Here is a 50,542-nt window from a genome sequence, read left to right as displayed (position 1 = left end):
TTAAATTGCTTTGTTTGATTTTACCTACAGGTTAATGCTTATATTAGAATTGCAATACCACCAACAGGAGTGTTTCCTGCACATTGCACATAGTGCTTCCTAAATGAAGATCTATCGATACAATATTTACAGTAAGCTAAATACTAGTAAGAGACTTCATATTCAACAAAGAGGTCCGACTTTAATGATGAATTGGATGCCGGCCCAGCTGTATTGGGACTTTTCATTGTAAAATAAAACATATGTATTTGTATATTATTGATATTGGTGTCTTTTTCAATGTAATATTTGTCCTTTTTCCTCTTCAATTTTAGTAGAAAAAATAAATAGTTTTTTGTTCTACACACTTAGACAGGTTTGTTTGTTTGCTGGTTTGTTTTTATTTGATATTATGTTTTTGATTTTGTTACAGTTCTTGTTGTCTTTTCCCATTTTATCAATGGTTAAATTTGTGTTGATGTGGGCTGGCACATGTCATTTAAGATGGGGATAATAGTCACTATTTGTAGTTCAAAAGTAAGAGAAAATGAGTTACTTGTACCAATTTCCTTTTTCAGTGTAAATGGCAATTTTCCAATGTTAAAGACTTGGGTAATAAACAAAAAGACACAATCCAATTTATAACTAAATTATTTAATATATTTTCAACATAACTGAAACAATTAGAAAGGTTGAATCGTCTTTCACATTGTATTTACATAGAATAAATAAAAGAAATATTCATATAAACGTACAGCATGCCTTACCAACAACAGTTTACTCCTTAAACAAAGCATTCAGAGATTACTGACAGTTTGGTCAACCGTACAGTTGTAACTTTTTGAAATTTTTAGGGTGAATTAAACCAATTTGTTATTTTTTCTATTCGTCAATAAAAAATAACAATTAGTGTTCACATCCGTGCTTCATAGTGTTACATTGAAACAAGTTAATTTCATGTATAAACAAAACATGTAATGATTTCAATTTCTTTACAATTTCTATAAAAATAAGCAAACATAATTCAGTTGAAGCAAATCATTTGATATTTGAAACATATTTGTTTTAATCAAAAATAAAAAACATTACATGTACGTAAATGAACTCTACAAGCAAACTTTGTTCATTTAATGCATGCAGCGATCATAGAGCAAACATAAAAATCTGTTTATCAGGAAGGAAACAAAAGAAAAAAATAAATGACAATCTATGTCACCATGCTATCTATGGTATTGGAAGATCATCTTAATGATACTTAATGCACATTCGATTTGAAATGTTTTCACATTAAAAATAAACAACACATTTTTGTTTGCATAATATTAAAAAAAAATGGACAAAAAAATCATCCATGTACATGTTAATAATCAGCTGGTGTTAAAATGTTTTACAATGTTCAGGTAAAATGTAACTCCACCTTTCTGAATAAAAAAACTAAAATAATGTAAACTACTATAGTGACTGTGGTTTCATCAATATTCGTTAAATACCAACTTTCGTGGATTTCGTTGTTAAGTTAAATGTTCATTGAAATGCAATTGTCATTGGCCACGAATTTACATGTCCTTGAAACTGTGATTCTCAATTTATCCACGAAAATTGATACCCTTGAATATTAATGAAACCACAGTATTTCACATCAAATCATATACTGTGGATATTTTTTTAATCGATGGGGTCAATGTTTGTGAATACTCAAATTGTTTCTGGTTCGTGAAGACGTAATTTCGATGGTATTGTACTCATGATAATTTAAATAGTTGTCAATAGATACTTGTATATACTTTTGGGGGGGATTGAAGTTCGTGGGCAAGGGTTACCCACAAAAGGCATGAACATCGGTGCCACACGACAAATGATGATTCCACATTATTTAGATTCTAATTTTAGACTTGTACACATGTATACTGTACCTGATGCCTATAATTTAGAGTGAAGATAATAGAACAATACAAATACCAGGTTAATAGGATATCCTCAGATAATTGTTAGTAGAGTAAAATTAGAGCATAATGCTGTCTGAAAAATTGCTAGAAAAAGCCGGTTTTCTGAATTAAACTATGCTGGCACTGCATTTATGAAACACATAGAAAAGAAGGGGGTAAATTATTAATAACTATTATCACCTGTAACAGACAAGATATATATAGAAACTTTAAAAATATATATTTTGTTGAGCTTCTAATTTATCACATGTTAAAAATTACATTACATTATAATTATTTATCTTTTTTAAATGATGTGGATATTAGTTATTTTTGAATTTAAAAATACTCAAAAGATAAGATTCACTGGAATTTATAGCGTTACAAACTTCTTAGTGGAAACTGTCGGAACGTAACTGGATAATTGGGCTTTTATTTTAAAGTTTAATTTAAAAAAATTAAGAATTCACATTTAAGTTTGTATCAACTATCGCTTCAGAAGTAATAGAAATCTTACAAATCGTATAAGTGTTCAAGTTTTTAAATTCATCTACCATATTTTGTCTTTTGAAATACTTGTATAAAAATTTTCAGATACATGAATTATGTGTTGAACATCCATGCATCATGGTAAAACATTGAAACGCGGTGATCTTACATGCATAAACAAGACAGGTAACGATTTCAAAATCTATAAAATTGTACAAAATAAATGAATATAATACATAATGTAAATCACTTGATCATTTAATGCATATTTAATTTAATCAAAAAATGAGAAAAAAATGAATAACATAAACGTAGATGAATTCTACAAGCAATCTTTGTTTACTGAATATTAACGGTGATCAAAAAGTAAACACCCCAATCGGTGTACCAGGAAGAAGACAAAATTAAAAATAAACTTGAAGGAAACATCAGGTCAAATGTATATGAAAACAAACACATAGTACTGCGTAATACATAAGTATGTTATCGCCACAATTACAAAACTTAAATGAATGTTCGCAAAAAATGTACCGGAATAAAAACACTAATAGTAACTGTACTAATGAAAATGAAACTTTTAATGTTCACCGTAAATAAATTTATTCATTGTCTTAGTCATTTATCCCACCTTGTTCTCCTTACAAACCGCTTTGAATAATTCACACGCAATATATATATACATGTAAATAAATATATAAACAATAAATATAATCTATGAACTGCCTGTTTTGCGTACTCTTGCTAATTCATTGAAATAAAAGATCAATCATGCGTTGAAAGATTTATATCATTGCATATATTTGAAATCTGCCATTAATTTTTTTTTTTTTATAAAGAAAATCATTATGTAGATTCATATTAATTCTATTTATACATACTTCTAAATCAATAATATAAAACTCCTGCATTTTGCTTGCTATATACGATTTCGATTTTGTAAATAAATTTAAATTAAATGCTAACTTTGTGCTCATTTTGAAATATGTAATCTCTTTGACCGCAGCAGTTCACCTACGCGCTAACATTTCATCAATTCCTTCTCATTAAGCTGTTGTAATATGCTGACCTAAGATAGTTTTATGCCCAAAAATCGCATGTTTGCAGTCACCTATAAATATATCAAATCATGAGCCAAAACGAAGTTGTTCTGTATGAAGTAAGTTATTTTGTTCATTATTAAACCCCTGTATACACGTGCCTCTGATAATCAATTACGATTTGTACTCAAATTTAAAAATATCTACATACATTTTTTCGCGGTTTGATATGCATGTAAATATCATAAACATCAGCCCTTTTTTCAGTCAAACAAAATGAGATTAGCCCCTGCTTCTACTAGAAAATCAAACACTTCCGAATGTCCACCCTGAGAAGCAGCAAGCAATGGTGTAAGTTCGCCAGTTTCACCCGCGAGATTGACATCAGCCCCACGCTTTAACAAAGCATCTACTACATTTAAATGCCCACCTTGACACGCAGCTGACAGTGGAGTATTTTTTCGTCCTGACATATTGACATCAGCGCCGGCCTTTATCAAAGCATAAACTAAATTCAGATGGTTGTTCATGCAGGCAGCTATTAAAGGTGTATAATCTCTTTCTTTGGTTCGTAGATTAACATCAGCCCCAGCATTTATAAAAACATTAACCACATCCAAAAGCCCAACAACACATGCAGCTATTAGTGGGGTATATTCACCACACTTTCCTATCAGATTGACATCAGCCCCAGCCCTTATCAAAACATTTACTGTTTCCAAATAATTTTTTCTACATGCAGCTATTAGTGGGGTATACTTTCCATAATGTCCCGTTAAATTAACATCAGCGCCTGCTTTAATTAATGTTTTAACTACACGCAAATGCCCTTCATTGCATGCAGCTACGAGAGCTGTTTCATCAAAAGTTTGAAAATTTACATCAGATCCAGCCTCTATAAGATTTTTTACTAAATATAGATGATTTCCTTTACACGCTGACGTTAATGGTGTTTTATCCCCGTCTTCGATATTGACATCGACATCTGCTTTAATCAATATCTTAGCAACATTTGAATGTCCTTGCAAACATGCGGCTGTTAAAGGCGTTTTATCTCCGTCGAGCAAATTTACATTGGCTCCAGCTTTTATTAATTCTTTAACAACCCTCAAATGTCCCATATAACATGCGGCAACTAGTGGTGTCATAACTCCGTCTCTTGAATTGACATCAGCTCCCGCTTGAATTCTCTTTTCAACTTCTTTAAGTTGTCCCTTCCAACACGCAATTATCAATGATGTTTCATGTTCACTTTTATGAATGGCTTCAGACCCAGCTTTAACCAACAATTCACATATGTGTGAATGCCCGTGATCAAATGCAGTCATTAGTGGTGTTTTCTTTTTATCAGCTAAATTTATATCAGCCCCCGCTTTAATCAACTCATCAACAACATCTTCATAACCTGCTTTACATGCAGCTGTAAGAGGTGTTTTATTTCCATCTCCTAAATTGACATCGACCCCGGCATTTATAAATTTTTTTACAAAATCCAAAACTCCCCAATAACATGCAGCTGTTAAGGGTGTTTTTGTCCCACATCTGAAATTGATATCAGCCCCTGCTTTTATCAACTCCTCAACTACATTCAAATGGTCACACCATTCACATGCTGCCATTAATGGTGTACAAGTTCCATCTTCTAAATTAACATCACCTCCTGAATTAATGATGATTTGAACTAAAGGTAAATTTCCCCGCTTACATGCAATGGTTAATGGTGTGTCATTTCCACTCTTTAAATTGACATCAGCTCCTGCATTTATAATCATCTGAACTAAAGCTAATTTCTTCTTACGACATGCAATGATTAATGGTGTTTCGTTTCCGCTCTTTAAATTGACATCAGTTATTTTGTTCATTATTAAACCCCTGTATACACGTGCCTCTGATAATCAATTACGATTTGTACTCAAATTTAAAAATATCTACATACATTTTTTCGCGGTTTGATATGCATGTAAATATCATAAACATCAGCCCTTTTTTCAGTCAAACAAAATGAGATTAGCCCCTGCTTCTACTAGAAAATCAAACACTTCCGAATGTCCACCCTGAGAAGCAGCAAGCAATGGTGTAAGTTCGCCAGTTTCACCCGCGAGATTGACATCAGCCCCACGCTTTAACAAAGCATCTACTACATTTAAATGCCCACCTTGACACGCAGCTGACAGTGGAGTATTTTTTCGTCCTGACATATTGACATCAGCGCCGGCCTTTATCAAAGCATCAACTAAATTCAGATGGTTGTTCATGCAGGCAGCTATTAAAGGTGTATAATCTCTTTCTTTGGTTCGTAGATTAACATCAGCCCCAGCATTTATAAAAACATTAACCACATCCAAAAGCCCAACAACACATGCAGCTATTAGTGGGGTATATTCACCACACTTTCCTATCAGATTGACATCAGCCCCAGCCCTTATCAAAACATTTACTGTTTCCAAATAATTTTTTCTACATGCAGCTATTAGTGGGGTATACTTTCCATAATGTCCCGTTAAATTAACATCAGCGCCTGCTTTAATTAATGTTTTAACTACACGCAAATGCCCTTCATTACATGCAGCTACGAGAGCTGTTTCATCAAAAGTTTGAAAATTTACATCAGATCCAGCCTCTATAAGATTTTTTACTAAATATAGATGATTTCCTTTACACGCTGACGTTAATGGTGTTTTATCCCCGTCTTCGATATTGACATCGACATCTGCTTTAATCAATATCTTAGCAACATTTGAATGTCCTTGCAAACATGCGGCTGTTAAAGGCGTTTTATCTCCGTCGAGCAAATTTACATTGGCTCCAGCTTTTATTAATTCTTTAACAACCCTCAAATGTCCCATATAACATGCGGCAACTAGTGGTGTCATAACTCCGTCTCTTGAATTGACATCAGCTCCCGCTTGAATTCTCTTTTCAACTTCTTTAAGTTGTCCCTTCCAACACGCAATTATCAATGATGTTTCATGTTCACTTTTATGAATGGCTTCAGACCCAGCTTTAACCAACAATTCACATATGTGTGAATGCCCGTGATCAAATGCAGTCATTAGTGGTGTTTTCTTTTTATCAGCTAAATTTATATCAGCCCCCGCTTTAATCAACTCATCAACAACATCTTCATAACCTGCTTTACATGCAGCTGTAAGAGGTGTTTTATTTCCATCTCCTAAATTGACATCGACCCCGGCATTTATAAATTTTTTTACAAAATCCAAAACTCCCCAATAACATGCAGCTGTTAAGGGTGTTTTTGTCCCACATCTGAAATTGATATCAGCCCCTGCTTTTATCAACTCCTCAACTACATTCAAATGGTCACACCATTCACATGCTGCCATTAATGGTGTACAAGTTCCATCTTCTAAATTAACATCACCTCCTGAATTAATGATGATTTGAACTAAAGGTAAATTTCCCCGCTTACATGCAATGGTTAATGGTGTGTCATTTCCACTCTTTAAATTGACATCAGCTCCTGCATTTATAATCATCTGAACTAAAGCTAATTTCTTCTTACGACATGCAATGATTAATGGTGTTTCGTTTCCGCTCTTTAAATTGACATCAGCTCCTGCTTTTATAATCATTTGAACTATAGATACATTTCCCTCAGAACATGCATTTGTTAATGGTGTGTCGTTTCCACCCTTTAAATTGACATCAGCTCCTGCGTTTATTAATTCTTCAACTATATCGATGTTGCCACCGGAACATGCAACTGTGAGAGGTGTTTCACCTTCATGTTCAAAATTAACATCAGCCCCTGCTTTAATTAACACTTGGGTAACTTTCACATTTCCAATAGAACATGCCACCATGATTGGTATCGTATGCTTATCTTTCAAATTAACACATGCCCCTGCGTTTATTAACTCTTCAACTATGCTTAAATGTTTTTCCTGACATGCGACTGTTAAAGGTGTTTTATCACCGTCGAGTAGGTTTACATCGGCCCCAGCTTTTACCATTTCCTTAACAACCCTCAAATGTCCAAAATAACATGCGGCAACTAGTGGTGTCAGGACTCCATCTCTTAAATTGGCATCGGCTCCAGCTTGAATTATATTTGCAACTTCTTCCAATTGCCCATTGCAACATGCAATTGTCAATGAAGTTTCATTTCCACCTTTATGAATGGCTTCAGACCCTGCTTTTACCAACAATTCAACTATGTGTGAATGTCCATAATCAAATGCCGTTATTAGCGGTGTTTTCTGTTTATCAGCTAAATTTATATCAGCCCCCGCTTTAATCAACTCATCAACAACATCTTCATAACCTGCTTCACATGCAGCTGTAAGAGGTGTTTTATTTCCATCTCCTAAATTGACATCGACCCCGACATTTATCAATTGTTTTACAACTTTCAAATATCCCGCATAACATGCAGATGTTAAGGGTGTTTTTGTCCCACATCTGAAATTGACATCAGCCCCAGCCCTTATCAAAACATTTACTGTTTCCAAATAATATTTTCTACATGCAGCTATTAGTGGGGTATACTTTCCATAATGTCCCGTTAAATTAACATCAGCGCCTGCTTTAATTAATGTTTTAACTACACGCAAATGCCCTTCATTACATGCAGCTACGAGAGCTGTTTCATCAAAAGTTTGAAAATTTACATCAGATCCAGCCTCTATAAGATTTTTTACTAAATATAGATGATTTCCTTTACACGCTGACGTTAATGGTGTTTTATCCCCGTCTTCGATATTGACATCGACATCTGCTTTAATCAATATCTTAGCAACATTTGAATGTCCTTGCAAACATGCGGCTGTTAAAGGCGTTTTATTTCCGTCGAGCAAATTTACATTGGCTCCAGCTTTTATTAATTCTTTAACAACCCTCAAATGTCCCATATAACATGCGGCAACTAGTGGTGTCATAACTCCGTCTCTTGAATTGACATCAGCTCCCGCTTGAATTCTCTTTTCAACTTCTTTAAGTTGTCCCTTCCAACACGCAATTATCAATGATGTTTCATGTTCACTTTTATGAATGGCTTCAGACCCAGCTTTAACCAACAATTCACATATGTGTGAATGCCCGTGATCAAATGCAGTCATTAGTGGTGTTTTCTTTTTATCAGCTAAATTTATATCAGCCCCCGCTTTAATCAACTCATCAACAACATCTTCATAACCTGCTTTACATGCAGCTGTAAGAGGTGTTTTATTTCCATCTCCTAAATTGACATCGACCCCGGCATTTATAAATTTTTTTACAAAATCCAAAACTCCCCAATAACATGCAGCTGTTAAGGGTGTTTTTGTCCCACATCTGAAATTGATATCAGCCCCTGCTTTTATCAACTCCTCAACTACATTCAAATGGTCAAACCATTCACATGCTGCCATTAATGGTGTACAAGTTCCATCTTCTAAATTAACATCACCTCCTGAATTAATGATGATTTGAACTAAAGGTAAATTTCCCCGCTTACATGCAATGGTTAATGGTGTGTCATTTCCACTCTTTAAATTGACATCAGCTCCTGCATTTATAATCATCTGAACTAAAGCTAATTTCTTCTTACGACATGCAATGATTAATGGTGTTTCGTTTCCGCTCTTTAAATTGACATCAGCTCCTGCTTTTATAATCATTTGAACTATAGATACATTTCCCTCAGAACATGCATTTGTTAATGGTGTGTCGTTTCCACCCTTTAAATTGACATCAGCTCCTGCGTTTATTAATTCTTCAACTATATCGATGTTGCCACCGGAACATGCAACTGTGAGAGGTGTTTCACCTTCATGTTCAAAATTAACATCAGCCCCTGCTTTAATTAACACTTGGGTAACTTTCACATTTCCAATAGAACATGCCACCATGATTGGTATCGTATGCTTATCTTTCAAATTAACACATGCCCCTGCGTTTATTAACTCTTCAACTATGCTTAAATGTTTTTCCTGACATGCGACTGTTAAAGGTGTTTTATCACCGTCGAGTAGGTTTACATCGGCCCCAGCTTTTACCATTTCCTTAACAACCCTCAAATGTCCAAAATAACATGCGGCAACTAGTGGTGTCAGGACTCCATCTCTTAAATTGGCATCGGCTCCAGCTTGAATTATATTTGCAACTTCTTCCAATTGCCCATTGCAACATGCAATTGTCAATGAAGTTTCATTTCCACCTTTATGAATGGCTTCAGACCCTGCTTTTACCAACAATTCAACTATGTGTGAATGTCCATAATCAAATGCCGTTATTAGCGGTGTTTTCTGTTTATCAGCTAAATTTATATCAGCCCCCGCTTTAATCAACTCATCAACAACATCTTCATAACCTGCTTCACATGCAGCTGTAAGAGGTGTTTTATTTCCATCTCCTAAATTGACATCGACCCCGACATTTATCAATTGTTTTACAACTTTCAAATATCCCGCATAACATGCAGATGTTAAGGGTGTTTTTGTCCCACATCTGAAATTGATATCAGCCCCTGCTTTTATCAACTCTTCAACTATATTCAAATTGCCATCATCACATGCTTCCGTTAATGGTGTATATGTTCCATCCCCTATATTGACATCAGCTCCTGCATTTATGATCATTTGAACTAAAGGTAAATTTTTCTCTCGACATGCAATGAGTAATGGGGTTTTGTCGTCTCTATCCTTTAAATTGACATCAGCTCCTGATTTTATGATCATTTGAACTAATAATAAATTTACCTTACGACATGCAATGGTTAATGGTGTGTCGTCTCTACCCTTTAGATTGATATTACCTCCTGCTTTTATGATCATTTGAACTAAAGATAAATTTTCCTTACGACATGCAATAGTTAATGGTGTGTCGCTTCCACCCTCTAAATTGACATCAGCTCCTGCATTTATTAATTCTTCAACTACACCGATGTAGCCACTGGAACATGCAACTATGAGAGATGTTTTACCTTCATGTTCAAAATTAACATCAGCCTCTGCTTTAATTAACATTTTTGTAAGATTCTCATTTCCACTATGGCATGCTACCATGATTGGTATCGTATGCTTATCTTTTAAATTAACACATGCCCCTGCGTTTATTAACTCTTCAACTACACTTAAATGTTTTTCCTTACATGCGACTGTTAAGGGCGTATTATCTCCGTCGAGTAGGTTTACATCAGCTCCAGCATTTATCATTTTTTTAACAACCCTCAAATGTCCCATATAACATGCCGCAACTAGTGGTGTCATAACTCCATCTCTTGAATTGACATCGGCTCCCGTTTCAATTAACTTCTCAACCTCTTTCAATTGTCCCTTCCAACATGCAATCGTTAGCGTTTCGTGTTCACTTTTGAAAAAAGCTCCAGATCCAGCGTTTACCAACAATTCAACTATCTCTGAATATCCCTGACCAAATGCAGTCATTAGTGGAGTTTTCTTTCCACGAGCTAAATTTATATCAGCCCCCGCATTAATCAATTCTTCAACAGCGTTTGCATGTCCTGCTTCACATGCAGCTGTAAGAGGCGTTTTATTTCCACCTCTTATATTGACATCGGCCCCAGCATTTATCAATTGTATTACAACCTTCTGATGTCCCTCCTCACATGCAGCTATTAATGGTGTAAAAGTATCTTTTATATTGACATCAGCCCCTGCCTTTATCAACTCCTCAGCTATATCTGAATAACCATAAAGACATGCTTCCACTAATAGTGTATAAGATGGATATCGAACATTGACAGCAGCTCCTGCTTTTATGATCATTTGAACTAAAGATACATTTCCCTCAGAACATGCAATAGCTAATGGTTTGCGGCTTTCACCCTCAAAATTGACATCAGCTCCTGCATTTATTAATTCTTCAACTATACCGATGTAGCCACTGGAACATGCAACTGTGAGAGGTGTTTCACCTTCATGTTCAAAATTAACATCAGCCTCTGCTTTAATTAACATTTTTGTAAGATTCTCATTTCCACTATGGCATGCTACCATGATTGGTATCGTATGCTTATCTTTTAAATTAACACATGCCCCTGCGTTTATTAACTCTTCAACTACACTTAAATGTGTTTCCTTACATGCGACTGTTAAGGGCGTTTTATCTCCGTCGAGTAGGTTTACATCGGCTCCAGCTTTTATTAATTCTTTAACAATCCTCAAATGTCCCATATAACATGCCACAACTAATGGTGTCAGGACTCCATCTCTTAAATTGACATCGGTTCCCGCTTGAATTCTCTTTTCAACCTCTTCCAATTGTCCCTTAAAACATGCAAATGTCAATGATGTTTTATGTCCACCTGTGGAAATGGCTTCAGACCGAGTTTTTAAAAACATTTCAACTATTTGTGAACGTCCACGATCAAATGCTGGTGTTTTCTTTTTATCAGCTAAATTTATATCAGCCCCCGCTTTAATCAACTCATCAACAACAGTAATATGTCCCCAATAATATGCAGCTGTAAGAGGTGTTTCATATTTATCCTTGAGATTGACATCGACCCCGGCATTTATCAATTTTTTTACAACATTCAAATGTCCCTTATAACATGCAGCTGTTAATGGGGTTTTTTCCCCACATCTAAAATTGATATCAGCCCCTGCTTTTATTAACTCTTTGACAACACTTAAATGCCCTTTGCCACATGCAACTACAGTAGGTGTACATAAATCAAAAAACAGATTGACATTTGCCCCAGCTTGAAGTAATTCCATCGCAATGTCACAGTATCCAAACTTACACGCAATGACCAATGGTTTAACTTCGTGACTCGTAAATTGTGTAACTGTACCTATGACATTTTTAATGTCTATGTGTTTTAAGAGGGTTTTTACAGTGGTTTGATCAGCAGAATAACAACCAAGGCAAAGCAGGCGAAATTGTTCAACAGTTACTTTTTCGCTGTATGTATCTATATCTGATTCAATATCCGAGTCACTTGCTCTCATTACGGGCCCCGTTACATCATCTTCAGGATTTTGTGTCACTCTCTTAATACCATCTTTATTGTAGGAAGTTTGAAAAAGATCATTGACGTTTCCATTTTCTGTTAGAATTTGATCTAGTATGTACTGCAAAATCTTATTATGACCATGATATATAACCCAGTTAATTGCTCTAGCGCATGTTTTATCAGATCTACTATTAAACAAAAGGTAGCAGATTTGATAAAAATCACTCGATAATTCACCATATGTTTTGTTTTCTTTTTTCATCTGTGACTTAATGTATGATTTTTTAGTATCATTCTTCAACTCAGAAAGAAATATGGCATACAGTTCTCTGTAAGACTTTTCCACCATCTCTATAATAAAAGCCTGAAGCACAGACGGATGTTTCAGTGCTTCATTTCCTAAGGCAAATATCTCACCATTTTCTACGTCTCTAAACAAACGTTTTGCAAACTTTTGATAAAGGGATTCTGACAGTTTTATACACAAGCTACTAGCCCTATATTCCTTACTTTCTTCATTTTCACTCATTTTATTCTCAGATTCATTTCTATCTACTTTGATATAATGAGAAATATATTCACTACTCATATATTTTATCATAAGCTCTGGAAACTGACGACCAAAATGACATGCAATGATTTCAAACATGGAATCATGGATAAAAGTGAACTCACTATCATACTGTTTTGTGTAGGTCCTTTCCATTTCCGACAATGCATCCATAAAGCTAAAACTGTTTGTTTGGCTCTCTACCTTACAATATTTAAGTATGTTTAATTTCTTTTCCTGAAAAAAACTAGTTCTATTGCTATTTCCATCATCGTCTAAAATAGTTTCGGATAGTTTGCCATCATTGACCATCAACAAAACAAGAGAAGCATAATGTATTTTGTTTTGTATCTTCATTTTGTCCATTTCCTTTAAAATTAAGTTATATGGGGAAATGAAAAACGATGGTCCATAATTTTCAAAGTCTTTTGTGCTTGAATACAGTTTGCATAGAAATGGAAACATTTTTGATGTTGAGGACAAATCGACTGAAGATAGGAATTGTTCATCTAAACTGTACTTGGCAAGCAAATTGTATTTGTCTTCATCAGTTAATGAATTCTCATCGCTGTGAAGATTGACTACATTCTCGCTCTCTGATAAAAATGTGCTTGTTATATATTCATTTCTATAAACAACCTCTCTACATGTCATAAGAACTTTCGTTTCTTTCATCTCAGGCTTTTTAATTGAACTTTCGTACTTACATAGTTTATTGAACTTAGAAATGTCTAACCCCAAAACTCCTACCACATCATCAATGACAAATACTTGCGGGATATCTGGATTACATTGATTTTCAATGTCGCTTATATCTTCTATCGGTAGGATATCATATCCTTCCTCCTGTAGTTTCAGGGCTATGTGGCGAGCCGTGACGGATTTTCCAGATCCTGGGACACCAACAAATGTCATATAAGATTGGTTTACTACTTTGTTAAACATTGCTGGAAAGTTGTGAGTTTCCAAAAATAATGCATCATCTTCTTTCCATTTGGAAACTTTTCTATCAAATAACTCTGAAAATTGTGTTAATGGTTTTAATAGTATAATATTTTAAATATTTTAATAAGTATACTTGAAGAAGTCGATTCCGTTCCAATAAACGTCTGACAATTTTTAAAGAAGTCAACTGAAGATACATTCGATACAATGGACGATTCTATTTAATAAAACATGGTCAGGTTTTTTTTTTCTATTGAAACAGTTTATGAGTTAAGAATTTTGAATCTGTGTTTTCGGTACAATTTACAGTTGAAGAACTGTTTTTGAACAATTTTGAAAGTAGATATGTATGTAATATATTTTAAACTGCAAGATATATAGTGCTTTTATCTAAAAAATATAAATGGGTGAACAATTTCCAGGAAAACTACCTGGATGAAAAGAAAATGCACAATAGCCAACGCTCACAACACTGTTGAGTATCAAATAGAGTGAAATTATTTAAATATGAGTATTATTAAATGAATTGTATCTAATTTGTACAGAAGACAAACACTATCTTATACTAAGAGGCCTTAGGGCAACATCACTCACCTAAACGATTATGATCATAACGCAGTTTTAAAAGGTTTAGTGTAAAACTATCGACTAGAAACAATGTACTACAGTAGATTGCTTTTTTTCGTATTTACATGTTAAACATTGAGCTCCTTTGTGGGCACCGGTGTTGTTTCAACAATTTAGAATCAAAACGATATTGTGATGCTTAAAAACCTAAGAATATTACAAATCAAAGCATAAAGGTCTTAAAAAAGATATTTTCCAAAGATTTTTTATCTATTTCCATACTGTTATACTTGTTAGACACCCAAGAATTAGATTTTGGGGATCATGGTTTGGACAGTCAAAAATTTAAACTTAATACCTTTTCAAAAGTATAACCTCTACATGTATTTGGGTCACGGTTTAAACAGCTAAGCATCAACACTATATAAAAGTGTTTGCACAGTTATACAAGTATCATACATGAAAACAATCTAGTTCTTGAGAAAAAGTCTTTTTTCCTGTATATGTATATGCACTTCTTGAGAATACCTTAATTTCACACAATATTCAACTATTCTGAGGAAATAATCATTGAGTTCTTTAAACACTGTCCCTATACATTTAAATGCCTATGTAACTATTTATTCTCCAGTCGTCGATCCCCCGTACCTGCCATCCCTCCCGGTCATGATTTGATAAATTTAATCTACACCCCAACAGGTTCTTTGATTTAGAATTGCACTTTTTCTGGCCGAATAAATGTTGAAAGAAAGATAAAAAAGTGTTTCTATATATTCCTATTTAAAAATGTAATTACCTATCCTGTTTCCATTGTACCCTCGAGGATTATGATTTTAATAAATTTGAATATACACTATCTAGGGATGCAACCTCTCAAGTTTCAAGTCTTCGAGCACAAACGATTTTTAAGATTTGTTTAAATGCATTAGGATGCAAACCTTCGACCCATCCCCTTTTGTGACCCTACACTACCACAACATCGAAAAATGAATCTTTATTACATGTGGATGCTTTCACACAAAGTTCACCTTTTTTCTGACTTACATGTAACGGTTTTTGAGAAAAAAAAACGATTTCCCTTATCTCTTCTTATGTAATTTCTAATCACTTATTGTGACCCTACCCGACCACAGGGGATCAAGATTAAAACACTTTTAAGTACATGAAATGAGAATGTTCTTACACAATTTTCAACTTTCCTGGCCTTATGTTTTTGAAGGAGAACACTTATAAAGACTTCTCTCAATTTATTATAAAATAAAAATCCGATTACAGATGGTATTTAACATCACCAACCGGATCACGATTTGGTCAAATTTGAATATTTACTACGTGATAATATTTTCACACTAGTTTCTATGGTTTTTGAAAGGTAGATTTGCTTCAAATTGCCAACACTTTTAACATAATTGTCAATTATATTCCCTTGGAAGGGGGTTTGACCGTATATCTAAATATCAATTTGACACTATATATAAACACTTGAGCTTAAACTATCTTCATCGAAGGATGGTTTGAGTCAAAGTTGGTTAAAACTGACTCAATTATATTTTAGATCAAGTTAAGAATTTTAAAACTTAACAGACATACGGACGGACAAACATACGGACGACACGCAAAAAATGATCAGAAAAGTTCCTTTAAAGTTCAGCTCTAGTGAGCTAAACTATTTTATATGACTTTTGTGTTACATGTACTTGATCTCTTTTTTCGTTTGTTTAAAAAACTATTTTGCTGATAGAAAAAAATTGTTTCCTACCTTTTCTTTTTTTGCAGTCACAGGTATTTTCAATTTTTACTGTCAATAAAAAAAATGTTTCTGACTTATCATTAAAAAATAGTAAAAAAAAAAGACATCAACAATAAGTTCAAGAGTTGCATGCCTTAAATATTGAATATAATTACCTGATATGTCGTGAAGTTTTTTATTCAAGTCTAGTAGCTGATCAATATATTTAGTTTCTTGTTCTGGGTCCATGCAGCACAGGGTTATTTTCTTCACCTCCTCCTGATAAACAGTGCATGTCCCTAAATACATTTCCAGCTCTTTAACGATATCAAAAATATCTTGCCATTCTTGATTAAAGTCAGAGCTTGAAATTAATATACTCGAATGATGGCCTTGATATTTGTTTCTTAATAAACGAATCCTTTCTATGTTGGCTGATTCGCTTCTATCCCCTGGATTCGGATCATTTCCCCATTGTTGTGAATGTGGTGGAAATGTGCAGATATTACGAAACAAAATGTAAAGTAAAGTTATGTCAAAGTCCGAATATTTTCCTGTATACACGATCTTTTCTTGTTGTTTGGTAAATGGAGACTTTTTGTGTCTTGGCAAATGGGTGATAAAAGTTTTAACAGTGCTTGGCAAGACGGACGGATTCATATTTTTTTTTAGAACATCTCGTAGTACGTCAGTGCAGGGGCCCAAGATAATTCGGGCTAAACGAGCAAGATTTGTGGTCTCCTCGGTCGATCTATACTTTGATTGAATCATTTTTGTTCCGTTCACAGCATTAAGAACTTCTTTTCTGCAGATAAAAAACCCAAAACAAAACAAAATGAAATGAACAAATAAAAATTAAAATCAAAAGATTGAATGAAGAATTCTTATATCGTTAATTTTCGATACATTGCATACGATATTGTTTATATTACTTTTGAATAAATGTTTTTATAATAATACTAGTTCTAATATTTTTTAGTTGATGAGCACAATTATTGCGAGGTCCACTGAGGATTATGGTCAATGATTACTATTGTCATGTCTTCCCATTTGTGACCACTCATATTGAAATGTTCCCCGACGGGCTCCTTAATTTGTTTTGGTCTTTATGGTCGCGCGGTGTTTGATGAGTTTTCTGCAGTAACAGAACCCCTCGAAAACCATTGTCAACCTCCGCTTTGCGTCGGCTGATAAAGGTGTTCTCGGGGTGTCAGTTTCAACTGTTGCCCACCCAAACAGGCACTATTTATATAATGTTTTTATAATTGTTTCAGAATTTCTATACGTTCTTAACATATTTTCTTGCGTTGCTTTAGATTTGGTATTTCTACTATGAACTATAGTTCAACTCTTCGATCTTTCTTTTTACACATTCAATTTTACGGATCATACCTTTTTCTAAGTAGAGGGGGTCTAGGGTAATTTAGTTCTTAGAAATGTAAGTACATTAACTATAAGTTGTAGTGTTACTTATTCCGGAAATATTATATCTGCACTGTTTGTATTTTGTATTTTATGTTTGACCCACATGCTCCGGATAAGTTGTACAGTGTACGTACATGCAACGGGTAGCCAAGCAGGGCTGCATTTTTTATTTGCACATACTCATTTGTTTGACAAGCATTGGAGCACAATGGAGTGAGTAGAATTTGTAATATGTCTAATTTCTATGACTGCATATATATGTTTTCTGATTTGCAAGGCGCTATTTTTATGCAGGTTTTGACTTTGTTTATCTGCCACCAGTGTGCTATTTTTAGAATCTCTCTATAGTAATGTTTAGTGTATTCAAGCTTAATCAGGTTCATCATTAGACTTAACATTTTGTAACTTTTTATAGTATTTAGATTGAACACATTGACAGAAAACTGTAGGTAGAATTAAGTGCATTATGACAACTATACATGTGTATTAGGCTGTTTATTTACATTCAAAAACCGCGCGAAAATATAGTGCAAATGGCATGTTGTAAAATGTGGATTTTCCTTATCAAATAGATCAGGTTCATTTGTTTTACACCACAAAAGTCAAATATCTAGTCATGCAATCTTTCTGGTATTGCAGAGTACATCTGTACTTTTAAGTTGTATTTTTGTATGTTAATGAACGCTTTGTTATGTTTTCAGATTTAACTACTCGTACACACATCAGTAAAGGTTAAACTACTGCAATTGATCTTCATCAGTTGTTGTGAAGGTCATAGGCAGCACATAAGTGAAGAGTTCTACTCCCTACCCCTCAATTAGCAGTTTACCTCCTCTTGGCAAATACAAGTAGTAAGGTTGTACTTGTTCTTAAAATGAATGTTAGAGGTTGTAAAGGTTAAACGAAGGTATAAAGGTTACCCCCTCCCCCATAGATCTCCACCTGCATCACCCGGATATAGATATACATGTATCATAAAAAAGTAATCCAAATATCAATGTAGTTTCTATGTGATTATTATGGCCCTATGTTCATAAAGCAGTCATCTAGACTTAACTCAAAATTTTTACACTGTCTTAGCGTCTTGTGATTAAAACATCAAAGAAAAAACAACGGAAGACGGTTCGGTTTAAAAACGTGCAACTTGTTGTAAAAAATTGACCAAATTTCCCAATAAATGTATCTACATTGCATTGACATGCAACTATTCAGTGAAGGAAATTATCGGGCTACGACTTAGTGTCATTGTTTGTACCAGTAGATGTTGTTTGATAGCACATTTCAACAAATATTCACTGGCAGTACCTCTCGGCTGGCAGAGATGTTAGCAACCTAGTTGTAATATATATATAAATATAAAGAAATATATAAAGAGAGAGAGAGGGGGTATGATTTTTTGTCAAAATTTTGTGCAATTTGTGCAATGAATGTATACATTAGATTATAAATATGTCATGAAAAGATATTTTAAAGAAAAAAAACGAGTAAAGTCCTGGAGGTGTAGATACGTGGGGTTGGGGGGGGGGGGTGTAGAGGGAGGGTGGTCGGATCTGTCCTCAAGCACCTGTGCTAAGAAGTATTGTTAATTGGTGACCTGAATATTCCTTGATCATGCTGGCTGATTAAATTTGACACCACTTGTTTTTCTAAAACCGAACACACACATAAAAAGTCATACATTGAAAATTAAACGCTTGAAAATGTTTTCTTTCAACGTGCACTATAGTTACAATAGGACGCCATTTTGACAAGGAAGTATACAATTCATATGATGTGAAGAGAGAGAGAGAGAGAGAGAGAGAGAGAGAGAGAGAGAGAGCAAACATTTATTTGTTAAAGGGAGTCTCTTAAAGTTCCTTAGTTACCACTTACATGTACGTAGTATTATTACTCTCATTGTGCACAAAAACAAAAACATTAATGACACTTAACTGATGCAGTTCATCTTATGCCAGAGCATGCAGTCTATCCTGCCAAAAAACAATGACTTTTCTAACGAGTTTTCATTTTCTGAACAGGGAAGTAATTGTGAGCTAAAACTAAAATGAAGCCCGTGTGCAGATCGATATCCTATGCTGCAATATTAATTGGTGACAGAACACAGCCGTAAACAGTCGTCCATCTATAAATAAACGCTTTAAAAGTATTTCATTTAACAGGATGGTTTAAATAGGCCGCCATTTTGACAAGGAAGTATACAATGAAATGAATCTTCATCAAAAACCCCTCAAGTTCAAGTTAGAGAGAGAGAGAGAGAGAGAGAGAGAGAGAGAGAGAGAGAGAGAGAGAGAGAGAGAGAGAGAGAGGGGGGGATATGATTTTTTGTCAACATATTGTGCAATTTTGTGCAATGAATGTATACATTAGATCATAAATATGTCTTCAAAAGATAATTTAAAGAAAATAAAACGAGTAAAGTCCTGGGGTTGTCGGATCTGTCCTCAAGCACCTGTGCTAAGAATCAGTGTTAATTGGTGACCTTAATATTCCTTGATTATGCTGATTAAATTTGACACCACTTGTTTTTCTAAAAAGAGAGAGAGTTTTCATTTTCTGAACAGGGAAGTAATTGAGAGCTAAAACTAAAATGAAGCCCGTGTGCAGATCGATATCCTATGCTGCAATATTAATTGGTGACAGAACACAGACGTAAACAGTCATCCATCTAAAAATAAACGCTTAAAAGGTATTTGATTTAACGGAATGGTTTGAATAGGCCGCCATTTTTACAAGGAAGTATACAATGAAATGAATCTTTATAAAAAAAAACCTTCAAGTTCAGAGAGAGGAAAAGAGAGACAGAGAGACAGAAAGAGAGATTATTTATTTGTATTGATTTATTTAAGCAATTATTTTCCTTTACTTATTCATACGCAATGATTAGTTGTTGCATTTAGAGGCATTTAAAGGTCACAAAATACAGTAAACTTCTTAAGTCTTTAAACTAGATAACAGCTAATACAAAGATACTTTTTTGAATTCAAGAACAGGAAATTAGAATTAAACTAAAAATAAAAGGACGTGTTTTTATTTTGTATATTTCGGAGCAATTTTAAGATACAAATAAAATGATGCTGGTATGTCACATTGGTTACCTAAGCAGCAATGTCACTCTGTGACAGAAATAATACTTGATAATTAAAAAAAATCACAAACAAGAAACAGTTAATTACCTAAAATAATGCTTTTCAAAGAACTAAAAGACGAAAAATTAAAATATTGTGATGTATAATTTCGTGGTTACTTCTTTAACACTTCCTGGTCATATTTGCAAATAAATACGTTTTTCATTTTATTTTTTTCATGGAGCAAAGTTTTGTACTGTAATAAATTTGTTTATGTAAAAGATGTTCATCAGAAACTGATGTACATTAAAAAAAAATTAAGTTAAAGAACAAGATATGTGCACACAACCAAAACCAAAAGAAAAAAAAACAACACTTACTTGTTTAATTGTTTTGCACCTTTACAAACAGTATTCTGCCTAACAGATGGTGCAACCTTAATGTCGCAAATGGAGCAAAATTACCGAACATCCAAACAAAAACCTAATGATCATGTGACCACCATACGTTGCGGAAACCATGACGAGATACACCATTAAGCATCGTCAGTGGATTCACGAACTGTTCACGTGATACTGTTAATACGAAATCCAAAACCAATATGCATTTCATTAAGCAACATAATTTAATGACACAACTACAAAAAATTCTTTTGTTAAAGGACATCTAGTATTGTATCCTTTGAGATGAATAAACGGAAACTAATATGATAAAAGTTTCAAAGTCTAAGTTGCCATTGAAGTGGTAGTATTACTCTTCGTCTAAAGAAGACTCAAGTAATGTGTTTTAATTGCAGAGTTATCCGTCTAAGTCAAAGTCAAAACAAAACTACAGAAGTTTTAATATTTAGTTGCAACCAATACAAAGATACTCTGTTTTAGTTAATGAACAGGGAAGTCCAATTAAACTACAAATAAAATGATGCTTGTCAGTAACCTAAATAATAATGCTAATCTCTAATCTTAATAATCCTTGATCATACTTGCTAAATATATTTGGATACTGTATTTTTCAATAACAGAACAAACAGTCATCCTATTAATTAAAAAAAAATTCATTCACCGCGATCGTTTCAACTAGTCGCCATTTTTAAAAGGAAGTATACAAAGGAAGTGAGTCCTAATAAAAAAAACCCCTTAAAGTGCACAACTGCAAAGTGAGAGAGAGAGAGAGAGTGAGAGAGAGAGAGAGAGAGAGCGAGAGAGAGAGAGAGAGAGAGAGAGAGAGAGAGAGAGAGAGAGTTATGCAATGCCTTTATGTTAAAGGGGGTCTGTAACAAACTAAAATTCGTTGTGTATAATTATAATTCCCCTTGGTTCACCCTTCCGGTTTATCCTTTGGAGAGCCCCTTGTTTTAATACTTTGACCCTTGGTTACCGTGGTAACATATCAATCCTGTGGGGAGCCCCTCATTGATACCTTAAATAGTTGGTAAAAGTATGCACGGGTAGTACCCGGGAACATCAGCCGATAGACGTGATCGTCATCCCGTCTAGTGCTCAGGGGCCTGTTTTAGAAAAACATCAGGTATTTAAACAACCCATTTTTGTACGTTTTAACCACACGTGTTTGAATAGGTTTTCGGTAGTATGTTTTTTTTTGGTTTATTTTATCAGGGTCTTTTCTGCCTTGTTTTGCTGTAAAATTCCCCGTCCCTACAGAACGTCAATACCTGTCAGGGAAGGAGGGTTCTTGGGTGCCGAAATATTTCCGGCTCCTGTATTTATGAGTAGCCGTTTCCATTTTCATGGGATAATTTATAGAGACTGCTGTTCTACAGTGAGTGAGTGAACTACGCGGCCCTTTCGACACATTTCTAAAACTACTTATGAATTTATACCTGAGGATGATCCTCGCAGTTTTACCAATTTATTATCGTCAATGCAGATACGTGCTTTAACTTAACATTGTGAAAGTTTGATATTTTTATAATTTGTGTCATGTGAAAACTTATATTCTGCATATTGAGTTTATTGAACGAAACCTCCAATCAGCGTGGCCATGGGTCATTTACCTTACCAAAGAAAACGTTCGTATAATGCAGCCTCGCTAGACCCGTGCAGCATGTAAATTATCTACTTCAACTTAGTTCTGGTGGTTGCCGTTATACCTATACCTAGACCTGACTGTAACCACGTGTTCACCTGTGGGTTCTTCAATACCACGTGCGCCGGAACCGGGCTGACCAAATTGACTTTATTTCTTCATTTTATTATTTTATTTGTATATTTTTGTTTGTTTGGTTTTTTTCTTGTTGAATTTTCTGTTTAGTATTATTTCATTTTGTTATTAAATATTTTTGTTAAAAATTCCATACTTGTTCTGTTGATTTATGTAAGTTCATCAGGATGCATAATCATACATCCTCACAGGGTCACCTAGGGTTTCTTTGCCATTAGGTTGTATTATTACTCACGTGAACAGAAATAAAACGGACTGCAAATATTCATAGACTCAAATGCCTATATAATACAATCTAGATATTTCGTTTACATAACAGGCTGATGTACATTTACAATGATTTAGTTACTTTTACATAGTTTTTCAATCAATTATTGAAATTATTAAAGCACAGTTGTGAAAATAATAAAAACTAGACACGATCTCGTTGCAAGCAACGAGGAGGTCTTCCGTCTGATTTTAGAACTTGAGATTCATGTTCGATCTTGATTTTGCTATTTAACAGCTAATCATGATTTAAACAGGAAAAGATGGTCTACATTTTAAGGGCCAGATACTGTTTTGTTTTGTTTCATTTCATTACTATTGTTAGAATTGCCTCCCCATGTTGCCCTCGTCTTCAATGTAGGTAAACTAGTTATGATGTTGACATAGCTTAAGTTCAGACAGAAAATTGAGAAATGCAGTGAGTGTTTTAATGTATATTAATTATGTCATTGAATGATTTTATTTGCACAGAAATTGTCCCATTCTGCTGTGCTATTCATTAGACACAGTATAATATGTATTTGAGTTTAAAGGAGACTTATATTTAGTCTAAAGGCTCAGAAATACGATCATCACCAGGAAATGTTACCTGCACGGTGTTGTTTTATAAAAAGTTCATTCCCTAAAATGAACCCGTAATGTTAGAATTTAAGGTTCATCTACTGAAGGAATGAATTCAATATTTATTTGTTTTACACGAAATAAAATGGTTTGGGGCAGTTTACGCTTTATAAACCGTTATAAAAGAGTATAAAATAGCGTAAACTGTTTAAAACCATTTTATATCGTTTAAAACAAATAAATATTGAATTCATTGCTCATAATTTAATTTTTTTTACTCTTCATTGTAGATAAAAATGGTCATTTGACATTTAAAATGACGTTAAATTGTACAAAATTCAAACGTAACGTCAGGCGTATTGATTCGTTTTTGACGTTAGTCTTATTATTACGTAGGTAACATTCTTTATACGATATAAAAGAATTGTTTAGCCAATCAGAAAGCGCGTTACAACCAGAATGAAATTATATTGCGCTAAAAAGGTTCACCTCGTAAAAAAATCTTCGAACAAAAAAAGTCCAGAATAGACTGTATATCATACATGTATTTCCTATCTTTTCAATTTTTAGTTGTTAGGTACAAAATAAAAAAAATATATTGTTTTGTAATTCGTTTAAAGCAGAGGCATAACATATATGCCAACAAGCCATGACGTAAATCGTTTTGACACAAACAAAGAGATTGAAAGAAAGATAAGCATACAGTTATTAACTATTCATGTATTTCTGTTACATGAGTACAATATATTTTGTTTTTATAATTGTTTCAGAATTTCTATACGTTCTTAACTTATTTTCTTGCGTTGTTTTAGATTTGGTATTTTTACTATAAACTAAACTCTTTGATTCTTCTTTTTACATATTCAATTTTACAGATGATACCTTTTTTAAGTAGAGGGGGTCCAGGGTTATTTAGTTTTTAAGAATGTAAGTATATCAAACATAAGTAACGAACTCTACTCCATACCCCTCAATTAGCAGTTTACCTCCTCTTGGCAAATACATGTTGTAAGGTTGTACTTTTTCTTAAAATGAAATTAGAAGTTGAAAAGGTTAAAAGAATGTATAAAGGTTCCCCCACCCCCATCCGATCTTCACCTGCAGCACCCAGATATAGATATACATGTATCATAAAAAAATAATCCAAATATTAATATAGTTTTTGTGTGATAATTATGGCCCCAGGTTCATAAAGCAGTCATCTAGACTTAACTCAAAATTTTTACATTGTCTTAGCAAAGAAAAAACGGCTGAAGATGGATCGGTTCAAAAACTTGCAACTAGTCGGTAAAAATTGATCAAAGGACTATGTATGGTTTGAGCCTAAAATGGCCCCCTAAAATGAACATTGTCATTTTACTGTAATTCTTCGTTTTATTTGTACAAATATACATTTGAAGTTTTTTCATAATTTTCATTTTGATTTTAGTACCCACAATTTAAAAATATGACATCATAAAGTTTACCTTTTCCCGCCATTTTCTCATTTTTAGCATAAAACGGCATGTTTTAAGGTAGTTTTTCTTTAAGGAAACATTGAGCGACTGCTTGAACAAACAAAATATTCTCACCAAAGATGTATATATCCAATACTTATAAGTGACAAAAAGTTCGTTCGTGTTCAAAGAGTCGCTCTATATTTCCCATTCGAAAAAAGATAAGAAAAATGTCAATTTTTGATTGATTTTGATTAAATAATAAAAATAGCGTCACTTCTGACGTCATATAATGCCAGTGAGTGCATATAAATCAAATAAATGGGTGAAAAACATATTTCATGTCAACTCTTATATAAAATAACACAACAAATTAATGTGCCTGAATCATTTTAAAAATAGCGAATTTTGGGGGCCAAATTTGACTAATATCATATCATAGATCGGTTCAAAAACTTGCAACTAGTCGGTAAAAATTTACCCAATAAATGTATTTACATGAGTATGGTATGCAGATATTAAGTAAAGGGAGCTACGACATTAGTTCACCGTTTTGCCGGTAGATGTAGTTTGATAGCACATTTCAACAAATATTCAATGGCAGTACATGTACCTCTCCGCTGGCAGACGAAGTAAGCAGCCTTGTTGTATTTTACATGTATGTAGAGGTGGTGTGCTTTTTTTGTTAAAATGTTTGTTTTAAGAAATTTTTTGCAATGAAGGTATACATTAGATTATGAATATATCATGAAAAATATAAATAAGTAAAGTCCTTGGGGTCTAGATACGTGGGGATGGGGAGATGGAGGGGGAGGGTGGTCGTAACTGTCATCAAGCACCTGTGCTAGAAGCAGTGTTAATTGGTGACCTTAATATTCCTTGATCATGTTTGCTGAACAGAATTTGACACCACTTGTTCTTCTAAAACCGAACACACACGTAAATAAAACGCTTAAAAATGTTTTCCCTTAAACATGCACGATAATTACAACATGGCGCCGTTTTGACAAAGAAGTATACAATTCATAGGATGTGAGGAGAGAGAGAGAGAGAGAGAGAGAGAGAGAGAGAGAGAGAGAGAGAGCAATACCAAACATTTTCTGCTTAAAGGGGGTCGTGTAAGGGTCCTTAGTTGCCATTTACATGTACGCGGTATGATAACTCCTTATCGTGCACAGAAATATTAATGACACTCAACTGATGCACTTCATATTATACCAGAGCATGCAGTTACCCAAAACAATGACTTTTCTAATAAGTTTTCATTTTCTGATCAGGGAAGTAATTATGAGCTAAAACTAAAATAAAGCCCTTGTGCAGATTGAAAACCTATGCTGCAATATCACTTGTTGATTTTACATTGTAAGTATTCCTTTATCATGCTAACTGCACAAATGTTGATACTACAGTATACAATGAACCAAGAAAATGAGTCTTTATCAAAAACCCCTCAAGTCCAAAGTAAGAGAGAGAGAGAGAGAGAGAGAGAGAGAGAGAGAGAGAGAGAGAGAGAGAGAGAGAGAGAGAGAGAGAGAGAGAGAGAGAAAGAGAGCGAGAGAGAGCGAGAGAGAGAGAGAAGAGAGAGATAGCAATGCCAAATATTTTTTGTTAAAGGGGGTCACTTAAAGTTCCTTATTTACCATTTACATGTACGCAGTATAATTACTCTTCATCTTGCACCGAATATTTATTAACACTCAACTGATGCAGTTCACCTTATAACAGAGCCTGCAGTCTAGCCTGCCTCAAAACAATGACCTTTTCAATGAGTTTTCATTTCCTGATCAGGGAAGTATATTTCAGCAAAATATAAAATGAAGCCCGTGTGCAGATATATAACCTATGCTGCAATGTTAATTGGTGCCTTCATGATCCCTGGATCATACAGGCTGCATAGATATAAATACTATTTGTTTTTCTAAAACAGAACACACACGTAAACAGTCATCCATCTAAAATTAAACGCTTAAAAGTATTTCATTTAACAGGATGGTTTTATTAAGCCGCCATTTTGACAAGGACGTATACAAAGAAAATGTTTATATCAAAAACCCTTCAAGTTCAGAGAGAGAGAGAGAGAGAGAGAGAGAGAGAGAGAGAGAGAGAGAGAGAGAGAGAGAGAGAGAGAGAGAGAGAGTTTGTAGATGTGAATGTACATGCATAAGCGATATCTACATGTTTGATTACATAGTATACACAATCATACTACTCACAGTTAAAGAATAAGATACAATGATCATGTTATGAACATGTGTTATAGAAAACAAATTAAGAGATAAAAGGTATTGAATTTTAAGGAAAGATTCCAATAGTTTTAGGCGTAATATGAATTGCTTTGAGTGTTACTTAATAATTAGTTAAATTGAAGTAAAATGCTTATTAAATAGTGAGGAAGAGAGAGAGTAAAAATGCCTACATTTGAACTAAAGTTATGGACCATATTATTGCTGATAAAAGAACAAGATATTTACACACAACCAAATAAAAAAAACTTACTTGTTTAATTGTTTTGAACCTTAACAAGCAGCTAAACTGAACTATCCCCTAAACAGTGTGCGTTATGCAACCTAAATCTCGCAAATGAAACAGAAAAAAATCAAACCTGTAAATAAATAGCTAATGATCATGTGATCAACCTATGTTGCGGAAACCAGTCAAGAAATACTTAAAAAAAACATTATAAGTGGATTCATGAACTTTTCACGTGATGTTTTTCATTGGTCTGTGTGTTCATGTCGCCTGTCCGCCCTTGACATTGATAAACCAGAAACAATCCATGTATATATCACAGTGGGGAACAGTAATAACGACACATGTATACATCTACCAAATGAATTGTTTTGTCAAAGGCCATCAATTGTTTTATCCTTTCATTAAACAAAAAAAATAGAAAAAATTTAAATCAGGTCTCTAAGTTGCCATTCAAGTGGTATTTTTACTAACTGTCTACACAATACTCAATTAATGCGTTTTATCTTATCACAAAGTATTCCGTATGTCTGTCGCAAAACAAAACTTCTTAAGTCTTGATACCTAGAGCACAACCAATTTTTATGAAAAGAAAAATACAATTAAAATAAATTCAAAATGATGCCTGGGTGTTTTATCGATCGGACACCTATGAAGCAATGTTAGTCAGTGACCTGAATGATCCTTGATCATGCTGTTTTTTTCTAAAATAGAACACACACATAAATAGTCATCCGTTTAAAATTGAACGCTTAAGAAATGATTTCATTCAACGATGGTTACAATAGGGAGCCATTTTCACAGGGAAATTAACAATTTAAAGGAGGTGAAGAGAGAGAGAGAGAGAGAGAGCAAGAAAGAAAGAGAGAGAGAGAGATCAAGAGAGAGAGAGAGAGAGAGAGAGAGAGAGAGTATAACATTGCTTTCGTATTATGTGAAAGGTCGTCACTTAGGGTTCAAAAGGTGTTTTAGTTATAATGCTACTTTCCATGAACAGATCTGAAACGAACTGCATATATTCATATGAGACGATCTAGCTATTTCTTTTATTTAACAAAACGATGTACCTTAACAATAATTTAGTTGCTATTATTTCTTTTTTACAATCAATTAATTAAATTATTGAAACTTGAAAGTAAGAAAGAGATCAAAAAAAAGTTTGATTGCAAATTAGTACGCTTTCCGTTTTATGTTTTAAGGAGCAAAGTTTTATACTGGAAAAAATGTTTGCAAAAGATGTTTACCAGAAACTGATGTACATTAACAAAAATTAAGTTGAAGAACAAGATATGTGCACACAACCGAAAGAAAAAAACTGACTTGTTCAATTGGTTTGCACCTTTACAAGCAGCTATGACCTGATGATCATGTGACTACCCTACGTTGGGGAAACCAGTCAAGAAATTAATCATCGTAAGTGGATTCACGAAGTGTTCACGTGATACTTTTAATATGTATGTGTGTTACTGCTGTCTGTCCGTCTATAAAATGGATAAACCAAAACCAATATGTACGTACATCTCATTAAACAACAAAGTCTACGTTGTCATTGAAGTGGTAGTATTACTCTCCGTCTAAAGAAGACTCAAGTAATGTGTTTAAATCGCAGAGCTATCCGTCTAGTCTAAGTCAAAATTACTAAAGTTTTACTATTAAGCTACAAACAATACAAAGATACTCTGTTTCAGTTAATGAAAAGCATATCTTTTCAAAATAGTTAAGCCGTATATTTTTATGGTACATCTGAAATGGTTTTTTTCTACAACAGAATACTAGTACACACATAAATAGTCATCAGTTTAAAATGGAACGCTTAAGAAATGATTTCATTCAACGATGGTTAACAATCGGGCGCCATTTTCACAAGGAAATTTAAAATGCATAGGAGGTGAAAGAGAGAGAGAGAGAGAGAGAGAGAGAGAGAGAAAGAGAGAGAGAGAGAGATAGAGAGAGAGAGAGAGATAGTTAAACATTGCCTTTGTTTTATGTGAAGGGTCGTCACTTAGGGTTCAAATGCTGTTTAGGTTGTAATGCTACTTTCGATGAACAGATATAAAACGAACTGCATATTTTCATGATGTATTCAAACTAAAATACCCATTTTAGACGATCTAGCTATTTTTTTTTCATTTAACAAAACGATGTACCTTAACAATAATTTAGTTGCTATTATTTCTTTTTTTACAATCAATTAATTTAATTATTGAAACTTCAAAGTAAGAGAGATAAAAAAAAAGAGTTACAGAGAGATAGAGAGAGAGAAAGAAAGAGAGAGATAAAGCGTGTAAACAATGCCTATATTTTAGTTAAACATAAAAATCGCATTCCTGTTGATTAATAACAAGATTAATGTACACAACCAAAGAAACACTCACTTGTTTAAGTTTTTTGCACCTTTACATGCAGCTAAACTGCATTATTCCCTAAAAGGTGTTACAAAATTTATGTCGCAAATGAAACAAGAACCCTAAACCTCTAAACAAAAACCTAATTACCATGTGACCACCCTACGTTGCGGAAACCAGTCAAGAGGTACAGGATTGAGCACTGTATGTGGATTTATGAACTTTTTCACGTGATACTGTTAATATGCACAAGGGTTGCTAGAAAATTTCGCGGACAAAGTGAATCGCGGCAGAATTACTAAGTACCTTCTAGGATGGCGTATGTTTTATTAAATGACTGTCAATTGAAAATAAGTATGCAAAAATCTTATGATTTTAACATTCTTTTTCAAAATATACAGCGACTTTGCATGAATTAGATTTACAGAGCACCATTTCATTTTTCCACGACATCGTGCACGGTGTTGGTGTTAATTTCGGTAACGTCAAAATCTTCAAAAACGTCATTTTCACTCTTAACGTAATGATACATTTCATTAAGCGCAGCATACGAAAAATTAAAAAAATAAGAACTTTATATAGGTTTTTTTCCACGTTTCAGAGATTTTGTATTTAAGTTTGCAAAAAAATCATATTAATTTGAATTTAAACAAAAAAAAAAAAATACAGCGGTTATTACTTTGCATTAATTAAATTTATGAAGCACCATTTCATATTTCCACGACGTCAGCTGACGTCAAACAACTGCAAGTAGAGCCTGTTACTCTTTTTTCAAAGTAAACACCTTCAGTTCCACACACGTATTTTTAAGTCATTTAACCCATTTATGAAATGCATGTTCAATACCATTATTTTTCAAGTTTTTGTATAATGTCTTTTGCGGAATATCATATATCATTTAGGTCGAAAAATCTCTGTCTACTCAATTTCGACTTTAGATTTAAGGAAAGAACAGGGAAATCCAGGTGCAATATCCGGGCTGTTTGTGGGGTTTGAGTACTGCTAGAGCTCAAAATATCAGTTCTTCCATCTTTAAACGTCTGTGATTCTAACTGTTAACCTTTGTTTTAATAAAAATAGCAGCATCTAAGAACCGTTTGGTCTACATCGGAGATTTTCCTGCATTCATACAATTTTAAATGAAGGCACGGCGCTCCAAGATGTTTGTTGACGTCAACGTTTTTGACTCATTTTTTTGAGCGTTGTTCGTACAAATTCAGCAATAAAACGGTCACGAATTTTCCAATTTCATTGAAACTTTTAGAAAACGACCTTCATAAAAAATATCGTTCATTTTTCTGCGCTCAAACGGTTCATTTTCTTAATAGGGAGAAATGCGTACAAAATATAAAAAAAATCTGACATGCTCCGTAAAGCATATCTTTTCAAAATAATTAAGCTGTATATTTGTTATGGTGCATTTAAAACATAGAAATTTTTACATATTTCATAGAAAATACGTCAAGTTTAAATCTGAAATGTTTCGCTTGTATCATTCAAATAGTCCGCTCACAATCGAACTTATCCGCGAACTTTTCTAACAGCCCTCGTATTTGTGTTACTGTTGCCTGTCCGTCTATGAAATTAATGAACCAGAAACAATAGGTTATAGCATTAAATGATATATTTTTGACGTAATGTTAATGTAAAAATAAGTATTAAAGGATATATTTTTGATGTCGTCGTGTCAATAGCTGCCATCAGGGAAGAAGACAAATTGAATAATGCGCCTAAGCTCGTTATGACGGTAGTTATTGATACGACGACTTCAAAAATAAATCCTTTAAGGGTGTTGTTTACTCAGGGTTTGAGTTCTCGAATCCGGATTGTTATAAAGTTCAGTGTCATGAGTAAAATTTGTTCTAAACACAAAAGGTATCTGTGAAATGAATTCTTATTGACATAACATTCGATATTTCTACTATATTATGGAATTATGCCAAAACAAAAATAGACTTTTAGCCAAACAGAGGAAATTCGGACTAAATTTTGCAGATTTTGTTTTCTGCTAAAACAATTTTGGAAGTACTCTAATATTAAAAGTTAAGATTTTATATTTTAGTCTATATAATTTTGCATATTTTCAGGTAGTTTTACCTCATTTGTTCATTATTATAACCTTATGGCATGAATTTAAAAAATATTGAAATATGCTTAAAAACAAGAAAAGACACCATATCTCAAAATTTTGATCATTGACCTCATATAAATTATATGCGAACAGAATAAGATCAATATAAGTAGTTTAATACTATAAATGTTTTTGTATTATCATCATTCAATTTTTTGTAAAATTGGATCAAAAATGGGCAGGAATTTGAAAAGTGATAGAGGAAATTCGGACTGGAATATTTATAAAAATTGTGAAGGAAAACTTAATGCTTTGTATGTATTTAGTGTCACTGCCATTCATAAATTGTGCACACAACCGAAAGAAAAAAACTGACTTGTTCAATTGGTTTGCACCTTTACAAGCAGCTATGACCTGATGATCATGTGACTACCCTACGTTGGGGAAACCAGTCAAGAAATTAATCATCGTAAGTGGATTCACGAAGTGTTCACGTGATACTTTTAATATGTATGTGTGTTACTGCTGTCTGTCCGTCTATAAAATGGATAAACCAAAACCAATATGTACGTACATCTCATTAAACAACAAAGTCTACGTTGTCATTGAAGTGGTAGTATTACTCTCCGTCTAAAGAAGACTCAAGTAATGTGTTTAAATCGCAGAGCTATCCGTCTAGTCTAAGTCAAAATTACTAAAGTTTTACTATTAAGCTACAAACAATACAAAGATACTCTGTTTCAGTTAATGAAAAGCATATCTTTTCAAAATAGTTAAGCCGTATATTTTTATGGTACATCTGAAATGGTTTTTTTCTACAACAGAATACTAGTACACACATAAATAGTCATCAGTTTAAAATGGAACGCTTAAGAAATGATTTCATTCAACGATGGTTAACAATCGGGCGCCATTTTCACAAGGAAATTTAAAATGCATAGGAGGTGAAAGAGAGAGAGAGAGAGAGAGAGAGAGAGAGAGAGAGAGAGAAAGAGAGAGAGAGAGAGATAGAGAGAGAGAGAGAGATAGTTAAACATTGCCTTTGTTTTATGTGAAGGGTCGTCACTTAGGGTTCAAATGCTGTTTAGGTTGTAATGCTACTTTCGATGAACAGATATAAAACGAACTGCATATTTTCATGATGTATTCAAACTAAAATACCCATTTTAGACGATCTAGCTATTTTTTTTTCATTTAACAAAACGATGTACCTTAACAATAATTTAGTTGCTATTATTTCTTTTTTTACAATCAATTAATTTAATTATTGAAACTTCAAAGTAAGAGAGATAAAAAAAAAGAGTTACAGAGAGATAGAGAGAGAGAAAGAAAGAGAGAGATAAAGCGTGTAAACAATGCCTATATTTTAGTTAAACATAAAAATCGCATTCCTGTTGATTAATAACAAGATTAATGTACACAACCAAAGAAACACTCACTTGTTTAAGTTTTTTGCACCTTTACATGCAGCTAAACTGCATTATTCCCTAAAAGGTGTTACAAAATTTATGTCGCAAATGAAACAAGAACCCTAAACCTCTAAACAAAAACCTAATTACCATGTGACCACCCTACGTTGCGGAAACCAGTCAAGAGGTACAGGATTGAGCACTGTATGTGGATTTATGAACTTTTTCACGTGATACTGTTAATATGCACAAGGGTTGCTAGAAAATTTCGCGGACAAAGTGAATCGCGGCAGAATTACTAAGTACCTTCTAGGATGGCGTATGTTTTATTAAATGACTGTCAATTGAAAATAAGTATGCAAAAATCTTATGATTTTAACATTCTTTTTCAAAATATACAGCGACTTTGCATGAATTAGATTTACAGAGCACCATTTCATTTTTCCACGACATCGTGCACGGTGTTGGTGTTAATTTCGGTAACGTCAAAATCTTCAAAAACGTCATTTTCACTCTTAACGTAATGATACATTTCATTAAGCGCAGCATACGAAAAATTAAAAAAATAAGAACTTTATATAGGTTTTTTTCCACGTTTCAGAGATTTTGTATTTAAGTTTGCAAAAAAATCATATTAATTTGAATTTAAACAAAAAAAAAAAAATACAGCGGTTATTACTTTGCATTAATTAAATTTATGAAGCACCATTTCATATTTCCACGACGTCAGCTGACGTCAAACAACTGCAAGTAGAGCCTGTTACTCTTTTTTCAAAGTAAACACCTTCAGTTCCACACACGTATTTTTAAGTCATTTAACCCATTTATGAAATGCATGTTCAATACCATTATTTTTCAAGTTTTTGTATAATGTCTTTTGCGGAATATCATATATCATTTAGGTCGAAAAATCTCTGTCTACTCAATTTCGACTTTAGATTTAAGGAAAGAACAGGGAAATCCAGGTGCAATATCCGGGCTGTTTGTGGGGTTTGAGTACTGCTAGAGCTCAAAATATCAGTTCTTCCATCTTTAAACGTCTGTGATTCTAACTGTTAACCTTTGTTTTAATAAAAATAGCAGCATCTAAGAACCGTTTGGTCTACATCGGAGATTTTCCTGCATTCATACAATTTTAAATGAAGGCACGGCGCTCCAAGATGTTTGTTGACGTCAACGTTTTTGACTCATTTTTTTGAGCGTTGTTCGTACAAATTCAGCAATAAAACGGTCACGAATTTTCCAATTTCATTGAAACTTTTAGAAAACGACCTTCATAAAAAATATCGTTCATTTTTCTGCGCTCAAACGGTTCATTTTCTTAATAGGGAGAAATGCGTACAAAATATAAAAAAAATCTGACATGCTCCGTAAAGCATATCTTTTCAAAATAATTAAGCTGTATATTTGTTATGGTGCATTTAAAACATAGAAATTTTTACATATTTCATAGAAAATACGTCAAGTTTAAATCTGAAATGTTTCGCTTGTATCATTCAAATAGTCCGCTCACAATCGAACTTATCCGCGAACTTTTCTAACAGCCCTCGTATTTGTGTTACTGTTGCCTGTCCGTCTATGAAATTAATGAACCAGAAACAATAGGTTATAGCATTAAATGATATATTTTTGACGTAATGTTAATGTAAAAATAAGTATTAAAGGATATATTTTTGATGTCGTCGTGTCAATAGCTGCCATCAGGGAAGAAGACAAATTGAATAATGCGCCTAAGCTCGTTATGACGGTAGTTATTGATACGACGACTTCAAAAATAAATCCTTTAAGGGTGTTGTTTACTCAGGGTTTGAGTTCTCGAATCCGGATTGTTATAAAGTTCAGTGTCATGAGTAAAATTTGTTCTAAACACAAAAGGTATCTGTGAAATGAATTCTTATTGACATAACATTCGATATTTCTACTATATTATGGAATTATGCCAAAACAAAAATAGACTTTTAGCCAAACAGAGGAAATTCGGACTAAATTTTGCAGATTTTGTTTTCTGCTAAAACAATTTTGGAAGTACTCTAATATTAAAAGTTAAGATTTTATATTTTAGTCTATATAATTTTGCATATTTTCAGGTAGTTTTACCTCATTTGTTCATTATTATAACCTTATGGCATGAATTTAAAAAATATTGAAATATGCTTAAAAACAAGAAAAGACACCATATCTCAAAATTTTGATCATTGACCTCATATAAATTATATGCGAACAGAATAAGATCAATATAAGTAGTTTAATACTATAAATGTTTTTGTATTATCATCATTCAATTTTTTGTAAAATTGGATCAAAAATGGGCAGGAATTTGAAAAGTGATAGAGGAAATTCGGACTGGAATATTTATAAAAATTGTGAAGGAAAACTTAATGCTTTGTATGTATTTAGTGTCACTGCCATTCATAAATTGTGCACACAACCGAAAGAAAAAAACTGACTTGTTCAATTGGTTTGCACCTTTACAAGCAGCTATGACCTGATGATCATGTGACTACCCTACGTTGGGGAAACCAGTCAAGAAATTAATCATCGTAAGTGGATTCACGAAGTGTTCACGTGATACTTTTAATATGTATGTGTGTTACTGCTGTCTGTCCGTCTATAAAATGGATAAACCAAAACCAATATGTACGTACATCTCATTAAACAACAAAGTCTACGTTGTCATTGAAGTGGTAGTATTACTCTCCGTCTAAAGAAGACTCAAGTAATGTGTTTAAATCGCAGAGCTATCCGTCTAGTCTAAGTCAAAATTACTAAAGTTTTACTATTAAGCTACAAACAATACAAAGATACTCTGTTTCAGTTAATGAAAAGCATATCTTTTCAAAATAGTTAAGCCGTATATTTTTATGGTACATCTGAAATGGTTTTTTTCTACAACAGAATACTAGTACACACATAAATAGTCATCAGTTTAAAATGGAACGCTTAAGAAATGATTTCATTCAACGATGGTTAACAATCGGGCGCCATTTTCACAAGGAAATTTAAAATGCATAGGAGGTGAAAGAGAGAGAGAGAGAGAGAGAGAGAGAGAGAGAGAAAGAGAGAGAGAGAGAGAGAGAGAGAGAGAGAGAGAGAGAGAGAGATAGTTAAACATTGCCTTTGTTTTATGTGAAGGGTCGTCACTTAGGGTTCAAATGCTGTTTAGGTTGTAATGCTACTTTCGATGAACAGATATAAAACGAACTGCATATTTTCATGATGTATTCAAACTAAAATACCCATTTTAGACGATCTAGCTATTTTTTTTTCATTTAACAAAACGATGTACCTTAACAATAATTTAGTTGCTATTATTTCTTTTTTTACAATCAATTAATTTAATTATTGAAACTTCAAAGTAAGAGAGATAAAAAAAAAGAGTTACAGAGAGATAGAGAGAGAGAAAGAAAGAGAGAGATAAAGCGTGTAAACAATGCCTATATTTTAGTTAAACATAAAAATCGCATTCCTGTTGATTAATAACAAGATTAATGTACACAACCAAAGAAACACTCACTTGTTTAAGTTTTTTGCACCTTTACATGCAGCTAAACTGCATTATTCCCTAAAAGGTGTTACAAAATTTATGTCGCAAATGAAACAAGAACCCTAAACCTCTAAACAAAAACCTAATTACCATGTGACCACCCTACGTTGCGGAAACCAGTCAAGAGGTACAGGATTGAGCACTGTATGTGGATTTATGAACTTTTTCACGTGATACTGTTAATATGCACAAGGGTTGCTAGAAAATTTCGCGGACAAAGTGAATCGCGGCAGAATTACTAAGTACCTTCTAGGATGGCGTATGTTTTATTAAATGACTGTCAATTGAAAATAAGTATGCAAAAATCTTATGATTTTAACATTCTTTTTCAAAATATACAGCGACTTTGCATGAATTAGATTTACAGAGCACCATTTCATTTTTCCACGACATCGTGCACGGTGTTGGTGTTAATTTCGGTAACGTCAAAATCTTCAAAAACGTCATTTTCACTCTTAACGTAATGATACATTTCATTAAGCGCAGCATACGAAAAATTAAAAAAATAAGAACTTTATATAGGTTTTTTTCCACGTTTCAGAGATTTTGTATTTAAGTTTGCAAAAAAATCATATTAATTTGAATTTAAACAAAAAAAAAAAAATACAGCGGTTATTACTTTGCATTAATTAAATTTATGAAGCACCATTTCATATTTCCACGACGTCAGCTGACGTCAAACAACTGCAAGTAGAGCCTGTTACTCTTTTTTCAAAGTAAACACCTTCAGTTCCACACACGTATTTTTAAGTCATTTAACCCATTTATGAAATGCATGTTCAATACCATTATTTTTCAAGTTTTTGTATAATGTCTTTTGCGGAATATCATATATCATTTAGGTCGAAAAATCTCTGTCCACTCAATTTCGACTTTAGATTTAAGGAAAGAACAGGGAAATCCAGGTGCAATATCCGGGCTGTTTGTGGGGTTTGAGTACTGCTAGAGCTCAAAATATCAGTTCTTCCATCTTTAAACGTCTGTGATTCTAACTGTTAACCTTTGTTTTAATAAAAATAGCAGCATCTAAGAACCGTTTGGTCTACATCGGAGATTTTCCTGCATTCATACAATTTTAAATGAAGGCACGGCGCTTCAAGATGTTTGTTGACGTCAACGTTTTTGACTCATTTTTTTGAGCGTTGTTCGTACAAATTCAGCAATAAAACGGTCACGAATTTTCCAATTTCATTGAAACTTTTAGAAAACGACCTTCATAAGAAATATCGTTCATTTTTCTGCGCTCAAACGGTTCATTTTCTTAATAGGGAGAAATGCGTACAAAATATAAAAAAAATCTGACATGCTCCGTAAAGCATATCTTTTCAAAATAATTAAGCTGTATATTTGTTATGGTGCATTTAAAACATAGAAATTTTTACATATTTCATAGAAAATACGTCAAGTTTAAATCTGAAATGTTTCGCTTGTATCATTCAAATAGTCCGCTCACAATCGAACTTATCCGCGAACTTTTCTAACAGCCCTCGTATTTGTGTTACTGTTGCCTGTCCGTCTATGAAATTAATGAACCAGAAACAATAGGTTATAGCATTAAATGATATATTTTTGACGTAATGTTAATGTAAAAATAAGTATTAAAGGATATATTTTTGATGTCGTCGTGTCAATAGCTGCCATCAGGGAAGAAGACAAATTGAATAATGCGCCTAAGCTCGTTATGACGGTAGTTATTGATACGACGACTTCAAAAATAAATCCTTTAATGCTAATATTTACATTCTCTTACTTTTGAAATCAATTACTTGCTTAAATAAATCAATACAAATTACAGACCACAGAGAAAGTGAATTAGTAACACGAAGAACAGCTGTTTTATAAAATTGGTTTAAACTTATTATCACATGGACTTTTGCGTTGAGATCGATAAGCATAAAAAAATGATCCATGAAAAATAACTCTTGACATTTTGTTAATGACAATAAAATCAATATTTTTGTTGATGAATTGTAAATCATGATGTTTTGACAACATGTAAAAGATATATTCTTTAACCGATAACATAGAATTCATCGTTTGGAAACTTCTTATGTATATTAAATGTAAATTCATACGCAGTGATTAGTTGTTGTATTTACAGGCATTTAAAGTTCACAGAATTTAATGGAAAACACGGTTAACTCTTTAAGTCTTAATACCTATAGAACAACTAATACAAAGATACGTTTTTAAATTCATGAACAGGAAAGTACAATTAAGCTAAAAATAAAAGGACGTGTTTTCATTATCTAAATGATGCCGTCATATCATATCGGTAAACTAAGCAGCAATGTCTCTCTGTGACAGAAATAATTCTTGACCATACTGGCTGAATACATATTGATACTATTGGTTTTTTCATAAAAGAACAAACAAGAAACATGTATTTACCTAAAATAATGCTTATACAAAGAACTAAAAGACGAGAAACTAAAATATTGTTATGTATAATTTCGTGTTTACTTCTTTTACAATTCCTGGTCATGATTGCAAATTAATACGTTTTCCGTTTAATTTTTTAAGGAGCAAAGTTTTATACTGGAAGAAAAAAATGTTTGTTTACCAGAAACTGATGTACACTAACAAACATTAAATTAAAGAACAAGATATGTGCACACAACCAAAAGAAAAAGAAAACCTTACTTTTTCAATTGTTTCGCACTTTTACAAACAGCTATGACCTGATGAACATATGACCACCCTACGTTGCGGAAACCAGTCAAAAGATACAAGATTAAGCATCGTAAGTGGATTCACGAACTGTTCACGTGATACTATTAATATGTATGTCTGTTGCTGATGCCTTTCCGTCTATAAAATGGATAAACCAAAACCAATATACATCTCATTTAGCAGCATAATTAACTGACACAACTACAAAAAATATTTTTTCAAAGGCTATTTATTATTGTATCGAAACGGAAACTAATATAATAGAAGTTAAAAAAAATCTAAGTTGCCATTGAAGTGGTAGTATTACTCTCCGTCTATAGAAGACTCGAGGAATGTGTTTTAATCGCAGAGTTATCCGTCTAGTCTAAGTCAAAACAAAACTACTTAGGTCTTAATATTTAGTTGCACCCAATACAAAGATACTCTGTTTTTGTTAATGAACAAGGAAGTCCAATTAAACTACAAATAAAATGATGCTTGTCAGTTACCTAAATAGTAATGCTAATCTGTGATTTTATTAAGAGGCTGTCAAAGCAAGTTCAGGCAGGGCTTTGCACATGCTATGTCTTGGATTTCAATAAATTTTTGTATATCACTTCATTTTAACATGATTGTAATACATGTGAAAGAAAAAGTTCATTGTATGCCTAACTAGGCAGAAAAATGTCTAATTTTGAATTTGGAACATGTTTAGTGCAAAAAGGTCACAGAAGTGAAAAATATTGTGAAGTTTGATAAGTTGTAAAACTACTTAATTCTATTAAATCTTTTTGAAAATTATATTATTTAGTTTAAACACACTTAACTCTTTAACTCAGACTGCTTTTAAAGTATGAATATATTTCAAACAAAAATATATGCCTTATCAAAGTTGATGCATATTTTGTAAACAACAATTCTGGTATTTTAATGTTAATTTTAAATTACAATAAAATCCAATACATTTTCATGAAAGGAAAAAATGAGGCATCTTTATAAGCCTGAGAAATGAAATTTTGAGAAACAAAAATAAATTCAGTGGGAACAGCATCGGTCTCATAGAAGCAGTTGCACAAAATTACCCATTTTTAACACTGAAAATGAAGTTTTTTCATGCATAACGTGTTATTATTATTGTTAAAAGACAGTGAATGACAGAGTTCATGTCACAAATATTGAGTCTAATTTAATACATGCTTATATCTTTATAATAGGAAATGCTTTATGATGAAAGAAATATTGATCACTCATCAAAAACCAACATTTTTCATAATTTTAAGTGGAAAAAGGTCATTTTGACAAAAATGTTGAAACTGAATTTAAGTCTGCTAAAACTATTCACAACTGAAGAAAATTAGCTGAACATTTCATTATTTGGATGGTCTAATATACATTCAAATTATTTGAAGGGTTTTCAGTATTTCATGCAGTACATAAATTTGAGAATAAGGTTTGATTAAAAATGTGTTAATCACTGATTAAGGAATAATAATTGATGCAGTGTAAAACTGAATGTATTTTTCAAATTCAATGTATTTGTGTGTTTTCAATAAGTATAAACTAAAATTTTCTTCTTAAACTGGTAATAAACTTGGTGGGATAATAATATTGAAGTGGTATTTGCTTAAATAAAGAAGTTTTTTTTTAATCAAATTGTGCGAAAAGGTCAAATCCAATTGATCATTGGTACTACTGAATTTGACGGATTTTTGTTGTTGTTTTTTTAAACAAAACAATTATAACAATTCCATAATGTACAAATATTATTTGAATTCGTTATTATCTCTATATTAGTGCCATTAGCAACTTGTTCAATTCAAAGTTTCAAAATGAATGCATACAACTGTTTTGAAATGAGAACTAAGAATTGTGACCTCTACTTTCAGTCGGGTAGCTTTTGGAAATTCTAGGCAGGTGTTTAACTTTTGGGTAAAAATTAACATAAACAGACTGGTATACAACAGTTATTTAGTCAGACTAAGTCCACAATGAATCTAGCAGAAAAGTCAGACATCACAACCCCCCCCCCCCCATTTTTGGATCCCCCATACTAACCCATTTTATAATCCATGTATGATGAGCAGCTAAAATATACATGGGACAGTATGCTTTGAAACAACCCCCCCCCCCCTTTAAACCCTATTCCCAAATCAAATCCATGGTCACATGAGAATCAGTGTGCCTCTTTTAAACTGTATTTTCCTCTTTTTAAAAATGAATTTCTAAATTACTCAGCTGACTAACTTTCAAGCATGTTGTACATATTTGAATAAATAAGCAGTGCATAAGAGTGAAAGAATACATTTCATTTACATGTATCAATGCTATGTTTGGACAATTTACTTGGACAGTGTTATTTTATAATATTGCTAATGCTAAGTGATGTCAGTATATGTATTTGCATGTTAACAGTGGATACTGTTGTACTAAGTAATATATTTAGTTATACTTAGTTATTTACTTAAGATATTGAAATCTCTTAACATACAAATTAACTAGGCTAGTATAAGTTACTTTCACATAGTATGACAAACAACCATAATAGATGAAGATATCAAACTAATAATATCATTAACATTAAATTAGTTTATCTAGAAAGTTTGCAGTAGCAATTTGGAATAAATAAACAGAGAATAAACTCATGCAAGATAACAATTTAACAATTTATTGAGCATTAAAATGCTAAATGATAACATGTACATACAGTGCATGATGCCTGAAGACAAGTTCATTCTCTCTCTCTCTCTTTCTCTCTCTCTCTCTCTCTCATGTGGTCAATCCGACAAACTTCAAAGCATCTTATTTTAGTCTTGTTTGCATCCTTTTTTCATTGAAGAAAACTGTGCAGATGATTAAATTGAGAAAAACAAATTCCAAGTGATATCTTCTGGAAATTCAACCACTTCTTAGGAAAACATTGGTTAATTTAAATGAATGTGGCCATTTATATAATTACTTGCAAATTAGTTAGTTTCTCTGCCATCTAAATATATCCTTTCAAATTACTGCTTCACATAATCCTTGAACCCCCTTCTTGATCTTCTTTATATTCGGCACACTTTCACTGTTTCATATGCAGGAAACCATTTTTACCCATGATATCAGATCTCGTAAAAGTCATCGAGATCCATCATGCCAAGCAACTTGATGGGTTTTTTTTCTTTCAGCAATCTTGTAGTTTTTTTTCTATGTTTTATCCAAGTTTAATTATAGAAGGACAGTATTTTCCAGAAGAATATTTCATTTGCACTTCTCTAAAAAAAAAAAAAATATAGAGAAACACATAATGAAACAAATTCATGTACCTTCATGTGTTAAGATCTTAAAATTGATTATAAATATTGTGGAACACATACAGAGATACCATTTCTGATCATATTCTGACTATCATTAGCAAAACTAATATCACTGTTGTGTGAAATTGTTTATTTACATTTCTTGTCACATGTCAGATATGTACTCTGACCGATTGCCAAGTCAATAGCTGTTATGTTAAATAATATTGCTGTGCTAACAAAAAAACACCCCATATTTTCTGCTGTGTATGTAATAAAAACTCGTCATTTCATAACATTTTTTTTTCAATTTTTAACAAAGCAATATTTTTCAATTACGAAAAATAAAGAGATGAAGATTGAAGACTAAATTGACCTATCAAAGGAAAAAAAGAGTACTCCAAATCTCAACACAATCCTATCTAAAAAATTTGTATACTCTTTCCCGAGTTATCGCTTCCACCACTTTTTGCTTAATACTTCAAAAATAGTAAATACCTTTGTGCTCAAACTACGCTCATCCACTAATATGAAAAATGTCCAGATTATCTGTTTTGAAACGCCCCCTCTACCGCTTCAGGTTTCAATACACATCCCAAAATTGAAAGTCTACGGAGATTTTGCATTGCATCAGCCATTAATAAGCCCAGATGATAACGTTAAAAAATTGCATGATGTATTCCGAGTGTATTCCGACTGGAGAAAAGATGTAAACATTTTCCATTATTAATCTCCATAAGAAAATTGTTTTCGTTCCTGTGAATTTTATGAGTGAAAAGGGGTATTTGTTCAATGAAAATATCATCCTTTTCATCGTTTTCAATTGTATTTCTCTCACAGGTATGTGTATTTTTATTAAAAATCATCAACAATTGATGGAAGCAATACCTTTGAACAGACTATAGGATATTTTCCCAATAATGGCAATATTAACCACATGAAACACTCTATGGTTATTGTTGTACTTTCTTTTTACAAAGATTTATTCATGGTATGTGAATGCAATTAATACAAATTAAAGGTGCAAGTAAACATCTGATATCAAATAATATAAATGTAAGAATGCTCTCTCTCTCTCTCTCTCTCTCTCTCTCTCTCTCTCTCTCTCTCTCTCTCTCTCTCTCTCTGTGCATATTATTTACCTGACCCCTCTGGAACTACCCATTTGTCAAGAAATAATATTCCTCTGTCGTCATCAGGTGAACACCTCTAGCTTTTTTTCTTTGAGGAGTGGATGTGTACATCAATGTACCCATAGCTGCATAATTTGTTGGCTGACTTGTTGAAATTCGTCTGGTAACAGTAATTCATCTCAGTTTCAATAAAAGGTTCGGGATGCTTACTATTATTGGCGACCTGATTTAACTTCCAATGGTATTTGAGATCGAGACAACATCACCAAAACACCGAAAAACAATCAACTCTGGCAACATGCTGTGCACAGACGTTAGCGGCGGCCATCTTTATTTACACTGGTTTTGAAAATATACCCGCACTGAATATTTTTTAAAAATATATTTTAGCGTTAAAAAAAATTATGTCTATCATAAACAATTAAGTTGTTTTTATATGAATTATTTATAGTTGAAAAATTGTTGCTTTTATTTTTTTCTGAAGTTTTTAAGCCTCCAAATATTCATTTGGCAAGGGAGGTAACTGAAATTATCAAACATTACCAAAATATACTTGTCTACAATTTTTCAACGCAAGCTTTTCCCACTCATTTTATTTTATTAATAAAAAGTCAAAATATTTTTCTCATTTATAAAAAATACAAACCCTCACCAATAACAATGTATTGGATTTTAAAGCTCAGTTTGGTACATGGTTTCAATGATTTAAATAAGATAATAAAATATATAACTTCCCGTCCAAATAACCACTTAAATTATTTTTTGAAGCAAATCATCATTATTGTGGGTTAAAAGAGAATACAAAGACACTATTTCAGAGGGAAAACAAATAATTCGTGAAAATTGATGTGCGACGTTTGTAACGTGCAAGGGGGTCACTGCCTGTGATCCCCGCGGGCCCGTACCCGAGATAGAATCGGATAGCCCTGATTGCTGCTAATATTTACAAGTGCAAACTTTAATCAACGCTCCTGCACATATATAGGGACTCAACGTTACGCAGGCAGGGATGACCGCACACCTACGCAACTCAACAGGTACCAACGTTAACGCAAGCAGGGATGACCGCACACTTACGCCAACAGCTCAGCCTAACGCAAGCAGGGAGTGCCGCACACTTGCGCTAGAAAGGCCAGAACACCAGCAGGGATGACCGCACACTTGTATTGATGCGACACAGAGCAGGGATGACCGCACACTCTGTGTCGTAGGTTAGATCACACGAAGATTAGATAGAGCAGGGATGTCCACACTCTCAATCTAGCCGTACCTGTTCAAGTTTAACCCCAAACAGTCGTTTTCCGGAGACTCAATAGACACTGTCCCTATATATGTGCCGGCCTAGAATGATTTGTGGTATCTAAAAACGAGAAATCGAAAATTAACAAACTAACTAGACCTAACCTAAAAAATACTTAAACATAACAACTTATAAACAAAAAATATTTATTATTGTATAAAAATCATTAGCAAACTCATTGGTCATTATTGGGAACATTAATTAAATTATCAAAAATCAAAAAATCAAAGGGGAATAACTTTAACCAAAAATATATTAATAGGCTGCCCGCTTCACTACCCCCACCTCAGAATTTTGCGTCCTCGCAAAACTAAAAACTAACCCCTACTTCACAAAAAGGTGAAGTGATATCCAAATAAAAAAATACTCCCCCAAAAAATAAACAATAAGAAAAAAACATCTGGCCCTTTCTCTCCTGGACCACGTGCACATAGCACAACTGCAGCTGACAGACAAAAATTGCATTGTATCACCTCTAGCTACACACTGCAGATGCATACTTCATCTTTCCGTCTTGCCTTAGACGTCTTCCATCTCTTGCGGAGCATCTGACTCTCTCTCAAGTCAGGAATTCCCTGCATTATGGCTTCACCAGGCATATTAACCGATGCCTGCAACCTGCTGCCATCTGCCTCGACACCGTGGGGTCTAAACTGTTCGGACGAACCTTTCTTGCCTCTTCTACAGCGAATACCAGGAGATCCTCCTTTCATGCCTTTGCGCCTGCGACCATTCTTGCATCTTCTGGCCAACTTCCACTCGGGGTCCTTTTCTTTGCCTTCAGCTGACTTGAGGGTTCTGCCGACCGTAACACTGGAGCTGTTTGCAATAATTTTCTCGGAGCGAACTTGATCCTTAACCATTTTTCTGTCGGTGGAGTTTGGCACAGACTCTACGGTACCTACGCTGTAGCATCTATTGGAACAGTCTTCAGCAAGTCGATGCTGTGCTACATCTCCGTTCTGGTGTTCATCTTGTAGACCAGCATTCTTTCCACAGTAACTGGAATCACTCTTACAAGTCTGGTTTTCTGCTCTACTTCTGCGCCGCCTGCTTATCTGCTTGGACTTGCTTTGCTTCCTCACTACGCAATCTTTCCGCAGGTGTCCCGGTTTTATGCAGAAATAGCATAACCTCCGTTTAGATGATGAGGCAGTATCCCGTCATTATTCTTGCTGCGTTGAAGTTGTAATTCCCTCAAATCCGTCTGGAGAGACTCGATCTTAGCAGACAGTGCTTTGACCAGTTCCACTAGCTTATCAGATGAGGGCTCAACATTGATATGGCGTGCATAGCATTTCCTCTCGGCTCTTTGGTGCGCCTCCAATTCAACAGCTAGTATCACTGCGTCGTTCAAGCTTCTCGGTCGGGACTGTTTTATACGGATGCGCATCTCAGGATTGTCCAGCGCGTCCACAAAGTGATCTCTGGCTAACATATCTCTGAATTCAAAAGTGGCAGTTGGGTATGTCATGTTTGCAAGTCTCTGGATGGCCTGTCCCAGCTCGGAAAAAGTTTCACCAGATCTCTGACGACGCTCTCGCATTTGCACTCTGTAGAGCTCTGCTTGACTTGGTGGAGCAAATCTATCTTCCAAAGCTAACACAAGTGTTTCATAGTCTGGTTTTTTACCCTTTGGGATATTGCCAAGACATCCTTGTGCACTGCCTCGGAGGGAAGCTGCCAGGTAGAGACCTTTGGTAGCATAACCCCAACCATTTATTTCAGAGCAGGCTTCAAAGTGCGCATGGTAATCGATCCATTGACCACTGCCATCATAAGTAGCTGGTGTAATGGAATGTTGCGCTTCGTAGGCATCCTCCAATGTACTGCTTATCTCGGGGCTTGTGAGCCTTTCTCGAGACTTCCAAAACGCATCAGCTCTGTGCAAAGACCAAGTGTTGTATTCTTCTGGCAAATGACTCGTCTTCCTGTTTGGCGCATTGAACAGCTTAAAGTAGTCAGGAAACATCTCGTTGCTGCTGCGCGGGTTTGCATATGTTTCATTGGCAGAGTGATGATCACATAGGTATTCCTCGTCTTTGCGCATGGTGTTCCCTGCAAAATCTCTGATCAGAGCGCGTCTTTCTTGTGGGGGTGATGTCTTCATGTCACTGCGCTCCCGCATCTCCCCAATCTTCTCCCTTAGAAAAGTAATCTCTTCCTCAATATCGTCCATTCTCCCTCTCTGCAGCAATTCCAGGGTATCCCACCGCTGCCACCAAATTTTATGTAACATGCAAGGGGGCCACTGCCTGTGATCCCCGCGGGCCCGTACCCGAGATAGAATCGGATAGCCCTGATTGCTGCTAATATTTACAAGTGCAGACTTTAATCAACGCTCCTGCACATATATAGGGACTCAACGTTACGCAGGCAGGGATGACCGCACACCTACGCAACTCAACACGTACCAACGTTAACGCAAGCAGGGATGATCGCACACTTACGCCAACAGCTCAACCTAACGCAAGCAGGGAGTGCCGCACACTTGCGCTAGAAAGGCCAGAGCACCAGCAGGGATGACCACACACTAGTGCTCCGCCGCAACCACCACCAATACATGCAGGGATGACCGCACACTTGTATTGATGCGACACAGAGCAGGGATGACCGCACACTCTGTGTCGTAGGTTAGATCACACGAAGATTAGATAGAGCAGGGATGTCCACACTCTCAATCTAGCCGTACCTGTTCAAGTTTAACCCCAAACAGTCGTTTTCCGGAGACTCAATAGACACTGTCCCTATATATGTGCCGGCCTAGAATGATTTGTGGTATCTAAAAACGAGAAATCGAAAATTAACAAACTAACTAGACCTAACCTAAAAAATACTTAAACATAACAACTTATAAACAAAGAATATTTATTATTGTATAAAAATCATTAGCAAACTCATTGGTCATTATTGGGAACATTAATTAAATTATCAAAAATCAAAAAATCAAAGGGGAATAACTTTAACCAAAAATATATTAATAGGCTGCCCGCTTCACGTTTTCTTATATATTCGCCTGATGTTTGCTTGGACAGCCTCTTAATCCTTAATCATGCTAGCTAAATATATCTGGATACTGTATTTTTCTATAACAGAACAAACAGTCATCCTATTAATTTTAAAAAATAAATCTTTTTATTCATCACGATCGTTTCAATTAGTTGCCATTTTTACAAGGAAGTATACAAAATCATAATAAAAAAAAACCCTTCAAGTGCACAACTGCAAAGTAAGAGAGAGAGAGAGAGAGAGAGAGAGAGAGAGAGAGAGAGAGAGAGAGAGAGAGAGAGAGAGAGAGAGAGAGAGAGAGAGATTATGTAATGCCTTTATGTTAAAGGGAGTCACCTTGGGATTCTTTGCCATTAAGTTGTATTATTACTCAAGTGAACAGAAATAAAATGGACTGCAAATATTTATAGACTCAAATACCCATAAAATACAATCTAGATATTTCGTTTACCTAACAAACTGATGTACATTTCAAATGATTTAGTTACTTTTACTCAGTTTTTTCAATCTATTATTCAAATTATTAAAACACAGATGTGAGAATTATAAAAATAAATCTTCTTTTAATGATTCACAGGAGTTATTAAAGTAGAGTTATTTCAGAATAAATCTACTTAACTGACTTACTCAGTTTATGTATTTTTATGCAATGTTACAACCTTCATATCTAATTCATGAATCACCAAATATAACATTCTATTGATTAAACATGTTTAGGACTTTATTCAATATGTTTCTGTTTATGATTTTCAACTATAACAACAAAATGAGGGAACCTAAAGACTTTTTATAGAAAGCAGATTTTTTTAATGTTAGGCCATAGTTAGTTTAAGTTGTAATTAAATATAAGTGTAAAAAAAACACAATTTTCACAATATAATTCATAAACCATACAAATTTCCCTAATCATAGTTTACACTTAGATAAGACGTTAAAAAATTTAATATTTTTAAGAAACAGTTCATCTATATATGCGATATATATATTTCTAAATTATATATATATACGTATCTTTATTGATTATTCATTCCACATATTTTTTATTGTTGATAAAAAGAACATGATTATTCACAATGATACATAATGATATTCATTCATTATTCATTCATTATTTATTCTATTGATTATTGAATTCATTGCTTATAATTTATTTTTCATACTCTTCATTGTAGATGAAAACGGTTTTTGACGTTAGTCTTACTATGACGTAGGCAGCATTCTTTATACGAAATAAGATAATTGTTTTAGCCCATCAGAAAACGCGTAACAACCAGAATTAAATTATTTAAGGAATGAATTCAATATTTTTTTTATACGATATTAAATGGTTTGGGGCAGTTTAAGCTTTATAAACCGGGAAGCGGTTAATATAAAAGCGCAATCTGTTTCAAACTTTAAAAAATTAAATATTTTTAAGAAACATTTCATCTATATATACGATATATATTATATACGTATCTTTATTGATTATTCATTCCACGTATTTTCCCTCGGTAGAATAACAAAAAATAAATATTGTAAAGTATTCGAATTGCTGTATCAGATGTTGGGTTCATACAGTTATGACCATCATACTCTTCTTAGAGTACAACAAAAATGGTTTATCATACAATTACATATAAATTGCATTCAATAGTCACGTTGGTTTTATGATACTTGAGTCTAGATGGCTAAAGGTGCATTATACATAAACTTATTGTTGTCTACAACCTATTTCTGATTCATGATCATGAAGTGCATCATTAATGGATCATCTTTGTTATCTCCAATCAGAAGAGTGTTTGCTAAAAGAGAGAGAGAGATAGAGAGAGAGAGAGAGAGAGAGAGAGAATATATTGGTGTTTAACGACCATGATAGTTTCTGTATAATATTGCCTTTATTACTTTGTTCCAAAATGGTCAAAATTTAAATAAAAAAGAGAGCTTAAACGCTAACAAGAGGCCCATGGGGTCACATCGCTCACCTGAGCAACAATGGGCGTTCAAAAGATATTGGGCCATATGATCCCTCGGTAGAAGAACAAAAAATAAATATTGTAAAGTATTCGAATTTTACACTTATTTTTGCATTAACGTAATCTTTGACATTGTACCTTCATGAAATACTATTTTTACCAGAATAAGAAAATCCTACGCAAGATATAAAACTAAACATTTGGTAGGGGTACACTGTTAAGTTGTTAACTTCCAATTCCCTATATTTTCGTTCTGCCCCACACACTCTGTAAAGCGATCAAAATATATGAGAGCATATAGGTA

At 33.7% G+C, this 50,542-nt stretch overlaps 2 protein-coding genes and 3 long non-coding RNA genes across 5 annotated transcripts; all 5 read right to left on the bottom strand.

Moving 5' to 3' along the window:
• Window positions 1-612: 612 nt before the first annotated feature.
• LOC128172296 (ankyrin repeat domain-containing protein 50-like) lies at window positions 613-5,275 on the bottom strand. The gene has a single exon (XM_052838090.1). It carries the CDS (start codon window positions 5,200-5,202, stop codon window positions 3,694-3,696), a length of 1,509 nt encoding a protein of 502 aa, XP_052694050.1. The 5' UTR covers window positions 5,203-5,275; the 3' UTR covers window positions 613-3,693.
• An 8-nt stretch (window positions 5,276-5,283) lies between these two features.
• On the bottom strand, window positions 5,284-21,714 carry LOC128174409 (uncharacterized). The gene is made up of 4 exons (XM_052839972.1): window positions 21,012-21,714; window positions 16,318-16,946; window positions 16,172-16,210; window positions 5,284-13,919 (listed from the first exon to the last, which is right to left on the bottom strand). Exons 2-4 carry the CDS (start codon window positions 16,910-16,912, stop codon window positions 5,419-5,421), a joined length of 9,135 nt encoding a protein of 3,044 aa, XP_052695932.1. The 5' UTR covers window positions 16,913-16,946; window positions 21,012-21,714; the 3' UTR covers window positions 5,284-5,418.
• A 4,945-nt stretch (window positions 21,715-26,659) lies between these two features.
• LOC128173398 (uncharacterized) lies at window positions 26,660-29,998 on the bottom strand. The gene is made up of 3 exons (XR_008242499.1): window positions 29,921-29,998; window positions 28,866-29,026; window positions 26,660-27,649 (listed from the first exon to the last, which is right to left on the bottom strand). It is a non-coding gene; the product is annotated as an uncharacterized LOC128173398 (long non-coding RNA).
• A 2,339-nt stretch (window positions 29,999-32,337) lies between these two features.
• LOC128171188 (uncharacterized) lies at window positions 32,338-33,478 on the bottom strand. The gene is made up of 2 exons (XR_008242033.1): window positions 33,401-33,478; window positions 32,338-32,498 (listed from the first exon to the last, which is right to left on the bottom strand). It is a non-coding gene; the product is annotated as an uncharacterized LOC128171188 (long non-coding RNA).
• A 2,339-nt stretch (window positions 33,479-35,817) lies between these two features.
• LOC128171197 (uncharacterized) lies at window positions 35,818-36,962 on the bottom strand. Its single transcript, XR_008242036.1, has 2 exons — window positions 36,885-36,962; window positions 35,818-35,978 (listed from the first exon to the last, which is right to left on the bottom strand). It is a non-coding gene; the product is annotated as an uncharacterized LOC128171197 (long non-coding RNA).
• Window positions 36,963-50,542: the final 13,580 nt, after the last annotated feature.

Source organism: Crassostrea angulata, chromosome 2 (assembly GCF_025612915.1).
Source record: "Crassostrea angulata isolate pt1a10 chromosome 2, ASM2561291v2, whole genome shotgun sequence".
NCBI lineage: Eukaryota > Metazoa > Mollusca > Bivalvia > Ostreida > Ostreidae > Magallana > Magallana angulata.
This window is presented reverse-complemented; position numbering and strand designations above follow the sequence as displayed.

Excerpts from the sequence above, each read along its gene's own strand:
- LOC128174409 (XM_052839972.1), bottom strand. The coding sequence starts at position 16,912 with ATGATTCAATCAAAGTATAGATCGACCGAGGAGACCACAAATCTTGCT. Across the intron at positions 16,211-16,317 it reads AAAACTTCACGACATATCAG|TAAAAATTGAAAATACCTGT; the intron begins GTAATTATATTC and ends TTTTATTGACAG. Across the intron at positions 13,920-16,171 it reads TGACTGCAAAAAAAGAAAAG|AGTTATTTGATAGAAAAGTT; the intron begins GTAGGAAACAAT and ends CACAATTTTCAG.
- LOC128172296 (XM_052838090.1), bottom strand. The coding sequence starts at position 5,202 with ATGATTATAAATGCAGGAGCTGATGTCAATTTAAAGAGTGGAAATGAC.